This window comes from Capra hircus, chromosome 23, assembly GCF_001704415.2.
Source record: "Capra hircus breed San Clemente chromosome 23, ASM170441v1, whole genome shotgun sequence".
Taxonomy (NCBI): domain Eukaryota; kingdom Metazoa; phylum Chordata; class Mammalia; order Artiodactyla; family Bovidae; genus Capra; species Capra hircus.
In genome coordinates this window covers 20915394-20979730 of record NC_030830.1, presented here as the reverse complement: position 1 = coordinate 20979730, position 64337 = coordinate 20915394, and the positions used below count along the sequence as shown (strand labels likewise).

The 64337-nt window shown below is 45.4% G+C and overlaps 2 protein-coding genes and 1 pseudogene across 3 annotated transcripts; all 3 read left to right on the top strand.

The window, feature by feature from the left end:
* Nucleotides 21703-22208, top strand: LOC108633461 (annotated as a pseudogene).
* LOC102183314 (BOLA class I histocompatibility antigen, alpha chain BL3-7-like) lies at nucleotides 22594-25872 on the top strand. The gene is made up of 5 exons (XM_018038843.1): nucleotides 22594-22731; nucleotides 22979-23248; nucleotides 23445-23720; nucleotides 25031-25306; nucleotides 25423-25872. Exons 1-5 carry the CDS (start codon nucleotides 22659-22661, stop codon nucleotides 25671-25673), a joined length of 1146 nt encoding a protein of 381 aa, XP_017894332.1. The 5' UTR covers nucleotides 22594-22658; the 3' UTR covers nucleotides 25674-25872.
* LOC102180584 (BOLA class I histocompatibility antigen, alpha chain BL3-7) lies at nucleotides 45252-48903 on the top strand. 2 transcript variants are annotated; one of them, XM_018038832.1, is made up of 7 exons: nucleotides 45252-45387; nucleotides 45717-45986; nucleotides 46210-46485; nucleotides 47083-47358; nucleotides 47474-47584; nucleotides 48017-48048; nucleotides 48400-48903. In XM_018038832.1, exons 1-7 carry the CDS (start codon nucleotides 45324-45326, stop codon nucleotides 48424-48426), a joined length of 1056 nt encoding a protein of 351 aa, XP_017894321.1. In that variant the 5' UTR covers nucleotides 45252-45323; the 3' UTR covers nucleotides 48427-48903. The 2 variants fall into 2 exon arrangements, with proteins under 2 accessions (XP_017894321.1, XP_017894320.1); XM_018038831.1 differs by lacking the exon at nucleotides 48400-48903 and adding an exon at nucleotides 48189-48376.

The window sequence follows — 64337 nt, the reverse complement described above, 5'->3', positions numbered from 1 at the left end:
GGGGTCGCAAAGAGTCGACTATCACTTTCGCTTTCACCAGTGGTTAAGACTTGGCGCTTTCACTGCTGTGGGCTGGTTACGGGTCTCTGGTCTGGGACTAAGATGCTGCAAGTCAACAGCTAGGCCCAAAGAATACAAATAAAATAGCCAATTTCCTTGAGCAAACAACTTTCACATGTTGATTAATCGTGCCCTTATTTTACCTTTTAATGAATGAAAGACAGATATGTAAAGAAAGAAAATACAACTAAAGAAAAAGAACATACTCAACTAAAATGGTGGTAGTAATTCAAGGAATAATATATCTATTTTCATACCGTAATCTATTTTTCTTCCAGTTTTATTGAGATATAATTGGCATAGAGTAGTACTGTACACATATAAGATGTAGAGCATACTGATTTGACTTACATACGTTATGAAATGATTATCAGAGAATGATATAATGTTGAGACATTAAAATACCTTTAATTCCGTTCAGTTCAGTCGCTCAGTCGTGTCTGACTCTTTGCGACCCCATGAATCGCAGCACACCAGGCCTCCCTGTCCATCACCAACTCCCGCAGTTCTCTCAAACTCACGTCCATCGAGTTGGTGATGCCATCCAACCATCTCATCGTCTGTTGTCCCCTTCTCCTCCTGCCCTCAATCCCTCCCACCATCAGAGCCTTTTCCAATGAGTCAGCTCTTCGCATGAGGTGGCCGAAAGTATTGGAGTTTCAGCTTTAGCATCATTCCTTCCAATGAACACCCAGGACTGATCTCCCTTTAAGATGGACTGGTTGGATCTCCTTGCAGTCCAAGGGACTCTCAAGAGTCTTCTCCAGCACCACAGTTTCAAAGGCATCAATTCTTTGGCACTCAGCCTTTCTTCACAGTACAACTCTCACATCCATACATGACTACTGGAAAAACCATAGCCTTGACTAGACGGACCTTTGTTGGCAAAGTAATATCTTTGCTTTTTCAATATGCTATCTAGGTTGGTCATATAACTCTCCTTCCAAGGAGTAAGCGTCGTTTTAATTTCATGGCTACAGTCACCATCTGCAGTGATTTTTGGAGTCCAAAAAAATAAAGTCTGACACTGTTACCACTGTTTCCCCATCTATTTCCATAAAAACCTTAATGAAGGTAAAAATTCTTCAAGTTATTTTTCAGTTTTTTCAGTTCCAATTTTCTCCTTTGGAATTATCTTTTACTTTATATTTTGATTTGGTTCAAAATTCAAATGCTTCAAAAAGGCTAGGCATCTCTTTCACTCTTGTCCCATCCCTAACAGGCAACCACTGATCGAATTCCTTGTTAATTCCTCCAAAGACATTTCATGCATATGCAAGCAAACAGAATTCTATACATATATATTCTTTTCCTCTTCAGATAAGATTTAATATATGCTTTTTTGGCAACTTGCTTTTTTACGTTTAACAAGATACCATGAATATACATTTCAAGAGCTTCCTATGTCTTCATTTTTCATTTTTGTTCTTTTATGTTTGTTTTGGGCTGTACCAGGAGGCATGTGGGATCTTAGTTCCCCCACTAAGGATCCAACTAATAAGCCTTGCAATGGAAGCAGAGAGTCTTAACTCCTGGATCTCCAAGGAAGTTCTTTTATTTTTTAAAAAATTTCTTATGGTACTTTATTTATAGATATGCAGTGTTTCTTAACCAGTCCCCTACTTGTAGGCATCTGGATTGTTTTCTTTTAAAGTGAATACAACAACATATAATTTTGAATACAGTCATTTTGCAGATATGCCAGTATGTTTTTGGATACACTCCTAGAAGTGGTACTGCTGGGTGTATGCGGTTTAAAAACTTGGACAGAGATTGTCATATGCACTTTGAGAAAACATTACGAGTTTACAATCCCATCTGTAATATATTTGAGTACCTGTTTTGGTATGGTTATTTTTTAAACTATGAGAATATGTGTGTGTGTGTGCTTAGTTGAGTCTAATTCTTTGTGACCCCTTGAACTGTAGCCGGCTAGGGTCCTCTGTCCATGGAATTTTCCAGGCAAGAATACTGGACTGGATTACCATTTCCTCCTCCAGGGGATCTTCTGAACCCAGGGATCGAACACTGGTCTCCCGCATCTCCTACACTGGCAGGCAGATTCTTTACCACTGAACCACCTGGGAAGCCCATGGAAATATGCAGGGATACACATTTGGAAGCCATCTGTGTATAGATGATATTTAAAATCCTGGGGCTGGATAGAACTAGAGCAATTAGGAAATTAGTAAGAACAGAATAAGAAGGCCAGGTAAAGCTCTTAAACATGCCAAGATTTCAAGCAAAAAGAGCCAGCAAAGGAGATTGAGAAGGAACAGCCAGTGCGATAAGAAGAAAGCTAGAACAGTGTGTCATAGCTTTAAGGGTGCATGGTGTGGGGGTGGGGAGCTGGATCATAAATATAAATTCATACAGTCACTCTGGAGAACAATTTGGCATCTCATGGTAAAGATGTGCAATAATTCCACTCCTACAGACATATTCTAGCGTGATGCATAGGGACCAAGAAAACAAAAGTTCACTGCAGGCAGCAGGTCTGCCATAAGAAACAAAGGAAAAGTCAATGAAAAGTAAAAAGAGAGATAAATTGTAGCATATTCATACCATTCCCCAGGTGGCTCAGTGGTGAAGAATCTGCCTGCCAAAGCAGGAGACATGGGAAACAAGAGTTCCACCCCTGGATTGGGAAGATCCCCTGGAGGAAGAAATGGCAACCTACTTCAGTATTTTTGCCTGGAAGATCTCATGGACAGAGGAGCCTGGCGGGCTACAGCCTATGGGGTCGAAAAGTCAAGACTGAAGGACAGCACGCATTCATACCATGGCTATTATCCGTCAATGAAAACAAATGAACTATTCGCATAAGCATGGTTCATCTCATACACAATGGTAACTTAAAAAGTAGGCTACAGAATGATAGATTGACAAGAAACAATGTACAGAGTTTTTCTACACAGGGTCTGGGCTGCCACACGCAGGATCTTTTTAGCTGCAACAGGCAAACTCTCAGCTGGCAAGCATTGGGAGAGCAGAGTTCTAGTCACTGGACCACCAGGAAATTCCCCAGAGTCTTAAAACATGCCAAACAAAAGGATTTAGTAAATCCTTTTTACTAAAAGTCTTCAGTAAGATAAAAGCATACATCAAATTCAAGACACATACACACACATCCCAGGCCATCCTGGCCAGGAAAACGTTAACTGAAACACAAATATCAAAACCACAAATGAAGACTGTCTGCATAAGTTTCTACCGTTTACTATGTATATCACATATGGCAAGTAATATTAAAATGTTACAAATTGACAAACCTGGTGACTCTATAAAACTTTCTTACAATTCTTTCTCTATTCTATTCTTCCAACTAGAAATACTTTGTAGAAATTTGTGGAGTAAATCCAGAAGAATTGAACAAAATAAATAAAGGGAAGAGTTGCCAAATGTGGGGAAGGCTGATGAGAGGTAAAGAAAGATGAGGACATAGACATCTCCACTAGAATTAACAACACTTTGTTAGTGACCTTGACCAGAAGGACTTCCTTGAGGAATGTGAGCAGAAACCAAAGGAAGTGACTGAAACCAAGAAAGAAGGATGAAGTAAGGACCACAGGCACAAATAAGCCTTGGGTGTCAAACTCTGGGGGTGGGTGGGGCAGGCAGGACTGGGAGGCGGGGTTGGATTCTGAGCATTCTTTGGATCCAGAGCCTAGAGAAAGGGAATTAACATTTATTTAGCTCTTTCCACAATCTTCAGAGAGATCTTCTGAAATAGGTTTTACAAACTGAAGAATGAATTCCTCCAATAGCCCTGGGTCCCTCAGAGAAATGAAGTACTTCGGCCTGGTTTCTGAATACAAAGACAATAATGTGAAGTTCCTGGGGGCTAGCTAGAAACTCATGCTCTGGGCCATTTTTCTTGATAATGTGTGAAAAATCAGTAGATTTTGCTTACCTGAAGCACTAAAAAAAAACGGGGGGATCTTTGTTAGAATGTTTGCTGTACGAGTATCTGACAAAGGATTTGTATCCAGAGTATATAAACAACTTCTATGACTTGATAATAAAAAGACAAACAACACAAGTGAGTAAAACACTTAAATAGGGACTTTAGGAGTGTAAGTATAGTGAGCACTTTAGTGAGTCTATTGATGGTTTTTAACAAATGCATGCAGCTGTGTCATCCACAGCCCTTTTCACAGTATAGAATGTTCCTCCCCCCAAAAAAACAGAAAAGAAAAAAAGACTGTTGCCTTCACCCTAGAACATTCATTCCCTTTGCTCCCTTTCATTTTCACTGATCTGGTAACTATCACCATAGGAGTCGTTTTGCCTGTTTTAAAACTTCATACAAAGGCACTCAGAGTATGGCCTTCTCTGAGTCTGGCTTATAATAAAGATACATTAATTGAAATTCGTATGTGACAAAGTTCTCAGAAAAAAAACAAGTCAGGGGAAAATAGAAAGTCAAAATTTAGAAATCACTGGTTTCCCTGTAGCTCAGTGAGTAAAGAATCTGCTTGTAATGTGGGTCGGGAAGATCCCCTGGAGAAGGAAATGGCAACCCATTCCAGTTATTCTTGCCTGGAGAATCCCATGGGCAGAGGAGCCTGGCAGCCTACAGTCCACGGGGTCACAAGAGTCAGACACAACTCGGTGGCTAAACCACCACCACACACCCATCAGAAAAGCTAAAGTAAAATATTGGCAAAAATGTGAAATAACCTGAACTCTTATCCATTGCGTATAGGAATATAAAACAATGTCTTTGGAAATTAAGTTATGGATCTTCAAAGAAAATAAAACAACAAAGGCTTTATGGCCAGTGTTTATAATACATTCCTTGGTATTTACTCAAGAAAAATGAAGATATATGTCCCTGAGAACCATATAGAAGAATGTTCTTAGTTGCTTTATTTGTAGTATCCAAACACTGGGAATACCCTCAAATGTCCAAAAATCGTGGTCCAGTCTGCAAAGGAATGTGCTATGCTGTGCTCAGTCGCTTCAGCTGTGTCCATCTCTGAGGGACCCTATGGACTGTAGTGCGCCAGGCTCCTCTGTCCATGGGATTCTCCAGACAAGAATACTGGAGTGGGTTGCCATGCCCTCCTCCAGGGGATCTTCCCAACCCAGGGATCAAACCCAGGTCTCTTAGGTCTCCTGCATTGGCAGGCAGGCTCTTCACCACTAGTGCCACCGGGGAAGCCCAGCAAGGGAATCCTACTCAGCAGTGAAAGCGAAGAACTGCTGATGCATATAACAACCTGGACCCAGTGTCTGTGGGTCACAGAGATGTTCTGCCAGATGCAGAAAGCCAGACAGAGAAGCACACTCTGTGAGTGCATGTGCGTGAAGTTTTAAAACAGGCAAACGGACTCTACGGTGACAGTCACCAGATCAGTGAGAAGGAAAGGGAGCAAAGGGAATGTCCACCATTCTATACTTTGACAGGCTCTGGAGGACACAGCTGCAGGTATTTGTTAAAAATTGTCAATAGATTCACTGAAGTGTTCTATTCATAAATACATAAATCCTACCTCAATTTACCTGTGTTTGTAATTTAAAAAAAAATTGTTTCTGTTTTGTTTTGGTTGTGCTGTGAGGCATGCCTGCCATTTCCTAACTTCCCATATCAAACCCAACCCTGGCAGTGAAACAAGGAGTCCCAACCACTGGCTCTCCAGGGAATTCCCTACCAGGAGTTTAAGATCACTGTCTCCTTTAATCTTCACAGTGTTCCTGTGAAGAGGAACTTTCCATTTCAGAGATCTATACCTGAGATTCCAGGGTTTAAATAATCAGTCTACAACACTGCCCAGGAGCAAAGCTGGATGGGTACCCAGGACTCCTCCCTCCAAGCCTGCCCTGTTTCCATGATCCCATCTCAGGACCCCAAAGAAGGAGGAAGACTTTGAATGGGTGCTGAGACTGGGGATAATGAATCAGCTGCATATGCACAGAAAGAGAGGAGAAGCCTCATCTCCCCTCCCCCATTCCCTCCAAGGAACTAAACTCATCCCCTCTGACTCACCTGGCACCCCTCTCTCTACAATGGCTAGAACTGGGAAGGAAGGAAGAAGAAATTGCTTTTGCATTTTGTGGGCCCTTCTCCTCCTGGGGTCTCTGCCTTTCCACTCTTATGCCCCACACTGGTCCATCCACCTCACAACTGAGTGCCTACTGAGTGCCAAGAGCTGTGCTTGTCTCTGGGGGTAAGCAAAGGAGTAAGACAGCTCCTGCCCTCAAAGAGTTTACTGTCTAAGGGGAATGAAGACACTAGAGAAGGTTGCAATAATCTGTGTTCAAATTGGGTGCCATCCCCATCATTGGAGGGAGGGTGCTTAGTATCTTCAGTCATGTCTGACTCTTTGCAACCCATGGATTGTAGCGTGCCAGGCTTCTCTGTCCATGGGATTCTCCAGGCAAGAATACTGGAGTGGGTTGCCATGCCCTCCTCCAGGGGATCTTACTGACCCAGGATCGAACCGGAGACTCATTTCTCCTGCACTGGCAGGCAGGTTCCTTAGCACTAGCGCCACCAGGGAGGACAGGGACAATTCAGGGAAGAGCACCTGGATAGAGCTGACACAGAGGGTATGACAGGCTCCAGAACTCTACTGGAATTCAAGTCTGGACACAGGTAAATAATGTCTTTCTGACTGAATTCTTTTCAGGCTTCCTGAGAGATGAGCAAGCTCATTCCAGAACAAGGAAGACAGGTGGGGTGAAGAGACCATTCCCCAAGGACATAGGCCCAGGTCACTTCTACTAGTTACCACTGCCTGCCCACCGTTCACACTTCTAGGTCCAACCTTCTTCCAAACCCCTCAAAGCCCTTGACTACATTCTGTGGTGTTCAGCATGGGTACCATGACCTTAGCCAGCTGCAGAACCAGACTGCTGAGGAACAAAGTAGCACTGATCCTGGCTGAATCACTAGGGGAGGTGAAGTCCCTTTGAGGCAGAGATAAACTTGGCAGTTCAGCCTCATTAAAAGCTTTAATTATAATTCCAAATGGTCTACAGACCCATGAAAGATCATTCAACTGATTAGCCATAACATCTACAGCTGATAAAGACACAGGGACAGGGGTGTTCTTTAAAATGGAAACTTTGGAGACTGGAGACAGTTTCCTTAATTGTAAACAGAATCTAACAATGTAAATGAAAATACCTACCTCCCTCTGACCCAGCAATCTACAGCGGGGAATATCTCCTATAGAGATTTCATGTTAAGAACATCTAAGGATGTTTACTGTCGATTTATTTGTAGTGTTGCACTGGAAACAGATCAAGTGTTCAGCAAGTGAAAGACTAGATAGATTGTGATTTACCCATAGTATAGACTGACGTGCAGCTGTTAAAGAGAGGAGTTTAATCTGTGTATACAGAGGGACATCTATGAGTTACAGACTGTTATGAACAGTAGGTTCATTATATTAATGAACTCAGGTTCGATTTTCGGGTCTAAAAGATCCCCTGGAGAAGGAAGTTGCAAGCTGCTCTGGTCTTCTTGCCTGGAAAAGTCCATGGACAGAGAAGCCTGGTGGGCTACAGGCCACAGAGTCAGAGGTGACTGAGCGACTGAACACATGAACAGTATTAGCCTATTTCTGTAAGAAGAACAACAAAGAAACCTCAGATATGCGGACAGATGCTTGTATGTCATTAAAGAAACATTTGGAGGGGTACAGTGCAGACTTAATGCAGTTACCTCCTGGTGGTGCTAACAGAATATATTTGTTACCTTTGCTTTTCAACTTCTCCTGGCTTCCCCTTCCTCTCATTCTCACCTCTCTATCTCCCGGCAGACTACAAGCAGAGAGCTGACTCCTGGATTTGAGGTGACACTATCTGGATTTGGCAAAAGAAGATTTCAGCTTGCAGACCTCACAGGAGAGGTTATAGGGTCAGTTGTTCAGAAGAAAGGGGTTGGTTTACTGTGAGCAGTGGAAAATGATCAAGATACCAGACCCATCCAGGAGTTGGTGATGGACAGGGAAGCCTGGTGTGCTGCAATCCATGGGGTCACAAAGAGTTGGACACGACTGAGCAACTGAACTGAACAGAACCAGATCTATCATAATGCCCCAAATCTATCATTTTGGGGTAATCTTTACCATCTTATTTAGTCTCAGTTACCTCCTTAAGGGCCCCATCTTAAAATTCAGTCTCATTGGTCTTAAGTATTCAGCATGAGAATTTGGTTGGGAGGGATGTAATTAAGTCCAGTAACAGAAGTGTTGATTTGAGTTTCAGAGGCCCAGACTCATTAGGTGTGAAGATGTGGGTCACACTCCCAGGTAAGGGACAAGGGCTGGGGCTTCTGTGCTCTGAAATCCACGGCAGTATCTGTGCAGAGGCTCAGCTTCCCTGGTGGCTCAGATGGTAAAGAATCGGCCTGGCATGCAGGAGATGTGGGTTTGACCCCTGGGTTGGGAAGATCCCCTGGAGAAGGGAATGGCAACCCACTCCAGTGTTCTTGCCTGGAGAACTCCACGGACGGAGGAGCCTGGTGGGCTACAGTCCATGGGATCACAAAGAGTCAGACACGACTGAGCGGTTAACACTTTCACTTCACTTTACTTCGCTTCACCTGCTCCCCATGGGTTGTTCTCAGATAGTAATTGGTCTCAGCAGGGACACCAGGGGAGGCTCATTCCTGGGGGACATGGGGCTCCTCAGATGACCAGCTGTGACTTGAGGACTCCCTCTGGCCTTGTTTAATGCTGGTCAGATTGTCTGATGGTCTTGGAGAGTCCAGTAAACCTCTCCTGTCCGTCACTTGGGATCAGAGTTGGATCTTGGTCTGCGAGCTCTCATCTTTACTGATGCCCTCTCCGTATTCTCTGACAAGTGTCTAATAAAATCCTGCTGATCTTAATCCCATTTTGGCAGTTGTTTCTTCTCCTTTTTAAAAATATTTTCCTATCTGACTTCTTTGGGTCTTAGTTGCAGCACTCAGGACCTCTTGCTGCGGAGTGCAGCCTCTCTAGCTGCGGCGTGCAGGCTCTCTAGCTGCGGTGTGCAGGCTCTCTAGCTGCGGCGTGCAGGCTTAGTTGCTCCACTGCATGTGGGATCTTAGTTCCCTGACCAGGGATCCAACCTCGTCTCCTTCATTGCAAGGTGGATTCTTAACCACTGGGCCACCAGGGAAGTCCCAGCACTTGTTTCTTGGAGGACTGGGACTAACAAAATAATTTCCATCTGTACACCAATACCAATATACTTATTCCATTTTGTAAAATCCTTTTTGTTTCCAACTTCTCCTACCAGCATTTGCACCATTTTGCTTGTTTTGTATTATCTCTTTGAGGTAATAGATGATTTTTTCAAAAAAATTGAAGTATAATTAATTTACAATGTTGTGTTACTTTCAAGTGTACAGCAAAGTGATTCAGTAAATACATATAAATATATATATTCTTTTTCAGATTCTTTTCTATCATGGGTTATTACAAGATATCGAATATAGTTCCTTGTGCTATAAACTAGATCCTTGTTTTTTGCTTATTATATATATAGTAGTGTTTAACCTCTTTTATATGTAGCAGTGTGTTTATGTTCATCCCAAACTCTTAATTTATATCTCCCTTCATCTTTCTCCTTTGGTAACCCAAAGCTTGTTTTCTATGTCTGCGAGTCTATTTCTGTTTTGTAAATAAACTCATTTGTCTCATTTTTTTTAAGATTCCACATATAAGTGATATTGTATGATATTTATCTTTCTCTAACTATAGATATTTATTGTTTCAAGCTACTAAGTTTTAGAAGTAGTTTGATACACAGCAACAGATAACTAACAAAGCTCTCATAAATCTCTATTATTCTATAGGTAGTGCCTAAATTTGTTTTATTTCCTTGCAACTTGAAAATGTTGTTTATACGCATTTCCAATTTCTCTCTTCTTCTTCTTTCATTTTTTATTTTCTTTTGTCTTTTCTGCTTCTTCCCTTCCTTTCTTCCTTCCCTCCTCTTCTCCTTCATTTATTCTTATTTTTGGAAATTTCAAAGATATAAACAATACTACGTAGGTATACTAAAAGGAAGCACTATTTGTATATACTAAAAATATAATGCCAAGCTATATGGACTAAAAGCAAAATAAAAGAAGTAACTAGTTGTCTGGAAAGAAAATGCTTGGTTGATTTTGCAAACAAGGAAGTGACTAACACTTCCTTCCTTCCCTTAAGCTGAGTTTGTTTCATTTTTAGAACAAACACATCAGCTGCATGAACACTTACGCATTTCTGATAAAAGCTTAAGTTGGTAGTAGCATTTTTTTCTTGTTGTTTCATTTTGTTTAACTGTAATATAGTTGGTTTATAATGATGTGTTCAGTAGCAGCACTTTAGAAATCAAAATAGAGCTATTTAGTATGGTTAAAGTATATATACGATCTACTCTAGTATTTGCCTTTAAAAATCCTGAAAAAATTTAATTTTAATTTTGGTTTTAGCACATACAGGAAAGCTTTGATGTCCCTGCCTTCCAAAGATGAAGCTTAATTTTTTTTCTTCTGAATGTGGGCTACACTTAATGGCTCACTTCTACCTGAGAGAGTAAGGCTGATGTAATGGTGTGTGATTTTGAGTCTAGGACATAACACTCACTTCAGCTCCCATCTTTGTTGCTCTCTCTCACTCAGATCACTTGTTCTGGGGAAAGCCCTCTGGTATGTTATAAGCATGCTGGTGAGGCTAGTGGTACAGAATCTGCCTGCCAATGCAGGAGATGCAAGAGACACGAGTTTGATCCCTGGGTCAGAAAGATCCTCTGGAGTAGGAAATGGCAACCCACTCCAGTATCCTTGCCTAGAAAATTCCATGGGCAGAGGAGGGTGGCGGGCTACAGTCTATGTAGCCATGGGGCCACAAAGAGTTGGACACGACTGAGTGACTAAGCACAGACACAAGGAACATGTTATAAGCAGCCCTATGGAAAGGTCCATGTGGCTAGAAACTGAGGCCCTGTTCCAACAGCCTGCAGCCCAGCCAAGCCATCAGATGAAGCAGCCCTGGCTGACTGTTCCCTTTCGAGACACCCAGGACCAGAGACCTTCTGGAAGATGATACACGTTTGTTGTTTTGAGTAGCTGGTTTTTTAATAATTTATTATGCAGCAATAGGCAACTGATACAGTGTCTCAGGAGGAAAACAAATTATTGTATTTTAATTTCTATTTGCTGTAAATTTCTCTAAATGCCTACTCAGGTCCAAGATGTATTGCAAGAGCATTGGATGGGAACTTGCAGACTTGGATTTTGCTCGAACTATGTTAACTGGGCAAGTTATTCAACCTCCACCGTTCTCTGCTTGTTTCCTGTAAATGGAGGGTTAGATTATGACCCTGCAGGTCTCTTCTGTACCGGCTGTCTCAGATTCTGAGCGCACATTCCTGAGCAGCGTCACAAGGCACAGCATTCATGTAAGAGGGCACCCCGCTCAGCACACTCATCCTTCAGGTGCTGAGATGCAAACAGCTCAACACCAACAAGCACCAAATTCGTGCTGAGAAAATTCCTGAATGGATTTCAGAATTAAATACAAGTAATTCTGGGGTTGCTTTCCTGGTGACTCAGCAGTAAATAATCTGCCTACAAAGGCAGGAGACACAGGTTTGGACTCTGGGTGGGGAAGATCCCCTGGAGATGGGAATGGCAATCCTCTCCTCTCTCCCCGCTTGTTTCCCTCTAGCCACCAGAGCAGACAAGGCTTGAGCATCAAGTATGTGCCAGACACTCTTCCGAGCACTGCACATGTCAACTCCACCAACCATCACCACATCCCTAAAATGTCACACATTATATGAAGTCCCAACCATGTCTCCTCAGGCTCCTCTGGCTGAGACGGTCCCTCTCACTTCTCTTGTTTGATGACCTTGATCCTTCTGAGAACTCCTCAGGGAGACTGTAGAATCTCTCTCTCTTTGAGTCGGGTTTTTGGGAAGAAGACCACAGAGGTGAGTGACGTTCTCCACGCAGCAAGGGTGTATGCTTGTCCACTCAAATATCACTAATCAGTTCACCTCATCTCCTGGCTAAGGTACAATTCCCAGGTTTCTCTTTGTGAACTTTTTATTTGTAGTTCCCCACTCTCCATACTGTAACCTTTAGAAGGAAGTCACCATGTGCGGCCCACACTGAAAGGGGGATCTGCTGTGAACACTGGTGTGCAGGGGTGTGTCTAGATATAAGTTTTCAAGTGAGTTGGGGAAACACCAGATGAACTAGCAGACTGGATGGAGAGCCACTGTGTGCCGCCGTTACTCTATTGCGGGCAGGGAAATGATACTTTTGAAAAACGACCTGAAAACTCCTTGTGCTTGTAAAACCCTTGACTGATCATCTTCAGATTGCATGTTAGGACACGCATTCTCTGCTCCAGGACCCATCATATTTTGACTGAGTTGTTCTGCCATAGAAATTCCATCACTGGAAAAATGGGCTAGATTCTGCCCACTGCAAATAGCTGAAAATGACATGTAATATACAAAGACCATATTAATAGCATCAAAGAAGTGATGACGTTCTAATAAATGACGGCACCCTAAAAAGAAGGGAAAGAACCTGCTTGGCCTCCACAGAGAACTGAGTCCTGAGAAGAGAAGAAAAGGCTGTGTGAGTTTACTCCCCAGAGCCCAGGAATGGAGCCCAGCAGGTCCAGCTCTGTGTCCCCAGCTCTTCACTTTTCTGCCTACCTGCCTTCCTTCTTTTAAAAATTTAGACAAACCTTTATAATTCTGATCATGATGTATATGTGTAATGTATGATATATGATTTAATGCATATTCACAGTAAAACAAGCAATAAAGTGTTGAAAATGATAAATGACAAAGTAAAAAAAAACTGTAATCCTCATGTTGGAAATATTTTGTTCCATTGTGCTTGTTTTTTTTTGTTTCTTATGCATCCTCCTGCTGTTAGAAATACCCGAAGTTTCTCTCTCTAAGTTGATGAGCACAGACCTCAGTGGCTCTACCCTGCACTCTCCAGAAGCCATTTCCCAAGTCAGTTCACTCTCCTGAGTAAGAAGGTATTTTCAGTTCCACCTCCCTCCTCAGTCCCCTCCACTCCTTTTTAATTTTTTCTAAAAAATTAATAATTTTTTCTATTTTTTTCTAAAATAAAATTTATTTATTTGGCTGTGTTGGTTCTTAGTTGCAGCATGGGCGATCTTCCTTGCATCATGTAGGATCTCCCTCACAGCACACAGACGTGGTGCACGGGCTGCAGGGAACACGGGTTTCACTAGTGGTGGCACATGGGCTTCACTGCTCCATGGCAGGTGGGATCTTAGTTCCATGACTAGGGATCAAACCAGCACATCTTGCATTAGCAGGCGGATTCTTAACCACTGGACCACCTAGGAAGTCCTGTCAAGCTCAAAGTCCTGTCTTTGAGTTTGAATAGGAGCATGTGCTCATATTAGCATCTTTGTGAATGTCTGGTTGACACAGGCAAGATTTAAGGTTTTGTATGATTTTTCATCTTTGGGTGCAAAAAATTCATGTATATTTTTGTCTACAAGAGAGGAGTCCAAGGGTGAAGGGAAAAAGAATTGACTGAATTTGAAGGGAAAGTATAGAAGAAGTTAAGAATTTTAAGGTGGAGCTTTCAGTGGTAAATATTCCACCTGCCAATGCAGGAGACAGGTTCGATCCCTGGCCGGGGAAGATTCCACATGCTGTGGAGAAACTAAGCCTGGATGCCACAGCTGCTGAGTCTGTGCTCTAAAGCCCGCATGCTGCAATTTCTGAGCCCACAAGCCGCAACCATTTAAGCTCGCATGGCCTCGGCCCTGTGCTTTTTAACAAGAGAAGCCACCACAATGAGAAAACTATACACTGCAACTAGAGTGTAGCCCCCATTCCCAGCAACTAGAGGAAAGCCTGTGCAGCATGAAGACAGAGCACAGCCAAAACTAAACACATAAATAAAATTATTTTAAAAAATAATTTTAAGGTGGTGGATTCCAAGGTTACCACTTCTGCTTTAATTTTACAGTATGTACAGGGTCTACAAGATATTCAATATCTGTTGTGTTCAATACATACTTCCTCTTGGGCTAAGTGAAGACTTCTGTGTCTACTTATGTTTAAGTAGGTTAAGGAAAGCAACAAGTGCTCAGTGTAATAAGGACAAGGATTATCTCCAGTGATGGGCAGTTTGGAACTCTTATGACCTTAAGGTGATAAACCAGGGTTTGCTTAATGTCTGAATATTCTTGTTGTTAAAATACACAAGACCTGCATAGACAAATCCATGATTTCCATGTGAAGATTATATTTTGATATACATCAACCTGTGAGTCACACAGTATCTTTTGGGAGGAAGAGACTGAAAATTAAGAATACTCTAGGTATGCACTATGGCAGAAAGTGAAGAGGAACTAAAAAGCCTCTTGATGAAAGTGAAAGAGGAGAGCGAAAAAGTTGGCTTAAAGCTCAACATTCAGAAAACGAAGATCATGGCATCTGGTCCCATTGCTTCATGGGAAATAGATGGGGAAACAGTGGAAACAGTGTCAGACTTTATTTTGGGGGCTCCAAAATCACAGCAGATGGTGATTGCAGCCATAAAATTAAAAGACACAGTCCTTGGAAGGAAAGTTATGACCAACCTAGATAGTATATTCAAAAGCAGAGACATTCCTTTGCCAACAAAGGTCCATCTAGTCAAGGCTATGGTTTTTCCAGTAGTCATGTATGGATGTGAGAGTTGGACTGTGAAGAAATCTGAGCACTGAAGAATTGATGCTTTTGAACTGTGGTGTTGGAGAAGACTCTCGAGAGGCCCTTGGACTGCAAGGAGATCCAACCAGTCCATTCTAAAGGAGATCAGTCCTGGGGGTTCTTTGGAAGGAATGATGCTAAAGCTGAAACTCCAGTACTTTGGCCACCTCATGAGAAGAGCTGACTCATTGGAAAAGACTGATGCTGGGAGGGACTGGGGGCAGGAGGAAAAGGGGACGACAGAGGATGAGATGGCTGGATGGCATCACCGACTTGATGGATGTGGGTTTGGGTGAACTCTGGGAGTTGGTGATGGACAGGGAGGCCTGGTGTGCTGTGGTTCATAGGGTTGCAAACAGTCAAACACGCCTGAGTGACTGAACTGACTGAACTGAACTGCGATATGCACTGGCCAATATGGAGAAGGAAATGGCAACCCACTCCAGTGTTCTTGCCTGGAGAATCCCAGGGACGGTGGAGCCTGGTGGGCTGCCGTCTATGGGGTTGCATAGAGTCCGACACGACTGAAGCGACTTAGCAGCAATATGCTAGCTACCAGTTATACATGGCTGTTGAAATTAAATAAAACAGAAACAGACTCACAGATATAGAGAACAGACTTGTAGTTGCCAAGGGGGAGGGGAGTTGGGGAAAGAATGACCTGGGGGTTTGGAGTTACTAGATACAAGCTATTATGTATAGAATGGATAAACAGGGGACTTTTGCGTTGATCCAGAGGTTAAGAATCCACTTTGCAATGCAGAGGATGAGAGTTCCATCCCTGGTCATGGAACTGAGATCCCATATGCTGTGGAGCAACTGAGCACATGCCCCACAGTGAAAAAAATCCTACATAACACACAAAGATCATTCACGCTGCAACTAAGACCAGACAGAGCCAAGTAAATAAAAAACAAATATTAAAAAATATAGAATGGATAATAACAAGATCCTACTGTGTAGCACAGGGAATTGTATTCAATATCCTTGGATAAACCATAGTGGAAAAGAATATAAAAAGAAAATATATATGTGTATAACTGAGTCCCTTTACTGTACAGCAGACATTAACACAACACTGTCAATCAATTATACCTTGATAAATAAAAATATTTTAAAAGTTCACTCAGTAAATAAAATTAAAGTGCTCAGCACAATAGCCACTTTTGAGGTGCTAAGGAGCCACATGCAGTTAGTGGCTCCCTGACTGGACAGCACAGATATAGAACGATTCCTTCATTACAGAATGTTCTGTTGGACGGGACTGCGCTTCACGCTTTGTGGGCCTCAAGTCAGATGCATTAGCCATGTGAGGTGAAACAGTCAATATTATTTCTCTTAGACACTATGTCAGATTTCTGTCTGGGATATGAATACATAGTCAGTTGTGAAGATGCTCAGTCATGTCTGACTCTTTGGAAACCCATGGACTGTAGCCTACCAGGCTCCTTCGTCCAAGGATTTTCCAGGCAAGAATACTGGAGTGGGTTGCCATTTCCTTTTCCAGGAGATCTTCCCAACCCAGGGATTGAACCCGGGTCTCCCGCATTTGTAGGCAGACGTTTTACTGAATCTGAGCCACCAGGGAATTTCATAGTAAGTTGGTGTGAAACTAAACCAAAATTAGTTATAAGAGCACATGGTGCCTTCAGGCACAAACTGTCCCAATCCCAAAGGGGAAACACCTGTCTCCCCACCTCCCTTCCAGACTGAGGACACTCTCCAGCATCACTTTCTAGGGGGTGAGTGTTCTTCCAGAGCAGCCAAGGGACAGGACCCTCAGCTGAGTTTGGGAAAGCAGGAAGTCCAGTTCAGGGAGAAGGATTTTCCAAAATGAAGAGGAGGCAAAGGCAGGGATCAGTTGGGAGACTCACTGGTTTATTCGAAACAGCAGTTCTCAGAGTGTGGTCTTTGGAATCCTTGACATCACTTAGACTCTTCTATGAGATCCATGGGGTGCAACTTACTTTCACAGTATTATTAAGATATGATGTGACTTTTCACTATGTTGACATTTGCTTTGAGGTAAAACTTCACAATAATGAAGACTATGGCAGCAAACTGCAATAGTAATTATTTTCACTACAACTTACTTGCAGGGAAAAAAAAGTAAATTTGCTTCAAAATGTCCTGCTTGACACATTAAAAATTCTTATTTTTTGTTCATAAATAATAATGGAAAGAATATGAAAAACAATCTGCATATATATACAAAATTGAATCACTATGCTGTACAGTATGAATTAACACAATATTGTAAATCAACTATAATTCAGTAAAATAAATTTTATAAATATTAATAAATGAAAATTCTTATCTTTAAATCCACATTTTTACAAAAAGTAATTTCTCTTTTTTCTAAATGTACTTGACTTCATTGACTCTTATTTCCCAATGCGCCAGTTTGAAAAAGCAGTTATTTCTTTATTTAGGCTGGGCCAGGTCTTAGTTGCAGCTCGTGGGTTCTTTACCTGCCGCATATGGGGTCTCCAGTTGGCATATGGGACCTTTAGTTGCAACATGTGAGATTTAGTTCCCCAAACAAGGATTGAAATCTGGCCTGCTGCCTTGGGAGTACGCAGTCTTAGCTGCTGGACCACCTGGAAAGTTCTTTATACCCACATTGTAAAAGTATCTCCTATAGCCACTGAGGTGCTAGAACTCCTGGAAGTCCCTCATCCTGAGGAAAGGGAAATTGGAGACTGAGATGGTCCCCATAATGTGACACTCACGGTGCAGGAGCGGGGCAAAGTTGAAAGCATCACTCTTGAAGTAGTCTAGAGACACCCCCAAGAGCACTCATGGAGTCCACCCCCAAACTGGTGCCTGGTACCAGCATGAGCCCTCTGAGCCCCTCCTGCTTTTCAGGATTCCCAGGGTCTTAGACCTCAGCCCCACCAGCATCCTTCAGCAGAAGGAGTGAGAATGTGGAGAAATGCATGTGAGAGGTCGTGATGGGCCAGATCTGAAAGGACACACATCAGGTCCTCTCCTGCTCCACTGACAGCAACATGATCCCGTGGCAAGAAAGGAGGCTGGGAAGTCTTCCCCACGTGTCCCCAAGAGGACAGAACAATTAAAGTTGTCAGCAACAGTGAGTGTTCATTTCAATTTATTTAGCTTTCAAATGTTTAGTGACTGTTTACCACACACCAAGCTCTGTGCAAAGAACTGCCTAAGAACAGATTGAGCAGCATCTTGTCGGAGAGAAGCTCTGAATCCACAGAAGGAGAGAAGATATGGTGGGAAGTGCCCACCATCCCAGGAGAAAAGGAAAAGAGAACGTCTTCTGGACGTTCATAGAGTGATTCTAGATTGGAAGCTGCCTGCAGATGATAGGATTCGGACTCTGCTTTCAGAGAAGAACAGGACACTGGTCGGGGAAGCTAGGACAGGAGCTTGGAAGCAGGGCCTTTAAGTACAGGGTGTCATAAGAAATAGTACGGTATTGAATTCATCATATTTGTACTCTCTAAAGTTATGAATGGTCGGAACAATTACTCATATTAAATGAAACAGAGTCGAGTAAGATAAGGCAATCCAATTTTTTAGAAAGCTATATCAATCCAGATGAAATCTAGATATGTTGAGTGATAGTTTTCTATTTTCTAAAGTATTTTCTTGTTAATATAAACAGAAATGTGCCATAAACTGCTTTGCTTGGATAGACTAACTTCTGCCCAGCAGACCACAGAGCTGGGATGTTGATAAGTGAACTCAGCACGTTTCCACCCTCTCTCTGCAGTTCCCCTGAGGCAGAGAACTCCTCTCTAGTCTCCCCTGTGGAACCAGCACTTGACTCAGGGGCTCAATCAGCACTCCCCAAAACACTACACTTGGTAAGTGGCCTCTCGTGTCCTAGTCAAGACGGTAACTTCCTCTAGAAGGCACCTCCAAAACACTGAAACTTACAGAATTTGGTTTGCTCTAACAGCAGGACCGTGATGGTGGCAAGTTGGAAAATGGGCTTTTGCTGATTTGTCAAGGAGCCCTGCAGCACTCTACCATTCCTCACATTGCCCCTAGAGGGCAGTGTATTGCTGCTTATGACAAACACACTGCCCCATTCGCTAGCTGTCCTCTCCAAATTAGCCTTAATCAGAGTTTTACAGATGTAGAGGATGTCTTTAAGGTACATCGATTTGCTTTTCTGCTTTAATCTCTCTTGGAAGCTATTGAAAGTCCACTACAGGCAACAAACACAAGGTGTGCCCCTGACATAAGCTGTCTCTGTGACACACAGACATGTAAAACTATGTGTCCAGTCCCTCATCGTGTCCACCTCCGTCCTGTCTCTCTAGCCATCTATAAACAGCTATTTGTGTAAAACAGCTTTTGACAGTCTATGTAATGTACTAGAGATGTTTTTCAATCATGTTGCCCCTGCTTTGTGATCTGAATCTTTGGGTACCAAGTGGTCTGCTCAGAAGACAATGAGAATGTCCCTGACACCCTAGGAGACCACGTGAAGGTGGGCAGTAGATCAAAGTGGAGTCAGGCAAAGGGGGAGATCTGCTGAGCAGGGCCAAGGTCCATACCGTCTCCTGACCCCAGAGCACAAAGTCTGCCTTCCTGGGGGAACTTTGCTAAAATCCTCTATATTCTAAGAAACATCAGGGTGAGAATAATGAGCAATGATTGTAGTAATTGTGAGAGAGAGATGAGGTGATGATTTGAGTTAACCTGGTTTGTTCTCTGCCAGCAACAGCATACTGTATTCCATTATAACCAGTGCTCAGCCACGTGAGGGCATTGATTCTGAGTGTATGACAGGCCCCCACACCAGCACTGGGCAAAGTAGACATGCTAATACGGCTGAATGAACACATTTAGGATCAGGACCTGACAGATTTGAGAGTGTATTTGAAATTGGGACTCTCCTGGAGCTGTCCTGACAGGAGGACATCATAAATCAGCTGCCACCTCACCTGCCAGGCCCAGGACACTGGAGCGCTTTCCATAGCACCCCTCAGTCAGGTCCCGCCTGGTTCCAGGTATTCCCCAGATCAAATCTCTCCATCTGCTCTAACTTCTCAGGCTTCACTTTGGCCTCCTTGATTGTCCTACTGTTTGTTCTCCACGCTAGGGATATGGAGACACCTCTAATTCCCTTGGGGAACTAATACATGCCAGATCCTATAGAGCTAAAAATATGGGCTCGAATTGACTGCCAATAATTACATGGACGAGTAAAGTTCTGCATGACTCTATCTTGATGATGCTGCTTTTCTTGAACGATGAATGGTAAACCTGAGGGCATAAAATAGGTATGTGCTTTCTTTGAAGTGAGCATGCTTGGTGAATGTCACACTTTCCGTGATGATGCTCTAAAAGACCTGATACATTGCAAGAGAACAGAAGGAAAGCATGTCATGTTATAATGCGATATAGAATGCTATGATAATTCTAAAATCTGCTATTATTCACTTGTGCTAGAGTAATTTTTTAAAAGTGTGAATAGTGATCTGTCAAACTTCTCATGCTCAGATGAAATTCAAAAGATGGTGTTCTAATCTTAACATGCATCTTGCACAGATATTGTTATGTTGCATTTCTTATTGCAAAAATGAGCTGTTTCCCTTATTTTGAAGGGAAAATCAACTTTATGGTCACATCTCAAAATGCTAATATAGTTCTTTTTCTCAAAAAACCAAAGTATCTTCTATGATTACATGGGAAGTATACATTAAGAGCTTCTGCTACATTCCAAAGTCCTGTGACTCAAGGAAAATAATCTGTATGAGCTGAACTACACTCTCTCGTGTGGAATACAGTCTTCACTTGAAAGAGTGAATGACACCGGAAGATTTATGTAAGTTAATGAAACAATGTATTACTTACAAAAAATCTTATATTAGTATAAGAGATTCAATATGGAAAAAAGCCTTAGGGATTTTGATGTATCAGAGCAGTAAATAGTCAAGTGATATAATTTCAGGTCCACTTTGAAAATAACCTTTAAGAATCTACCAGTTCTGTAGTTTTAGATTTGTATCAAAGATGAACTTACATAATTACCTGAAAAGGTTATTAAAAATACGACTCCTACGTATGTGTGGTGGTGGTGGTGTAGTCGCTAGGTCATGTCCCACTCTTGCGACCCCATGGACTATAACCTGGCAGGCTTCTCTGACCATGGGATTCTCCAGGCAAGAATCATGGAGTGCATGGCCATTTCTTTCTCCAACATATGTGTGGGCCTTTTTACTTTAATAGATTTCAGTCAAAATAACAGATTCAATGTAGAAGCAAACATGAAAATACAGTGGTCTTCTAATGAGATGGAAAGAAAGGGAATTTCAAAAATATAAAAATGTAAAAAAAATGTAGACAGCATATTAAAAAGCAGAGACACTACTTTGTTAGTAAAGATCCATATAGTCAAAGCTGTGGTTTTTCCAGTAGTCATGGATGGATGTGAGAGCTGGACTATAAAAAAATGCTGAATGCCGAAGAATTGATGCTTTTGAATTGTGGTGTTGGAGAAGACTCTTGAGAGCCCCTTTGACAGCAAGGAGATAAAACCAGTCAATCCTAAAATAAATCAGCCCTTAATATTCATTGGAAAGACTGTTGCTGAAACTGAAACTTCGATACTTTGGCTACTGATACGAAGAACTGACTCTCTGGGAAAGACCCTGATGCTGGGAAAGATTGAAGGCAGAAGGAGAAGGGGATGACAGAGAATGAGATGGTTGGAGGGCATCGCCAACGGGATGGACATGAGTTTGAGCAAGGAACCGGAGTTGGTGATGGACAGGGAAGCCTGGAGCGCTGCAGTCCACGGGGTCGCAAACAGTCGGACACTACTGAGCGACTGAACTGAACTGAACTGAACTGAAGAAGCTTCACTGTTGCCCAAAAGCCAGGAAACGGAAATTCAGAGAAATTGAAACTCCTGAGTAAAGAAAGAGCCCCCTGAGTGTGTGCTGGCATCTGGACCACAGTTGCTCTGTCCCCACCATGAACCACACATCCCAGCCCTTATTCACTGGGGCACACGGTGCGGTGCCCCCAGCCTATGAGATGCTCAAGGAGGAGCATGAGGTGGCCGTGCTGGGGGGTCCCCAAAGCCAGGCTCCCGTGACGACCACGGTGATCAACATCCACAGCCAGACCTCTGTGCCCAACCACATCATCTGGTCCCTGTTCAACACCATCTTCATGAACTGGTGCTGCCTGGGATTCGTGGTATTCGCCTACTCTGTGGAGTCTAGGGACCGGAAGATGCTTGGTGACATATTGGGGCCCAGAGCTACGCCTCCATCTGTGCCCTGGTCCTGGGCCTCCTTCTGATTACCGTCCTCATCATCATTGTGTCCAGTGGCTCCCTGATGATTGTTCAAGCAGTTTTGGAGCTCATACAGAACTACGGAGGCCACTAGTCCCTGCCCACAGCCCGAGGCAGTCACCCCTTTTTCCTGCAGCCTATACAGGCATCTACCCACCATGAAATAAAATAAAGCATTTGTTTAAAAAAAAAATTCACTGTTCTCACTACTATGTTTGTTTTGGGAAATAACTTGTTTTCCATATTAAATGCATGGGTTATTAATAATCTAAACAAATTAATTAAAGAATTCAAACTTTATTATTTCTACCATGGAAAATGTCGATTGGACTCAGGCAGACAGTGTGACAAGGAGCTGTCGGTGTAGGAAGGGAGGGATCAGGGCAAAGTCCCAGGTCCCCCGGAGGGCGAGGGTCTCAGGGTCTCAGGGTCTCAGGGTCAAGGGCGGTGTCTGAGACGGGGACGCTCCATCACGGGGATTTCCATCTTGCCTTTCTTTCACTTCCTCTCTCACTAGCTGTGTCGGGCCCTAGTTGCCTATAGTCGTCCCTGCGGTTCCGGGTTACAAAGTCTCTGTCCACCCGCCGGACTCTCTTCTTCCCAGACCCCCGGGATGCGGGTCGTGGAGCGAAGAACCCTTGTCCTGCTGTTCCTGATTACACTGCTCCTCACTGAGACCCGGGCGGGTGAGTGCGGGGTCGGGAGGGAACGGCCTCTGCGGGGAGGGGCGAGGAAGGGAAGGACCCCCCAGGGAAGGACCCCGCCCTCCCCGACCAGACCCGCCCCCTCCGCCAGGTCCCGTCCTGTCCCTCCCTTGCTTCCCGCCCCCTAAGGCCTGGTCCTCCGACAGTTTCCGTCTCAGGAGCTCCTCTCCCCCTCCCCCGCTCCCTGCCCGGTCACCTCTACCCGGGTCTCACCCCTCCCCGCCCCCAGGCTCCCACTCCCTGAGGTATTTCTACACCGCCGTGTCCCGGCCCGGCCTCGGGGAGCCCCGCTTCATCGCCGTCGGCTACGTGGACGACACGCAGTTCGTGCGGTTCGACAGCAACGCCCCGGATCCGAGGATGGAACCGCGGGCGCGGTGGGTGGAGCAGGAGGGGCCGGAGTATTGGGATCGAAACACGAGAATCTACAAGCACGCCGCACAGACTTTCCAACTGAACCTGAATACCCTGCGCGGCTACTACAACCAGAGCGAGGCCGGTGAGCGACGCGGGCCCGGGGCCGGGTCTCGCCCCCATCCCCAGTGACCGGCGGGGTCGCCCGAGTCTGCGGGTCCGAGGGTCACCCCGACACTGCGGGACCCGCCGGATCCCCGACCCGAGAGGAGCCGGCGGGGCTTGACCCGGTTTCCTGTTCAGTTTGGGTTTAATCACCGCGTGTGGTCGGGGCGGGTCAGGGTCTCACACCCTCCAGGAGATGTACGGCTGCGAAGTGGGGCCAGACGGGCGTCTCCTCCGCGGGTACAGGCAGTACGGCTACGACGGCAGAGATTACATCGCCCTGAACGAGGACCTGCGCTCCTGGACCGCGGCGGACACGGCGGCTCAGATCACCAAGCGCAATGCTGAGGCGGCAGGTGATGCGGCGCGTGTGAGGATCTACCTGGAGGGCGAGTGCGTGGAGTGGCTCCGCAGATACCTAGAGACGGGAAAGGACACGCTGCAGCGCGCAGGTACGAGGGGCGCGGGGCCGCCCTGGTCTCCCCTCGGGCTGGAGCTGGCTTCCCACGAAGAGAGGAAAATGGGGTCCCTGCAGGAACAGCGCCGCAACTTCCTGTCAGGAGAGGGAGGAATGCGCCCAGGTTTTCATATTCTGTACAAGACGGTGACTCGCCAGTGGCCCCACTTGTTACTTAGTTGCTCAGTCGTGTCCGACTCTTTGCGACCCCGTAGACTGCAGCACGCCAGACTTTCCTGTCCATCACCAACTCCGGGAGCTAAGCTCAAACTCATGTCCACTGTGTCTGGTGATGCCACCCAACAATTTCATCCTCTGTCATTCCCTTTTCCTCCTACCTTCAATCTTTCCGAGCCTCAGGGTCTTTTCCAAAAAGTCAGCTCTTCACATCAGGTGGCCAAAGTATTGGAGTTTCAGCTTCAGTATGTCTTTTTTTTTTTTTTTTTCAGTATGTCTTTCCAATGAGTATTCAGGGTTGATTTCCTTTAGAATTGCCTAGTTTGAACTTGCTGTCCAAGGGACTCTCAAGAGTATTCTCCAACACCACAGATCAAAAGCGTCAATTCTTTGGCATTCAGCCTTATTTTGGTACAACTCTCACATCCATACATGTCTACTAGAAAAAACACAGCTTTGACAATATGAACCTTTGTCCACAAAGTGATGTCTCTGGTTTTTGATATGCTGTCTAGATTTGTCATATCTTTTCTTCCAAGGAGCAAATGTCTTTTAATTTTGTGGCTGCAGTCACTGTCCACAGTGATTTTGGAATCCAAGAAAATAAAGTCTGTCACTGTTTCCATTGTTTCCCCGTCTGTTTGCTGTGAAGTGATGGGGCTGGATGCCATGATCTTAGTTGTCTGAAGGACAATTAAGGAATCCAGTGTCTTTGACTAAGAAGCAGTAAACCATCCCTGAAAAAGGTGGTCAGTGCTGCCCTTTGACCCTGGCCATTATCTTGTGAACCGTGACTTTGTCTCTCAAGGCTTGTTCTCACCCTGAGAACATCTTAGGAGCCCTGACTCCAGCTTTTCTAAGTCATTCGGCCTCCTCCCACGTCAGGACCATTACTCTGTATTCTGCCTCTTACACAGAGTCACCTCCCTTAGCTGTCACCCTGACTCCAGAACTTTCCAAGGACTAGGAGCTGTTCCCAGACCCTGGAGTCCAGGCAGATGTCTGGTGTTTGTGCTGCTTCTTTTCAAACCCACTCTCCCGCTTATTCTCAGGATGGTCACCTGATGCTGCTTCCAGTGGCCCACGGAGGTAACACAAACTGTGAGTTTTCTGACTCTTCTTCCTCAGACCCTCCAGAGACACATGTGGCCCATCACCCCATCTCTGAGCATGAGGTCACCCTGAGGTGCTGGGCCCTGGGCTTCTACCCTGAGGAGATCTCACTGACCTGGCAGCGTGATGGGGAGGACCAGACTCAGAACATGGAGCTTGTGGAGACCAGGCCTTCAGGGGATGGAACCTTCCAGAAGTGGGCGGCCCTGGTGGTGCCTTCTGGAGAGGAGCAGAGATACACGTGCCGTGTGCAGCACGAGGGGCTTCAGAAGCCCCTCACCCTGAGATGGGGTAAGGAGGGGGTCGGAATGGAGCTTCCTCTCAGAGTAAGCAGGAGCCCTTCTGGACATGAACGGCAAGGTCAGGACTGAAGCCTGAAGTCTGGGCTCCTTCCCTTTCTTCCACAGAACCTCCTCAGACCCCCTTCCTCATCATGGGCATCATTGTTGGCCTGGTTCTCCTTGTGGTGGCTGTGGTGGCTGGAGCTGTGATCTGGAGGAAGAAGCGCTCAGGTAGGGAAAGGAGGGAGGGATCTGAGTTTTCTTGTCTCACTGGGCAGGTTTCTGGCCCAGGTGGATGTTTGCCTGCCTCGTTACTGGAAAGTACCCTCCACACAATTGTGGAGTCTGACCTGATGCTAAGACTGACCCTTTTGTAAAGTACATGTGAAAATCAAAGACAAATTTTTCATCTTCATAATTCCAGCTGGGGGCCTGTTTCTCAGGATTTGAAGGTCAGGAGGGAATGTCCCTGCTGAGGACAGACCTCCAGGAAGGCAGGTGGTCCAGTCCCCCCACGTCTCCTTCCTTCATGTTCCTGAGCCTGTCCTGGATTTTTGGTCACAGTTCTGAAAAGTTCTTTGTCGTCCAGGACTAGGAGTTCCTCTAGGGTCTCATGACTCAGTCTTCTCCCTGGTCCCCACGTGATACTTTCTTCTCACAGGTGAAAAAGGACCGACCTACACCCAGGCTGCAAGTAAGTACAGAGGGGCTGATTCCTGAGACCCTTGTGAGGGTGCAGACAGGAGACCATGTGGGGCTCACCCTCCTCAAAGTGCCTTCTCTAGTTTCTCTCCTGTGGGTTCTGACCACATCCTGGTTTTGTTCTCCCCTAGGCAGTAACAGTGCCCAGGGCTCTGATGTGTCTCTCGCGGTTCCTAAAGGTGAGACCCTGGGGCGTCTAGATTGGGAGAGGAGCTGGGGCAGAGGGGACACACTGGGTGGCGGGGGTCTCTGAGTGGGACATGTGAGCGTGTGGGGGGCTGTGGGGAATGTCAGCCCTTACATGACCGACCTGAACTGGTTCCGGATTCTTTTCTCTCACAGTGTGAGACGCTGCCCTGTGGGGACAGAGCAATGCTCCGTCCCACTTTGCGACCTCAGATCCTGGGACCCCTCTTTCTGCAGCTGCATCTGAACGTGTCTGTGCTCCTATAGTGTAACATGAAGAGGTGGGGAGACTGCCAACCTCTTCCAATCCAAACTCCTGGATTTGAAAAGTACTGCCTATTCTGACGGGTGTGAAATGGTACCTCATTGTGGTCTTGATTTGCATTTCTCTGATAATGAGTGATGTTGAGCATCTTTTCGTGTGTGTGTGTGTGTGTATGTGTGTGTGTGTGTTTTACTTTATTTTACTTTACAATACTGTATTGGCTTTGCCATACATTGACATGAATCCACCACGGGTGTATACAAGCTCCCAATCCTGAATCCCCCTCCCACCTCCCACCCCATATCATCTCTCTGGATCATCCCCATGCACCAGCCCCAAGCATCCTGTATCCTATATCGAACATAGACTGGCACTTCGTTTCTTACATGATAGTATACATGTTTCAATGCCATTCTCCCAAACCATCCCAACCTGTCCCTCTCCCTCAGAGTCCAAAAGTCCATTCTATATCTGTGTCTCTTTTGCTGTCTTGCATACAGGGTCATCATTACCATCTTTCTAAATTCCATATATGTGTGTCGGTATACTGTATTGGTGTTTTTCTTTCTGGCTTACTTCACTCTGTATAATCGGCTCCAGTTTCATCCATCTCATTAGAACTGATTCAAATGTATTCCTTTTAATGGCTGAGTAATACTCCATTGTGTATATGTACCACAGCTTTCTTATCCATTCATCTGCTGATGGACATCTAGGTTGTTTCCATGTCCTGACTATTATAAACAGTGCCGCGATGAACATTGGGGTACATGTGTCTCTTTCACTTCTGGTTTCCTTGGTGTGTATGCCCAGCAGTGGGATTGCTGGGTCATAAGGCAGCTCTATTTGCAATTTTTAAAGGAATCTCCACAGTGTTCTCCATAGTGGCTGTACTAGTTTGCATTCCCACCAACAGTGTAAGAGAGTTCCCTTTTCTCCACACCCTCTCCAGCATTTATTGCTTGTAGACTTTTGGATCACAGCCATTCTGACTGGTGTGAAGTGGTACCTCATTGTGGTCTTGATTTGCATTTCTCTGATAATGAGTGATGTTGAGCATCTTTTCATGTGTTTGTTAGCCATCCATATGTCTTCTTTGGAGACATGCCTATTTAGTTCTTTGGCCCATTTTTTGACTGGGTCGTTTATTTTTCTGGAGTTGAGCTGCACAAGTTGCTTGTATATTTTTGAGATTAGTTGTTTGTCAGTTGCTTCATTTGCTATTGTTTTCTCCCATTCAGAAGGGAGAACCCTTCACCACCCTCTTGCTTCCAGTCAGGTCCTGCTGCAGAAAGTGCTCCTGTCCCCTGTCTCGGGTCTGTGGGAGGTGCCCCTTAGAACACGCGTGCCACAGATGCTTTACCTGGGTGGGGCTAAGGTTGTCCTGACCAAGGAGAGCACCACTCACCTGTGTGCCCCCAGACCAGAAGTCTCACCTCCCGTCTGCTGTGTGGAAATCAGTCTGAGCTGATGGAGGGAGATGCTGCTGCTTGACTGATGCCTCCACGTTCTGGGCTCCTTTACCCTGTCAGTTCAGGACTCTCACCCCAACAGTCACAGCGCCCTCAAAGCAGACGGTCCCATATGCCTCCTAATCAGAAGCCCCCAAGCCCTGTCCTGTCCCCTCCCCTGACATCGCCCTTCAGCTCTGCTTCATCACATGAGGGTGACAACTGTTCAGGGGAAGTTCCCCCCAGGGTCAGGCACTGAACACTGGCCCCAGGTGTCCCACTGCATTATCTCCCGGCCCTTTATGCTGAGCCTGCCAGACAATGGGAGCTGGAGGGAGAGAGATGTGGGGGATTATTAGAGCCTCCTCAAGGCTGAGAAAAACTCTCCTTTTACCCAGAATCTTACACACTGTTCTTTCCCAGGTTGCAAAAGAAAATGCAAACCAGATGTGTATATTTAAAGAGCAATTACAACTTTTAATATGAAATTATACAGATACTGCAGGCATGAAGTATATGCATATGTGACTGTGACAAGGGTGAAGGGAACCTTATATTTGCAGAAATCTGCTAGTAGTCATCTCAGGAGAAGCCACAATAAGGAAACTGGCAGAAAAAGCTTATTGGTAATAATTTATTGTCCATGTGCTCTGTTATAATTAAAAGCAAAAGTATTATTAGTACTAGTGTGGTTCAGCTGCAACCACCTCAAATATATTAACACTTTTAATCATCCCAGTCACGACTGGAAAGAAACAGTAGGTTTCTCATTTCATAGATGAAGAAATGGAGACCTCAAGAAGGAATGTGTTATATTGTAAATCAACTAACTTCAAAATGCTGCTAAGTCATTTCAGTTGTGTCCGACTTTGTGCGACACCATAGATGGCAGCCCACAAGGCTCCCTCATCCCTGAGATTCTCCAGGCAAGAACACTGGACTGGGTTGCCATCTCCTTCTCCAATGCATGAAAGTGAAAAGTGAAAATGAAGTCACTCAGTCGTTTCCGACTCGTAGCGACCCCATGGACTGCAGCCCACCAGGTTCCTCCATCCATGGGATTTTCCAGGCAAGAGTACTGGAGTGGTTGCCATTGCCTTCTCCGAATAATAATAATAAATACATCTATATGGAATCTAGAAAAGTGGTATTGATGAACCTATGTACAGGGCAGGGATAGATGCAAACATGGAGAATGGACTTGTGAGGGAAGGCGAGGGTCGGACGAGTTGAGAGAGTGGCATTGAAATATATCCTTTACCATGTGTCAAATTAAAGCTAGTGGGAAGTTTTGGTATAACATAGGAAGCTCAACCAGGTGCTCGGCGACCTGGAGGGGTGGGATGGGGAAGGTGGAGGGAAGTTCCAGAGGGAGGAGATACATGTACACTTATGGCTGATTCACACTGCTGTGTGGCAGAAACCAGTGCAACACTGTAATGCAAGTATTCTGTAATTAAAAATAAAATATACAATAAAATAATAAGATAAATAACAGAACACATATAAAATAAAAAGTGCTATTAAGACCAGAAATAGGAGCTGAATTCAGGCCTCCTGCCTGCAAGTTCTAAGCTTCCCCTGTTAGACTGATGGAGCTGAGATCTGACCTGAGGACTGAAATCCTGGGTGTGTGAGGCCATTATGATCAGTTGGCTCCATCTGACATCGATCCAGGTCTTGTAGGCTAATAGGCTCTGGGGAAAAGAAAAACCAATAAATCGCTGACCAACTGGTTGCAGAATATTGCTTTTTATTCCCTCAGAGATTCTCTTTCAGTTGCTCCAAGGTCAGATTCGGCCATCCTCTGAGGCCAGGCTTTTTGGCCTCCTTTTTCCCAGCTCTTCCTGGACTCCTCTTCTGATTCCATCAACATCTTCACCTGTCCCTGCTGTCACCACCCTCCACAACAGGGACAGAAGTCGGCAGGAAGAAAGGAAAAGCTCCAGGGGTGAAACTCAAATCCTCCTGCCTTAAACGCAGACCCAACTCTTAATTGGTTTCCCCTTTAAGTTCAGTTCGGTCTCTCAGTCATCTCCGACTCTTTGGGACCCCATGGACCGCAGCACCCTGACCACCACCAACTACCAGAGCTTGCTCAAACTCATGTCCATCGAGTCGACCATTCAGCCACCTCATCCTCTGTCATCCCCTTCTCCTCCTGTCTTCAATGTTTCCCAGCATCAGGGTCTTTTCCAGTGAGTCAGTTCTTTGCATCAGGTGGTCAAAGTATTGGAGCTTCAGCTTCAGCATCAGTCCTTCCAATGAATATTCAGGATTGATTTTCTTTACGACTGACTGCTTTGATCTCCTTGCAGTCAAAGGGACTCTTAAAAGTCTTCTCCCACACCACCGTTCAAAACATCAATTCTTCAGTGCTCAGTTTTGTAGTCCAACTCTCATTCATATGTGACTACTGGAAAAACCATAGCTTTGACTAGAGGGACCTCTGTTGGCAAAGCAATGTCTCTGCTTTTTAATATGCTGTCTAGGTTGGTCAAATTCTTGAATCCAGGCTTCAGCAATACGTGAACCGTGAATTTCCTGATGTTCAACCTGGTTTTAGAAAAGGCAGAGGAACCAGAGATCAAATGGCCAACATCAGCTGGATAATGGAAAAAGCAAGAGAGTTCCAGAAAAACATCTATTTCTGCTTTATTGACTATGCCAAAGCCTTTGACTGTGTGGGTCACAATAAACTGTGGAAAATTCTTCAAGAGATGGGAATACCAGACCACTTGACCTGTCTCTTGAGAAATCCGTATGCAGGTCAGGAAGCAACAGTTAGAACTGGACATGGAACAACAGACTGGTTCCATATAGGAAAAGGAGTACGTCAAGGCTGCATATTGTCACCCTGCTTATTTAACTTCTATGCAGAGTACATCACGAGAAACCCTGGACTGGAAGAAACACAAGCTGGAATCAAGATTGCCGGGAGAAATATCAATAACCTCAGATATGCAGCAGACACCACCCTTATGACAGAAAGTGAAGAGGAATTAAAAAGCCTCTTGAAAAAATTGAAAGAGGAGAGTGAAAAAGTTGGCTTAAAGCTCAACATTCAGAAAACGAAGATCATGGCATCTGGTCCCATCACTTCATGGGAAATAGATGGGGAAACAGTGGAAACAGTGTCAGACTTTATTTTGGGGGGCTCCAGAATCACTGCAGATGGTGACTGTAGTCATGAAATTAAAAGACGCTTACTCCTTGGAAGAAAAGTTATGACCAACCTAGACAGTATATTCAAAAGCAGAGATGTTACTTTGCCGACTAAGGTCTGTCTAGTCAAGGCTATGGTTTTTCCTGTGGTAATGTATGGATGTGAGAGTTGGATTGTTAGAAGGCAGAATGCCTAAGAATTGATGCTTTTGAACTGTGGTGTTGGTGAAGACTCTTGAGAGTCCCTTGGACTGCAAGGAAATCTAACCAGTCCATTCTGAAGGAGATCAACCCTGGGATTTCTTTGGAAGGACTGATGCTAAAGCTGAAACTCCAGTACTTTGGCCACCTCATGCGAAGAGCTGACTCACTGGAAGACTCTGATGCTGGAAGGGACTGGGGGCAGGAGGAGAATGGGATGAAAGAGGATGAGATGGCTGGATGGCATCACTGATTCGATGGATGTGACTCTGAGTGAACTCTGGGAGTTGGTGATGGACAGGGAGGACTGGCGTGCTGCGATTCATGGGGTCGCAAAGAGTCAGACATGACTGAGTGACTGAACTGAACTGAGGTTGGTCATAGCTTTTCTTCCAAGGAGCAGTTAATTTCATGGCTGCAGTCACCATCTGCAGTGATTTTGTAGCCCCCCAAAGTAAAGTCTATCACTGTTTCCATTGTTTCCCCATCTATTTGCCATGAAGAGAGGGGACCGGATGCCATGATCTTAGTTTCTGGAATGTTGAGTTTTAAGCCCGCTTCTTCACTCTCCTCTTTCACTTTCATCAAGAGGCTCTTTTGTTTCTCTTCCCTTTCAGCTATTAGGGTAGTGTCATTTGCGTATATGAGGTTATTGATATTTCTCCTGGCGGTCTTGATTCCAGCTTGTGGTTTATCCAGCCTGGCATTTCACATGATGTGCTCTGCATATTAATTAAATAAGCAGGATGGTAATATACACCCTTGACGTACTCCTTTCCCAATTTGGAACCTGTGTCTTTTTCCATGTCTGGTTCTGACTGTTGCTTCTTGACCTGCACACAGATTTCTCAGGAGGCAGGTAAGGTGTTCTAGTAGTCCCATCTCTTGAAGAATATTCCACAGTTTGTTGTGATCCATAGTCAAAAACTTGGCGTAATCAATAAAGCAGAAGTAGATGTTTTTCTGGAATTTTCTTGCTTTTTCAATGATCCAGCGGATATTGGCAATTTGATCTCTGGTTCCTCTGCCTTTTCTAAATCCAGCTTGAACATCTAGAAGTCCACGGTTCACATACTGTTTAAGCCTGGCTTGGAGAATTTTGAGCATGACTTTGCTAGCATGGGAGATGAGTGCAACTGTGTGGTAGTTTGAACATTCTTTGGCATTGCCCTTCTTTGAATTGGAATGAAATGGAACTTTTCCAGTGCTGTGGCCACTGCTGAGTTTTAGGACAAGTAATATGATTCCCTGTTTCTGATTTCCTTTACTTGCTGTGAGCTTTGCCGTGAGGAGTGGTCTACACTTGGGTACAGGATGTTTTGAAAAAGCTATGGATGGAGACTTTCAGACTTGGACTTTGCTTGAACTGTGTTAACTGGGCAAGTTATTCAACTCCCATGGTTCTGTTTATTTCTCCTGAAAGGAGGGTTAGATTACGACCCTGCAGGTCTCTTCTGAGCCAACGGTCTGGTATTCTGAGCACACGATCCTTAGCAGAGAGTCACAGGGCACAACATTCACGGAGGAGGACACCCCGCTTGTACACTCGTCCTCCAGGTGCTGAGATACAACAGCTCGGCACTAACAAGCACCAAACCGGTGCTGAGAAAATTCCTGAATGAATTTCAGAATCAAATACAAGTAACTGTGGGGTTGCCCCAGCCTGGATTCAACACACCCTGCCTGGGCTCCAGAGTCTCCAGCTCCAGATCCTAGACCAGCACTGACACACTCCCAGCATCACTGCGTGTCCCCCCTCCTCTCACACTGTGAGCCCTTAGAAGTGGGTCTGTGCAGGTAACTGGATGTGACCACTGGAGAAACCTTGATTGAATTCTTGCTCCTGTAAGGCTCAACAGATAAGACCTGAGCAGCCTCACCATTCAGCTTTGAATGTACCTCTGACTTATGTCTTGACTTGGTTTCAAGGCCTTCCACACACTGTTTCAACAGAGCTGAACCCTCAAGTGACTTTAACGAGAAATCATTAAATTACAACGTCTTCCCTGGACCCACTGGGCCTCATTGCACCCTCCACCTTGCTGCACACTTACTCTTGACTGCTTGCAATGTCTTCATTTTCTTTTCCTTTTTGTCTTTTATGATTATCCTAATCATCCACATGGGTGAAGTTCTATCCAAAGTTCCACCTCATTCATTAAACTCTCTCTAACCACTGGGGTGTCTGGCCTATGAACTTTAGGACGCTATTCCTCGGCTTCACTTTTAGCCTTGAAGGAGGTTCTGGTCTGGGATATCTCAGCACATGCACCAGAGGGTCCATCAGGAGTTCCCAGAAGTAGGGGAGTATCATCCACACAGTCATTGTCAGCCCTCTAATGACCAACACTAGGTTATCATCTGGTTCCCCATCTCCAGAGCCCCCACATTATTTGCTAAGCATGCATCCTTGACCAGTGAGATTGCTGAATTAATAATTAATTAATGGCACACAGACCCCAGCCGTCATTCCCAGGTGATAACTTGTGTTCACTCCCCTGCCTCACCTGATGCTACGGGAAGCCCATCGGGAGGGCCTCTCACTGCTGAGGACTGGGGAGAGGTGGAGAGCACCGCTCCGCCTGCTTTCATCAATGGTACTCTTTGTTCAGCCCAGTCTCCAGGTTTGGCTGTGATATCACTGCACATTTCTCAAAGTTATGGGAAATCCTCACCTGACTCGTCAAGAGCTTGGTCTCATTGACAAAGTAGTTTGGCTCCTCCATCAACCACGCAAGACTCTGCCCACCCTGCCTCGCTGTTCTGGAGGATGAAAGTTCCTGATGAAAGTGTCCATCCACAAACCAGAGCAGTAAGTGTAGGGACTCCTGGACCTGGTTCAGACACAGCCGTGCAAAAGCACTGCAGAGCTTGATCCTGAGGTCAGAACCAGTGGATCAAAAGTAAACTCTACTATTTATGAGTAATGATCCCTTCCCAGTGTGTGAGAAATGTCGTGTTGTGTGTGTGAAAGAGAGAGATTTATTTTAAAACTTGGCTCATGGGCCTAGGGGTCTTGTGCGTCCCGAGGTGCAGGGCTGGCAAGCAGGCTGGAGACTCGGGGAAGGATTGATGTTACAGACAGAGTCCAAAGGTGGTCTGGACGATAGTGTGGCTGGCCTGACTCTCTTCCCTCTGAGATTTAGGAAAATCGTGAGTTTATCATTGCCCTCATGTTGCACAACTTTTAAAAGGCCTGTGTGTTTGGCTTTTCCTTTGTTCTTATTGTTAGTGTGCTGCTATATTTGTGGAAAGAATAGTTGTGCAATGTTCTGACTTCTGTAAATTCATGAACTTAAAATAGGGAGTTCCCTGAAGGTTCAGTGGTTAAGACTGCACTTCCAATGCAGGGTTGCAGAACTAGGGATCAGTCCAGGGGGGGAACCTGGATCCCACAAGCTGCATGGCATGGCGAAAAAAAAGAAAAAAGAAAAAATAATTTTTCAAGAACCTACAATAGATTACTAAGAATAAATAAATTCTTAGTCACACTGGAAGAGAATGGAGAAGGAACTATTATGATATTAGGTAGTGAGACTACGGGTGAATTTTTTCTGTTTAAAAAATTATTTGCTGTTGTTGTTGGTATGTGGTGTGCTATCAGAAAAAAATGAAAGAAGGAAAAGAGCTGATTTTGGCTGTTATGATGCAAAAAGAGAAGAAAACAAAAATGTACATGTACTATCCAATTTATTCCGTTTATTACTCTGAAGTCAGTCAGATATAATCACAGCTGAAGTATCAAGTGTTTGGAATGAGACTCAGAAGTGCCCAGCCCAGGATCACACAACTGGTGGAAGCCAGGTCCTGACACAGCCAGCCCAGAATTCCATCGCTATGGCAACCTCAGAGAGGAAGGGGGCTTCAGAGACCATGGGGTTGATCCTCTCACAACATCACCCTTCTGTATACAACGTCCAGAGGAAACAGTTGAACTCCTTTAGTGATGGAGAATTCAGCCTCTCCCAAAGAAGCTGAGTCCTGTGTAATTGTAATTGTTAATAAAAACAATACCTTATGATGAACCCAATTCTGTCTCTCTAATGCTTCTACAGAAATGACCAATTTTTTGAAATCTATGGTCAGACAGAATTTTTAAGGCTTCAGATAACACTCTTCAAATACGAAGAGTCTCCTTTTAAGCGAATTATATCTCATCAGGAGAAAAAAAAAGGGCTCTTAACTGGGAAGTTTGGTCCAAATATTTCAGCCAATCAATACTATAAACATGAAGTTCTCCCTAATGATGCTTTGTGTGCGTGCTTACTAAGTTACACAGTTGTGTCCGACTCTTTGCAGCCCCATAGACTGTGGCCTGCCAGGCTCCTCTGTCCATGGGCTTCTCCAGGTGAGAATACTGGAGTGAATTGCCTTGCCCTCCTCCAGGGGATCTTCCCAATCCAGGGATCGAACCCGCGTCTCTAACGCCTCCTGCATTGGCCGGCGCATTCTTTATCACTAGGGCCACCTGAGAATCCCAATGATGCTTTGAGGAAGTTTATTAATTCCTTAACTGGATGATATTTATTTAGCACATGCTTTCTGCCAGGCCCTGGGGATGCATTAGGTGAAAGTGAAAGTCGCTCAGTCGGGTCTGACTCTTTGCGACCCCATGGACTGTACAGTCCATGGAATTCTCCAGGCCAGACTATTGAGTAGGTAGCCTTTCTCTTCTCCAGGGGATCTTCCCAACCCAGGGATGGACCCAGGTCTCCCGCATTGCAGGCAAATTCTTTATCAGCTGAGCCACAAGGAAACCCCAAGAACATGCCCTGTGTGTTTCAGTGCTAAATAGTCCAGCTGGAAAATAGGCGTTTGGAATAGAGAGCAAGGGCGCCTCTCTAGTCTGGGAGCAGCTCAGGATGTCCTTCCTGAGGAGGCACATTTGAAATCAGCCTTGAGGATGGAGAGGAGTTGACGGGGGAGCTGTGGTCTATATAGAGGGAAACCGCTGATAAGGAGTCGTGTGTGTATTTTGGACGGTGTGGTGGTGTCACAGGACGGACCAAGTCCCTGGAGACTGGAGAGTGGGTGCTCCACCTGGGGACTCTGCAGCCCAGCATGTCCTCCCCCACCCTCTCCCTGTATTACTCTAGACAAGTTATTTTCCCTCTGTGCTCATCTGCATCTGCAAAACGGGTGACGTTTCAGGGACGTGGTGAGGGCTGGTTGAGTTGATATGGGAAGTGCTCAGGACAGTGCCTGGCACATACTGGACGCTCAGGCCTTGTTTGCTCTGGTGGCTGGAGGGAACCGAGGTGGGAGAGAGTGGGAGGCTGAGGATGGAGGCTGGGCCCTGGAAGCCTTCCTTGCCTGGTGGGATTTCATTAGTTTTTCTTTTTGCTGACCTAAGAGCCTATCAAAATGGTGGATTCATGTAAATGTATGGCAAAACCAATACAGTATTGTAAAGTAAAAAAATAAAAAAATAATTTAAAAAATAAAATAAAATATTTATGATCAATAAATTTTAATATAAAACAAACCCAATCATCTCAAGTACAAAATATAATGACAGTTGCCTTTTTAGAATACAAAAATTTTTATTTTATATTGGAGTATAGTTGATGTACAATGTTCTGTTAGTTTTGGGTGTACAGCAATGTTATTCAGTTTTTCATATACATATATCCATTCTTTTCCAGATTATTTTCCCATATAGATTATTACAGAATACTGAGGAGAGCTACCTCTGCTGTACAGTCAGTCCTTATTGACTACTCTGCACATAGTAGTGTGTAAATATTAATCTCAAACTCCTAATCTATCCCTCTCCTCCCACTTTTCCCCTTTGGTAACCAAAGTTTGTAGGAGAAAAATAATTTTGAGTTTGATTCTTCTCACAATCAAAAAATGAAGGGCTACTTGTGTATGTTTCAACTGTATAGACTTTATACACTGTGAGTTTTCAGGAGTTGGTCAGTTTTAACAGCAAAACACCCCAGAACTGTGTCACTCAGGGGTGCTCTCACATGTGCATTTCCTCAGGGCAGGCTCCTAATGGCATCTTCCATCTAAGAGCTGCAGGATGCTTCGAGGCTTTCCACAGGAAGCAGGAGGTGGAGAAGCAACGGTCCCCCAGGGCATCTGTAACATCAGCTGCCCCGCCACCATCTTTAATAGATTGTCAACCTTTAGGCTGAGAGGCCCCATCTGCTGGTGACTCCAAGCCACAGTCACTTCCTGCGGGCTGCAGAGGTGGGAAATGGGTGGGTTTTCTTTTTAACAGCAAAAAAGAAGAGAGACTCATAAAAACAGGTTTCTCCAAAGCATCAGTGTCCTAAAACCAGATCCTGTATGTATGGAGTGTTATGCCCAAGTCGCGAAATCTCCCAAGACCACCAGGGAGCCGGGATCCGATGCAAAAGCAAGAGAGTTTTTTTTACTACCAAGCTCGAGCTGGGGCTCCCACCGCCACTGCCACCGACGCAGCGACTATAGGGAGGGAGCCCCGAGTTTTGGGTTACACTGCTTATATAGGGAATACTCAGGTGAAAGGGTAACAAAGGGGGTGTTCAGGCTGCAGGACTACTGATTGGTTACCCTCTTCTATAGGGTTGTGTGTGGATTTCTGATTGTTTCTTTTTTCACTTACACGATGAATCATTATTTCACAAAGGTAAATCATCACTTCCAAGGTAAATCACAAATGTAAATCACTACTTCCAAGGTAAATCACAAATGTCGCAAATGTAAATAATTTTACTTCCAAGGTAAATCACAAATCCTTGAACTTAAAGTCAGGAGGTTTATCCTAAGGGCTGATTGGCTCGTGCATAGTGGGGCAAGTTTAGGCAATATCCAAAGTCTAAGTCTGTTTGCCCGGTACCCTTACAAAAGTGGAGTTCTTTTACAAGATGGAGTATCTCAGGCTCTACAGGAGCAGGAAGCTGGAGAAATTAGCAGAGTGGAATAAAATCTTCTCCAAAAATGAAAAAAAAGAGACAAACGATATAAATTAGGTTCTAATCATGCCTCCTTCAGGCTCCTGTGGCCGGGACAGTCTCTCAGACTTCCCTTTTTGTTTGATGACCTGGATGTTTTTGAGAATTGCTCAGGGATAGTGTGGAATGTCTCTCTAGTTGAGTTGGGTTTTAGGAAAGAAGACCACAGTGATGAAGTGACATTCTCCATGCATCAAGGGTTTATACTGTCCACTGGAATATCACTAATAAATTCACTTCGGCACCCACCTAAGGTATATTTCCTCGGTCTCTCCTTGTGAAGTTCTATTTTCACTTCCTCGCTGTCCACACTGTAGTCTTTGGAAGGAAGTCACCATGTGCAGTCTACACTTAAGGGGCGCTCTGATATAAACTCTGGTGTGCAGGGGTCTGTGCAAATATGAGTTTTCCAGTGAGATGGAGAAGTACTAGACTGGTGAGCAGGCTGGATGGAGAGTCCCTGTGTAGCTTCATAAGAAACTGCTGACTCTCATTTCTAATGACTGTGCTGCTTCCTATCCCTGCCACAGTGAGCGAGGGTTTCTCCTGCTCCGTGTCCTGGTCAGCACTTGGCATCCCCGGTTCTTGGGTTCTAGCTACTCTACTAGGTGTGTGGGGATGTATCATTGCTGTGTTTATTTGCATGTCTTCGTAACATGTGATGTTGAGCATCTTTTGTATGTATTTCCATATCATCTTGAAGAGGTGTCTGTTCAGATGTTTCCTTCATTAAATTGCTGTTCATTTTTATATTGTTGAATGTAATGGTTCTATGTATATTCTAAAGTAAGTTCTTTTTCATACATGTGAATTTGCAAATAATTTGTTCCTGTGCCCTGAGCTCTTTCCCTGACATAACAGTATTCATTAACGTCTAGATGTACATTTCTGAGAAGAGAAATAGGGAATTCCTAACTGCAATGGTTTCTAAATAGAGGAGTTGGGTGACTGGGGATGGAGGGAGAACATGAATTAGTTATTTTCTTTATGCTGGAGTATCTTCTCAGTCCTCTTATATGGAGTCGTCACTCCAAATCTTTATTGTGACAACAAATGTCAGAGTTAAATAATGCTTTTGAAAAATGGGCTGAAAATACCTTGCCCTTGTAAAACCCTTGACCAATCACCTTCAGCTCACGTGTTAGCACGCACATTCTCTGCTCCAGGACCCATCATATGTTGACTGCGCTGTTCTGCCATAGAAATTCCACCACTGGAAGATGGGCTGACTTGTATGGACAATTCTTCCCACAGTAAATAGCTGAAAATGCCATGGAAAATACAAAAACATACCTAAAAGCATCAAAGAGGTGACAGAGTCCTAACAGATGACCACACCTCTCAAAAGAAGGTTAAGATTCTGCTTGGCCTCCACAGAGAACTCGGTCCTGAGAAGACAAGAAAAGCCCGTGTGAGTCACTGCCCGGAGCCCAGGAAGTCCAGCCTCATGTCCCCAGCTCTTCACTTTTCTACCCACCTGCCTTCTTTCTTAAAAATTTAAATGAAGCTTTATAATTCTGATTATGATGTATATGTATAACACATGATATAATAAAGATTCACTGTCAAATAAGTTACAAAGGGTTGAAAGTGATAAAGGACAACATTAAAAGAACTGTAATCCTCACACGGGAGATATTTGGTTGCATTACTTTTAGTTTATTTTCGTCTTCCGGCTGCTGCCCAGGTGCTGGGACTGTCTCTGTCTAAGCTGTTGAGCTCACATCTCAGGGGCCCCTACCCTGCACTCTCCAGAAGCCACTTCCTGAGTCAGCTCACTTCCTCCTCTCTCCTCAGTCCCCTCTTCTGCCTCCTTCCCTCTTCTTTACTCTTTTTTTTTTTTTTTTAATATGTATTTGTTGGCTGCTTTGGGTCTTAGTCGAAGCACGAGGGAGCTTCCTTGCTCCTTTGCCGCACATGGATTGTGGCACATGGGCTCCGGAGCAGCTGACCTTCCATAGCTGCGCCGTGCTGGCTCAGTAGCTCAGTGTCCTGTGGGGTCTCAGTTCCTGACCGGGGACTGCAGGTGCGGACCTTGCACTGGCAGGCGGATTCTCAGCCACTGGACCAGCAGGGAAGTCTTGTCACAACTGTTTCTGCGTCTTTGAGTTTGAACAGGTGCGTGTGTTTGTGTCTTTGTGAGTGCTTGATTCACACAGAGAAGATTTATGGATCTCTATGATTTTTCATCTGTGGGTCATACAACTCTTCATTTCCCAAGTGTAAAATAGTCATGTATATTTTTGTCTAGGAGAAAAGAGTCCAAGGGTGAAGGAAAAAAGAATTGCTTGAATTTGAGGGGAAAGTGTAGACGGAGAAGAATACCATGGAAACTGTTCTTTCCAGCTAGAGAAACCCCTGAAACGAGAAGCTGTGTGCCACAGCTAGAGAGTAGCCCCGACTCGCCACAAATAGAGAAAAGCTCACAGAGCAATGAAGACCCCGCACAGCCAAAAATAAATGAATAAAATTATTTTTTTAAAAGAATTTTAAGGTGGTGGATTCTTAAGTTACATCCTCTGCTTCATAATTTTGCAAGTATGTACAAGTCCTACAAGGTATTTGATTTATGTTGTGTTCAACAAATACTTTGTCTTGGGTTGGATGAACTCTTCTGTGTCTACTTATGCTTACCAGGTTAAGGAAACCACCAAGAGCTCAGTATAATAGAGCCAAGAATTCGCTCCAGTGATGGGCAGTTTTGAACACTTATAACCTGAAGGTGCTATACCATGGTCTGTTTAAAGTCTGCTTCACATTTTAGTTGCTAAAACACATAGTAATGAAGCTTTCTGTGCATGCTACATTTTAAGGCTGTAGCTTAAATAGACAAACCCACTATATTCATATAAAGTGAAAATGAAGTCGCTCAGTCATGTCCAACTCTTTGCGACCCCATGGACTATAGACCACCAGGCTCCTAGGTCCATGGGATTTTCCAAGCATGAATACTGATTTGGGTTGCCATTTCCTTCTCCAGGGGATCTTCCTGACGCAGGGATCGAACCAGGGACTCTGCAATGTAGGCAGATGCTTTACTGTCTGAGCTACCAAAGACTATATTTTAATATGCATCAATTTATGAGTCACACAATAACTTTTGGGAGGAAGAGACTGAAAGTTAAGGACATTCCAGACATGCACTGTTCGATATGCTGGTGACTAGACATATATGGCTATTTGAATTAAATAAAATTAAAAAAGACACAGACTCACAGGTACAGAACAGACTTGTGGTTGCCAAGAGGGAGGGGGGTGGGAGGGGGCTGGGGAGGGGGCTGGCAGTTGGGGGTTAGTTCGCTGCAAATCATTCCATAAAGAATGGATGAACTGGGGAGTTCCCTGGTGATCCAGTGGTTAAGAATCCGTCTCACAATGCAGGGCAAAAGGGTTCACTCTCTGGGCAGGGCACTAAGATCCCACACGCCTTGGAGCAACTGAACCTGCATACCTGGATGAAAAGGATCCCTCATGATGCAGTGAACATCCTGTGTGCTGCAACTAAGACCCAACACAGCCAATTAAATAAATAAATAAGTATTTTTAAAAAATAATAGAATGGATAAACAATGATAGCACAGGTATTCAACATCCTGGAATAAGTCATAATGGAGAAGGATATAAAGAAGAACCAATGAATGTGTGTAACTGAGTCACTCTGCTACACAGCAGAAACCAACATAACACTGTAAACCAACTAGCCTTCAACAGAATAAATAAAAATATTTGAACAATTAATTCATTAAATAAAATAAAAGTACTCATCACAACAGTCATGTCTGAGGTGCTGAAATAGCCACATGGAGCCAGTGTCTCCCTGACTAGACAGCACAGATACAGAACAGTCCCTTCCTCACAGAACATTCTGCTGGACAGGCCTGCCTTCATGCCTTGTGGACCTGAGTCAGATGCACTAGACCATGTGAGGTGAAAGAGTCACTGTTATTTCTCTTAGACACTATGTCAGATTTCTGTCCAGGATATGAAGACACATCAACCTGGCGTGTAACAAAACCAGCCCAGGTCATAAGTGTGTGCAGGGCCTCTAGGAACAAACTTTTCCCAGTTCCAAAGGGGAAACACCTGTCCCCTGATTCCCCTTCCCAGACTGAGGCTACTCCCTGGCATCAGTTCCTAGGGGGTCAGTTCTCTTGGAGAGGAGCCCAGAAGAAGACCTTCCACTGGGTTTAAGGAGGCAGGGAGTCCAGTTCAAGGAGAAGATCTTCAAAGAGGAGGGAAAGACAGGGATCAGTTGGGAGACACCCTGGTTTACTCAGGACCGCAGTTCTCAGAGTGTGGTCTCTAGAAACCCTGAGGTCACTGAGATACTTTGGCTGTTCACTGCATGGACATTTGCTTGAGTTAAAACTTAGCAATAACGAAGATAGATTATGTCAGCAAACCTCACTAGTAATCATTTTCACTACAATTTACTTGCAGGTAATAAAAGGCAAGTTTGCTTTAAAACGTCCTGGTTGACGATTTCAAAATTCTTATCTTTCCTTCGTAAACCTTACTGGAAAAGGATATGAAAAAAAAAATATGTATAACTGAGTCACACTGCTGTACAGCACAAATTAACACAACAGTGTAAACCGACTATACCTCAGTCAAACAAATTTTAAAAATAAATGAATAAAAGTCTTCTCTCTCCTGAATTCATCATCCTTAAATCCACGTTTTAAAGTATCTTCTGTAACCGCTGAGCTGCTGGAGCTGCAGGAAGCCCCCCACCCTGAGGAAAGGGAAGTTGGAGACTGAATGGTTCCCCCTCTATGTGGCACTCCCTGGGGGGAGAAGCACAGAGACGGTGGTGAAAGCATTATTGTTTGAATAGTCCGAAGACACCCCAGGGGACACCTGGAGTCCACCCCCAAACCTGTCCTAGGGACAAGCATGGGCCCTTTGAGCCCCTCCTGCTTCTTGGATTCCCAGGTGTTTTGGACGTTAATCCTCATCTGCCTCCATCAGCAGAAGGAGCGAGACTGTGGAGAAATGCATGTGGGGAGGAGTGATGGGCCAGGTCTGAAAGGACACACACCAGGCCCTGCTAATGCAGCAGCAACATGGTCCTGTGACCACAGAGAGGCTGGGAAGTCCCCTCCCAAGAGGGGAGAACAGTTGAAGTTATCAGCAACAGTGAGTACTCATTTCAATTTATTTAGTGTTCAGTTATTTATTGACTCTTTACCGCACACCAGCTCTGTGCGAACAGCAGCCTGAGACTTGACTGAGCAGCATCTTGGTCTGGGAGAACCTCTCCCACAGCACAGAAGACCTGTTGGGAAGTGCCTGCCATCCCAGGACAAAGGATAAAGAAAACGTCTTCTGGAAGTTCATAGAATGATTCTAGATTGGAAGGTGCCTGGAGATGATAGGATTTGGACTCCAGTTGCAGAGAAGAACAGGATACCAGTGGGGGAAGCTGGAACTGGAGCTTAGAAGCTGGGCCTATAAGTACAAGGTGTCATAAGGAATACTATGATATTGAATTCATTAAATCTACACATTCTAAAGTTATAGATGGATGGAATAATGACTCTTTGAGTGCAGAAGAATTGATGCTTTTGAGCTGTGGTGTTGGAGAATACTCTTGAGAGTCTCTTGGACAGCAAGCAGAGCCAACCAGTCCATTCTAAAGGAGATCGGTCCTGGGTGTTCTTTGGAAGGAATGATGCTAAAGCTGAAACTCCTGTACTTTGGCCACCTCATGTGAAGAGCTGACTCACTGGAAAATACTCTGATGCGGGAGGGATTGGGGGCAGGAGAAGGGGACGACAGAGGATGAGATGGCTGGATGGCATCACGGACTTGATGGACATGAGTCTGAGTGAACTCCGGGAGTTGGTGATGGACAGGGAGGCCTGGTGTGCTGCAGTTCATGGGGTTGCAAAGAGTCAGACACAACCGAGCGACTGAACTCAACTGAACTAGGTTGGTCATAGCTTTTCTTCCAAGAGGCAAGCATCTTTTAATTTCATGGCTTCAGTCACCATCTGTAGTTATTTTGGAGCCGAAGAAAATAAAAGTCTCTGACTGTTTCCATTGTTTTCCCATCTATTTGCCGTGAAGTGATGGGACCAGATGCCATGATCTTAGTTTTCTGAATGTTGAGCTTTAAGCCAATTTTTATTTGAAAGAAGGAATGACAGTGGAAGGTCTATAAAACTTAGTGAAACAATGAATTACTTTTTAAAAATCTTACATTAGTACATGTGACATCCAGTGTGCAAAACAGGCTTATGAATTTTAATGGAACAGAATAGGAAATAGTGATATTGTTTCAGTTCCACTGAGAAAATAACCTTTGAGAAACTATCACTTGCGTAGTTTTAGCTTTGTATCAAAGATAAACATCCACAAATAACAGGAAAGGTTATTAAAAATATTACTCCTACATGTGTATGGTCCTTTTTATTTTCATAGATTTCAATCAAAATAACGGATTCAATGCAAAAGCAAACATAAAATCCAGTGAGACAGACAAGGAAAAGACTTGCAAAAATATAATAATGAAAAAAATTCCACTGTTCCCAGTATAGACTTTATTTGGAGAAATTGTTATTTTTCATATAAAAATCATGGGTTATTAACATTATTCTAAATAAATTAGTTAAAAATGTTTAAACTGTTATTTCTTCTACGGGAAATATCAATAGAAGTAACCACATAAACAAAATTATCCTTGGGGTTCTCACTAATTTGTAGGACTGTATAAATATCCTGACCAAAATGTTCTGAAAATCTCTGACAGTGTGACTGCAGAATTCTCGGTGCAGCAGAGGAGGAATCAGGGCAAAGTCCCAGGTACCTGATCTGGTTCTCAGGATCTCAGGTTCTCAAAGTCAAGGGCCTTGTTTGGTGCGGGGACAGTCCGTGTTGGGGATCCCTAGTCTCCTCGAGTTTCACTTTCTCTTCGCGCACTGTATTGTGCCTTTCAGCCCGGACACTCATGTCGCGGCCCTAGTTCTCACTCCCATTGGGTGTCTGGTTTCTAGAAGCCAATCATCGGCCCCGCGGTTCCAGGTCATAGTCTCCACCGATACCCCACCCCCACCCCCACCCTCCACCGGGACTCAGCTTCTTTCTCCCCAGACCCAGTGGATACGTGTCATGGGGCAGCGAACCCTCCTCCTGCTGCTCTCGGGGGTCCTGGTCCCGACCGAGACCTGGGCGGGTAAGTGCTGGGTCGGGAGGGAACGACCTCTGCGCGGAGGGGCGAGGGGACCGCCCGGGACTCTGGGCGAGGGGAGTGGGGTTGGCAGGACCCCCAGAGAAGGAGCCACGCCGCAGCCCTCTCCCGGTCCCGTCCTCTCCCACCTGGTCCCGTCCTGTCCCTCCCCTGCTTCCCGCCTCCTTTTCTCTCTCCTAAGAAGTCCTGGTCCTTCTCCCACCTTTTCGGTCTCACGTGCCCCTAGCCCCCTCCCCACTCCCGGCCTGATCACCTCTGACCCGGACCCGCGCCGGGAGGAACATAGGGCCGGATCTCACCGTCCCCGCCCCCAGGCTCCCACTCCCTGAGCTCTTTCGGCACCTGCGTGTCCCGGCCCGGCCTCGGGGAGCCGCGTTTCATCGCGGTCGGCTACGTGGACGACACGCAGTTCGCGCGGTTCGACAGCGACGCCCCGAATCCGAGAATGGAGCCGCGGGCGCCGTGGATGGAGCAGGAGGGGCCGGAATACTGGGAAGAGGTGACACGAGATGCCAAGAAAGGTCAACAGAGATCCCGATCAGGCTTGAACTCCCTGCGCGGCTACTACAACCAGAGCGAGACCGGTGAGCGACGCGGGCCCGGGTCCAGGTCACGACTCCCATCCCCAGGGACCGGCTGGGGTCACCCTGAATCTTTGGGTCTGAGGGTCACCCCGACATTTGCGGGACCCTCACCGCCCGCCCTCCCCCCAGCTCGGGAGGAGCCTGGGGAAGTGGGGGGCGGGGACTTGACCCGGTTTCACTTTCACTTTGGGTTTAATCGCCGCAAGGGGTCGGGGCGGGTCAGGGTCTCACACTCTCCAGTGGGTGTTTGGCTGCGATGTGGGGCCGGATGGTCGCCTGCTGCACGGATTCTGGCAGTTCGCCTACGACGGCAGAGATTACATCTCCCTGAACGAAGACCTGCGCTCCTGGACCGCGGCAGACACGGCGGCTCAGATCACGAAGCGCAACTGGGAAATCTACGGTGAGGCAGAGTTCCAACGGAACTACGTGGCGGTCAAGTGCGTGCAGTGGCTCCACAGACACCTGGAGACCGGAAAGGACACGCTGCTGCGCGCAGGTATGAGGGGCACCGGGCCTCCCTGATCTCCTCTCAGGCTGGAGTAGGCTTTCCACTAGGAGAGGAAAATGGGGTTCTTCCAGAAACACCGCCCCAACTTCTTGTCTGGAGAGGGGGAATCCCCCCAGGTTTTCATATTCTGTAGAAGACAGTAACACAGCAGTGGCCCCATTTCTCTGAAGGACAGTTAAAGCATTCAGTGTTTTTGGAGAAGCAGAAACCCATCCCTGAAATAACTGGTCAGCGGTGCCCTTTGACCCTGACTGCCATCTTGTGAACCATGACTTTCTCTCTCAAGGCCTGTTACACCCTGAGACCATCTTAGGAGGCCAGACTCCAGCTTTTCTGAAACATTCAGCCTCCTCCCAAATCAGGACCGTTACTCTGTATTTTCCCCTTACATGGAGTCTCCTACCTTGGCACTCACCCTGACTCCAGAACTTTCCAAGAACTAAGAGTTTTTCCCAATCCTGGAGTCCAGGCTGGTGTCTGGTGTTTGTGCTGCTTCTTTTCAAACCCATTATCTCGTCCATTCTCAGCATGGTCACGTGGTACTGCTTCAGTGGCCCATGGAATGTGAATTTTCTGATTCTTCAGACCCTCCAAAGACACATGTGGCCCATCACCGCATCTCTGACCGTGAGGTCACCCTGAGGTGCTGGGCCCTGGGCTTCTACCCTGAGGAGATCTCACTGACCTGGCAGCGTGATGGGGAGGACCAGACTCAGGACATGGAGACTGTGGAGACCAGGCCTTCAGGGGATGGAACCTTCCAGAAGTGGGCGGCCCTGGTGGTGCCTTCTGGAGAGGAGCAGAGATACACATGCCGTGTGCAGCATGAGGGGCTTCAGGAGCCCCTCTCCCTGAGATGGGGTAAGGAGGGGGTCGGAATGGAGCTTCCTCTTGATAAAGCAGGAACCCTTCTGGACACATTCAGCAAGGTCAGGACTGAAGCCTGAAGTCTGGGCTCCTTCCCTTTCTTCCACAGAACCTCCTCAGCCCTCCATCCTCATCTTGGGCATCATTGTTGGCCTGCTTCTCCTCATGGTCACTGGAGCTGTGGTGACTGGAGCTGTGATCTGGAGGAAGAAGCACTCAGGTAGGGAAAGGAGGGAGGGATCTGAGTTTTCTTCTCTCACTGGGCACATTTCTGGCCCAGGTGGAAGTTTGCCTGCCTCGTTCCTAGAAAGTACCCTCCACACACTTGTGGAATCTGAGCTGATGCTAAGACTGAGCCTTTTGTAAAGTACATGTGAAAATGAAAGACAGGTTTTTCATCTTCATAATTCCAGTTGGGGGCCTGTTTCTCAGCATTTGAAGGTAAGGAGGGAATGTCTCTGTTGAGGACAGACCTCCAGGAGGGCAGGTGGTCCAGTCCCCCGATGTCTCCTTGCTTCATGTTCCTGAGCCTGTCCTGGATTTTTGGTCACAGTTCTGAAAAGTTCTTTGTCGTCCAGGACTAGGGAGTTCCTCTAGGGTCTCATGACTCAGTCTTCTCCCTGGCCTCTCACATGATATTTTCTTCTCACAGGTAAAAAAGGACGACCTACACCCAGGCTTCAAGTAAGTACAGAGGGGGTGATTCCTGAGACCCTTGTGAGGGTGCAGACAGGAGGCCATGGGGGACTCAACCCTTCTCAAAGTGCCTTCTCTAGTTTCTCTCCTGTGGGTTCTGACCACATCCTGATTTTGTTCTCCTCAAGGCAGTGACAGTGCCCAGGGCTCTGATGTGTCTGTCACGGTTCCTAAAAGTGAGACCCTGGAGAGTGCAGATTGGGAGAGGAGTTGGGGCAGAGGGGACACACTGGGTGGCGGGGGTGTCTGAGTGGGACATGTGAGCATGTGGGGGGCTGTGGAGAATGTCGGCCCTTACATGACTGACCTTAACTGGTTTCTGATTCTTTTCTCTCACAGTGTGAGACAGCTGCCTTGTGGGGCTGAGTAATACTCGGTCCCGCTATGTGATGTCAGATCCCCAGACTCCTCTTTCTGCAGCTGCATCTGAATATTCCTGTGCTCCTATTAGCATAACATGAAGAGGTGGGGAGACTGCCGACACCTGCCCACCACGCCCCCTCCCCACCCTTACCTGTGTTCTCCTCTCTCATCCACTGTCGGGAGCCGTGTTAGGCATTAACCAGGAAATGGAGGCACGGCCCCAGACCCCTCTCCTCATTCCGCAGGCACGGTCCTGGGATGAAGGAGTTAGGCCTTGTAATTCTGACTTGTTTTTTCCTTTCCTCGGCTGAGTGGACTGAAAAGAATATTAAGGTGCTTATTGTTTTTGAGAGGAGCGCGAGAAGGCACAAAGCCTTCTGCAGCTGTGCTCAGAGAATAATTTATAAAGTTAATCAGTGACATTTGTTCAAGGACTTTTGTGTTCCAGGATGAGCACGCAGACCGCAGCTTGAGGCCATGGTAGGGATTGCTTTCTGAAGCCTATTTGTGAGGAAAATGTTTATGGCAAGAGTTTGCTGAATTTAGGTTTTGCTGCTAAGTCGCTTCAGTCGTGTCCGACTTGTGTGACCCCACAGACGGCAGCCCATGAGGCTCCCCGTCGCTGGGATTCTCCAGGCAAGAACACTGGAGTGGGTGCCATTTCCTTCTCCAATGCATGAAAGTGAAAAGTGAAAGTGAAGTCGCTTAGTCGTGTCCGACTCTTAGCGACCCCATGGACTATAGCCCTCTAGGCTCCTCCATCCATGGGATTTCCTAGGCAAGAGTACTGGAGTGGGGTGTTATTGCCTTCTCTGGACATTAGCATGAGTTACAATGTATTCACAAGGACACATGAGAAAAAGAAGATAAGAGAAACAATCGCTGAGGCAGAAACTCCTTTTGAGGGGCAACAGTGATCTATGGAGACAACAAATCTGGGTCAGTGGGAACTGAAAATATCAAACCTCTGACCTAATGCTTTTGTAAAAGTATAAAAGAGAATCATAAGCTTGAAATAAACAGGCCGTCCAAGAAAACTGAGAGGCTGCCTCAGTTTCTTGCCGACACCGCTCACCCCTTCAGGTTGAATCCCTGGCTGCTGGAGCTGGACTCCGGCAATCCACACTCCTATTCCAGCAGAGACAGAGCTGGATCCTCTAAACCCCTGTCTTAACTTCATGTGTGCTGAGTAATGATGTGTTGCTTTCCTATTGGAAATAAAATCTATATTGAAAATCATTTTTTCTAATACCTGCCAAGAGAGTTTACTGGGAAAGTAAAGTAGAAGATTCCTTCAGTTTAAGAGAGAAAATGAACAGAAGCACCTGGAACCTTCCATAATGGCTTTGATAACTGTGCTCAGGCTACTGCAGGAGGGACAGGAGGAGACTCTGAGGAGCTGGGCAGGTCGGAGCCTGTGTCCAGTCAGCGCTTCGTGCATCGTGGGCTTTGGTGTGGTCACTCCTGGGCTGGGTCATATTCTCAGCCCCTTTGTCCTTATCCCTTCAGTCCATCCTTGTCCCACCAAGATCTGTGTTCACAGGGACTCAGAAGTCACCTGGGCCTTGTCCTGTCTCTAGGATGGTGGATAGCGAGGACTTCCTGTCACCATATAGCCTAGGCTCTGCCTAGGTCCTGTCCTCAGGCCTTTTTTTGTGTATATGGGTTTATATTTTGCTTATCTAGGGTATTTCTGAATAATGATTGCTTTTTGCTTATGTTTAGAGTTCTGTTATTTTGCTCTGTGTGTCCCCCATCTCTGACAGAGCCAGGAGTCATTGTCACCAAAGTCCTGCATAGAAGATTCCCAGTGCCACCAAGAGAGAAACTCTTGTCTCACTCATCTCTTGCTAGCCTTCTCAGGCTGTTTCCTCAATTCTGCTTTGTATCCTTTCTGGATCTTTCTTTAAGATACCAGATTCTGTGGTTATCATAGAGGAGGGACCCAATAGTTTCCAGTCTTCATTCTTGCTGGATTTCTAACTTCTCTGCAGCCTGTCACCTTCCAATCCAAACATCTGGGTATATAATAGTCACAACAGGTTGGAATATGGGACCTGTCAGCCTAGGATCATCTTTTCTGAAGAGAAAATATCGTTATGTGTAGAGTGCAGACCAGTCGGTGTGGGAGGGAGGGTGATCAGCTCTGGTGGGGAAAGCACAGGCAGCACTGATGTCAGTGTGAATGGATGATATGCTGTAGCTGCTGCAAGAGTGCAACTGGCCTGAGTTCACATTAATAAAGATAGGATATAGAGGCGTCTACACTGATCATTCCTTCATCTGGTATTTGTTGCGTGCGTCTGATAGATGATGCTCTATTTTTGCATCTGTGAAACCTCAGTGAACTAACAACAGACACCCTTTGTTGGCCTCATGCAGTGTGTTCTGGTGAGGGGGGCAGAGTGAGCCTAATAAGGGAGGGAAGTGTCTGCCTAGAGATTGGCAAGTGCTCTGAGAAAGGTGACCCAGAGTATAAGCGTGTGGGTCCAGGGAATGTGGCTGTCTTACTAGGGTGGTCAGTGTGGGCCTCGTGGATGAGATGATATTTGAGTAAAGATGTGAAGGACGTAAAAGAATGTCCACAAGCATGTCTGGGGGGAGTGCTCTCCAGGCAGAGGAGCCTCCAGTGCAAATGCAGGAGGGCGGGAGAGTGTGTGTGTTCAAGGAAGAGCCAGGAGGCAGGTGTGGCTGGAGGAGTGAGGAGTTGCGATGAGATCCAGTGTCTGGCCAGATCATGTGGGCCTCCAGCATATTAGAAGGTGTCTGATGTCTGAAAGATGTGAACTCATAAGATGGTTTGAATAGAAGGTGACCTGGTGTGACTGCTCGCTAGAAGCATCAGTCTAACTGCTGAGCAGAATCAGGAGGTGAAGGGTGAGCGATGCAGTGGAGGAGCCTGTAGGATTAGTGCGGTGTCCAGGGTGGGGTTGCTGGTGCTCCCCTGGACCCTCATTAGATCTAGACAGTCAGGAGTAGAGCCTGAGAATCTGCATTTGTAATAAGGTTGGGGCTGATGCTGCTGGTCTTCAGATCACACTTTTAGTAGCAAGAACGAACATAGACCAGGATTCCCACATGCTGTGTATCAGCCTCACACACAGAGGTTGTTAAAGAAGCAGTCCCTTGGTCTTATCCTAATACTCTGAGAAGGTGCTTCTGGGGAGAGGCTGAGCATTTCGTAAGAAGCCCCACAAGCAATTCTGATGATCAGCCAATTTGGGAAGCCCTGGGGTATATGAGAGCGAGTGCCTAGAGAGGGGTCTTAAATCCACATTTAAAAGCATTATTTTTCTTCAGAAAGAAAAGGGAATTTATATTGACAATTCTTATTGTCAATTATGAGGTGTGATGTTGAGAAATAATGCAGTTCTTATTCCACCTGAACACTTAGGCAGTGGTTCACAGTTCAGCATAATGAAATCCTTGCTCTCTGAAACTGTTCTCCAGGTTGAGTTCTCCTCACTCATTCTTGGAACTAACAATTGGATCCAAATTAAGTTAGACCTACAGTGCTATATATATATGGCTCCCCGGGAACAGGATCCAGTGTCCAGTCCAGGCCAGATCCCACAAAAGAAGTTTCGCCCCTGCTGGGGCACAGTGTCCCTGCTCACACAGTGAGCCCCTCGTGCTGGGCGTGGACCCTGCGCTGAGGACGCCCATCACTGAGGCTCCTGACAACTGGAGGTGGTGTGACTGCCACTCTCGACACCCTTGTTGGGTGTACCGTGCATAGTTCCAGCTTCTCTGTGTCACAGTGTCCTGAGTAGAGTCTGGCATGTGGTCACCTGAGTGGTGGGACCTCAGCATCACGCTGTGCACTCTGGCAAGAATATTTGGGAAAGTGGATTTTCTTCTTTAATGGAGGAAGATGGTCTCTGCCTCCTACCAAGACTCTTTCAGTGTGGAATTCTCCTAATCTGGAAATGCTCCTTATCAGGTGAGGGGGTGAGATGGATGGATAAGAATGTCAAATTTCAATTGTTATAGCAAAGATCTGGAACTGGAACTTGACCTGGTATATTGCAGGCACTCAGGTTTGGCTGAAAGAATCAGTGACTAATAAATGCCATCCAGGCTAGAGGAATGCTTGCTTACCTGTTTGTTTTCTTTTGTTTTCATTGGAGTGTAACTGATGTACAATGCTGTGTCACTTTCTGCTGTACAAGACAGTGAATCAGCTCTAAATATATTCAGTCTTTTTTAGGTTCTTTCCCCATATATGCGATTAGAGAGTGCTGGGTAGAGTTCCCTGTGCTATGCAGTATCTACAGCACTTTAAAGTGCTGCCCAGATGGTGGTGGAGGGAGATCCTAGGAGGATGGCTCTGCTCCAGATGCAGAAGAATCCAGACCAGGTGGGAGCACGTCAGCAGGGTCCAGGATGACATTTCCAAAAAAGGAAAAACTGATGGAATATCCAAAGTATCCCCACTTCTCGAAAGAGTCATGCAAACAGAGTAATCATTAGAGCTGAATTCATGAGAGCTTCATAGAACATAATCAGCAAGCACAAAGCCTCAAGAGGCTGTTTAGTTCTTCTTCACTTTCTGCCCTTAAAGTGGTATCATCTCCTTATCTGAGGTTGTTGATATTTATTTCTCCTGGCAATCTTGATTCCAAGTTGTAATTCATCCAGCCTGGCATTTTGCCTGATGTATTCAGCATTAAGTTAAATAAGCAGGGTGACAGTGTAGAGTCTTATTTTACTCCTTTCCCAATTTTAAGCCAGTCCGTAATTCCATGTCTGGTTCTACCTGTTGCTTCTTCACCTGCATACAGGTTTTCAGGAGACAAGTAAGATGGTCTGATATTCCCATCTCTTTAAGACTATTCCACAGTTTGTTGTGATCCACATAGTCAAAGCCTTTAGCATAGTCAGTGAAGCAGAAGTGGGTGTTTTTCTGGAATTCCGTTGCTTTCTCTGTGATCCAACAAATGCTGGCAGTTTGATCTCTGGTTCCTCTGCCTTTTCTAAACCCAGCTTGTGCATCTGGAAGTTCTCAGTTCACATATTGCTGACGCCTAGCTTGAAGAATTTTGAGCCTAATTTTGCTAGCATGTGAAATGAGCACAATTGTACGGTAGTTTAAACATTCTTTGGCATTGTCCTTCTTAGGGATCGGAATGAAAATTGACCTTTTCCAGTCCTTTAGTTCGCTTCACTTCCTCATATGTAGAAAAGCATTAAATCCTTTCACAGTGAGATCAGCTCCTTGTGACTAGCAGAAAACCTTTGGAAGATAATTACTTGATTGCATTGAAAAGAAAAAACAATAAATCACTGACCAACTGGTTGCAGAATATTGCTTTTTATTCCCCCCGAGACTCTCTTCCAGCTGCTCAAAGGTCAGATTCGGCCGTCCTCTGAGGGAAGACACACCCGTCCTTTTTGGCCTCCTTTTCCCAGCTCTTCCTGGACTCCTCCTCTGATTCCATCAACATCTTCACCTGTCCCTGCTGCCACCACCCTCCACACAGGGACAGAAGTCGGCAGGAAGAAAGGAAAAGCTCCAGGGGTGAAACTCAAAGCCCTCCTGCCTTAAACGCAGACCCAACTTTTAATTGGTTTCTCCTTTCAGTTCAGTTCAGTCTCTCAGTCATCTCCGACTCTTTGGGACCCCATGGACCGCAGCACCCTGACCATCACCACCTCCCAGAGCTTGCTCAAACTCATGTCCATCCAGTCGATGATGCCATTCAACCACCTCATCCTCTGTCATCCCCTTCTCCTCCTGTCTTCAATCTTTCCCAGCATCAGGGTCTTTTCAAATGAGTCAGTTCTTTGCATCAGGTGGCCAAAGTATTGGAGCTTCAGCTTCAGCATCAGTCCTTCCAATGAATATTCAGGACTGATTTCCTTTACGATTGACTGCTTTGATCTCCTTGCAGTCAAAGGGACTCTTAAAAGTCTTCTCCAACACCACAGTTCAAAACATCAATTCTTCAGCGCTCAGCTTTCTTTGTACTCCAAGTCTCGCATTCATACGTGACTACTGGAAAAATCATAGATTTGACTAGAGGGACCTCTGTTGGCAAAGCAATGTCTCTGCTGTTTAATATGCTGTCTAGGTTGGTCATAGCTTTTCTTCCAAGGAGCAGTTAATTTCATGGCTGCTGTCCCCATCTGCAGTGATTTTGTAGCCCCCACAAAGTAAAGCCTGTCACTGTTTCCATTGTTTCCCCATCTATTTGCCATGAAGAGATGGGACCAGATGCCATGATCTTAATTTTTGGAATGTTGAGTTTTAAGCCAGCTTCTTCACTCTTCTCTTTCACTTTCATCAAGAGGCTTTTTTGTTTCTCTTCCCTTTCTGCTATAAGGGTAGTGTCATTTGCGTATCTGAGGTTACTGATATTTCTCCTGGCAGTCTTGATTCCAGCTTGTGCTTCATCCAGCTTGGCATTTCACATGATGTGCTGTGCATATTAATTAAATAAGCAGGATGATAATATACAGCCTTGATGTAGTCCTTTCCCAATTTGGAACCCGTCTCTTTTTGCATGTCCTGTTCTAACTGTTGCTTCTTGACCTGCATACAGATTTCTCAAGAGGCAGGTAAGGTGGTCTGGTAGCACCATCTCTTTAACAATTTTCCACAGTTCGTTGTGATCCATAGTCAAAAACTATGCCATAATCAATAAAGCAGAAGTAGATGTTTTTCTGGAATTCTCTTGCTTTTTCTATGGTCCAGTGGATACTGGCAATTTGATCTTTGGTTCCTCTGCCTTTTCTAAGACCAGCTTGAACATCTAGAAATCCATGGTTCACATACTGTTTAAGCCTGGCTTGGAGAATTTTGAGCATGACTTTGCTAGCATGGGAGATGAGTACAACTGTGTGGCAGTTTGAACATTCTTTGGCCTTGCTCTTCTTTGGATTGGAATGGAGTGGAACTTTTCCAATGCTGTGGCCACTGCTGAGTTTTAGGACAAACTAATACGGTTCCCTGATTCTGATTTCTTTTACTTGCTGTCAGCTCTGCCGTGAGGAGTGGTTTACACTTGGGTACAGGATGTTTTGAAAAAGCACTGGATGGAGACTTTCAGACTTGGACTTTGCTTGAACTGTGTTCACTGGGCAAGTTATTCAACTCCCACTGTTCTCTGTTTATTTCCCCTAAACGGAGGGTTAGATTACGACCCTGCAGGTCTCTTCTGTGCCAACGGTCTGGTATTCTGAGCACACAATCCTTAGCAGAGAGTCACAGGGGACAGCATTCACGGAGGAGGACACCCCACTCAGGATACTCGTCCTCCAGGAGCTGAGATGCAACAGCTCGGCATTAACAAGCACCAAACTGGTGCTGAGAAAATTCCTGAATGAATTTCAGAATCAAATACAAGTAACTCTGGGGTTGCCCCAGCCTGGATTCAACACACCCTGCCTGGGCTCCAGAGTCTCCAGCTCCAGATCCTAGACCTGCACTGACACACTCCCAGCATCACTGCGTGTTCCCCCTCCCCTCACACTGTGAGCCCTTAGAAGTGGGTCTGTGCAGGTAACTGGATGTGACCACTGGAGAAACCTTGGTTGAATTCTTGCTCCTGTAAGACTCAACAGATAAGAGCTGAGCAGCGTCACCATTCAGCTTTGATTGTACCTCTGGTTTATGTCTTGACTTGGTTACAAGACCTTCCACACACTGTTTCAACAGAGCTGAACCCTCAAGTGACCTTAACGAGAAATTATTAAACTACAACGTCTTCCCTGGACCCACTGTGCCTGATTGCACCCCCTATCTTGCTGCACACTAACTCCCGACTGCTTGCAATGTCTTCATTTTCTTTTCCTTTTTGTCTTTTATGATTATCCTAATCATCCACATGGGTGAAGTTCTATCCAAAGTTACACCTCATTCATTAAACTCTCTGTTACTGCTGGGGTGTCTGGCCTATGAACTTTAGGACACTATTCCTCTGCTTCACTTTTAGCCTTGAAGGAGGTTCTGGTCTGGGACATCTCTGCACATGCACCAGAGGGTCCATCAGGATTTCCCAGAAGTAGGGGAATATCTTTCACACAGTCATTGTCAGCCCTCTAATGACCAACACTAGGTTATCATCTGGTTCCCCATCTCCAGAGCCCCCAATTTATTTGCTAAGCATGCATCCTTGAGCAGTGAGATTGCTGAATTAATAATTAATTAATGGCACACAGACCCTAGCCGTCATTCTCAGGTGATGACTTGTGTTCACTCCCCTGCTTCACCTGATGCTACTAGAAGCCCATCCCGAGGGCCTCTCACTCCTGAGGACTGGGGAGAGGTGGGGAGCACTGCTCCCCCTTCTTTCTCCCGGGCTCCTGCCTGCTTTCATCAATGGGTGCTCTTTGTTCAGCCCAGTCTCCAGGTTTGGCTGTGATATCACTGCACATTTCTCAGATTTAGTGGGAAATCCTCACCTGACTCATCAAGAGCTTGGTCTCATTGACAAAGTAGTTTGGCTCCTCCATCAACCATGCAAGACTCTGCCCTCCCCGCCTCGCTGTTCTGGAGGATGAAAGTTCCTGATGAAAGTGTCCATCCACAAACCAGAGGCAGTAAGTGTAGGGACGCTGGGACCTGGTTCAGACACAGCCGTGCAAAAACATTGCAGAGCTCGATCCTGAGGTCAGAACCAGTGGATTGAAAGTAAACTGTACTATTTATGAGTAATGATCCCTTCCCAGTGTATGAGAAATGTTGTGTTGTGTGTGTGAAAGAGAGAGAGAGATTTATTTTAAAACTTGGGCTCATGAGCCTAGGGGTCTTGTGTGTCCAGAGGTACAGGGCTGGCAAGCAGGCTGGAGACTCAGGGAAGGACTGATGTTACAGACAGAGTCCAAAAGTGGTCTGGACAATAGTGTGGCTGGCCTGAGTCTCTTCCCTCTGAGATTTAGGAAAATCGTGAGTATATCATCGCCCCAATGTTGCACAACTTTTAAAAGGCCTTTGTGTTTTGCTTTCCTTTGTTCTTATTGTTAGTGTGCCGCTATATTTGTGGAAAGAATAGTTGTGCAATGTTCTGACTTCTGTAAATTCGTGAACTTACAATAGGGAGTTCCCTGAAGGTTCAGTGGTTAAGACTGCACTTCCAATGCAGGGTTGCAGAACTAGGGATCAGTCGACATGGGGGGCGGGGAGCGAAGCCTGGATCCCACAAGCTGCAGGGCTTGGCGAAGAAAAGAAAAATAAATTGTTTTTCAAGATCCTGCAATAGATTACTAAGAATAAATAGATTCTTAGTCACACTGAAAGAGAATAGAGAAGGTACTATTTTCATATTAGGTAGTGAGACTGTGGGTGAATTTTCTTCCATTTAAAAAATTATTTGCTATTGTTGTTCGTATGTGGTATACAATCAGAAAAAAATGGAAGAAGGAAAAGAGCTGATTTTGGCTGTTATGATGCCTAAGAAAAGATAACAAAAATGTACATGTACTATCCAATTCATTCCGTTTATTACTCTGAAGTCAGTCAGATATAATCACAGCTGAAGTATCAAGTGTTTGGAATGAGACTCAGAAGTGCCCAGGCCAGGATGACACAGCTGGTGGAAGGAAGCCAATTCCTGAGACAACCAGCCCAGTGTCCCATCGCTATGGCAACTTCAGAGAGGAAGAGGCCTTCAGAGACCATGGGGTTGATCCTCTCACAACATCACCCTTCTCTATACAACATCCAGAGGGAACAGTTGAACTCCTTTAGTGATGGAGAATTCAGCTGCTCCCAAAGAAGCTGATTCCTGTGTAACTGTAATTGTTAATAAAAACAATACCTTATGATGAACCCAATTCTGTCTCTCTAATGCTTCTACAGAAATGACCAATTTTTGAATTCTATGGTCAGACAGAATTTTTAAGCCTTCAGATAACAGTCTTCAAATAAGAAGAGTCTATTTTTAAGTGAATTATATCTTATCAGGGGAAAAAAATGTCTATTAAGTGAGAAGTTTGGTCCAAATATTTCAGCCAATCAATACTATAAACATGAAGTTCTCCCTAATGACACTTTGCGTGCATTCATGCTAAGTCACACCATCGTGTCTGCCTCTTTCCAACCCCATAGACTGTAGCCTGCCAGGCTCCTCTGTCCATGGGCTTCTCCAGGCGAGAATACTGGAGTGAATTGTCTTGCCCTCCTCCAGGGGATCTTCCCAACCCCGGGATCGAACCCATGTCTCTAACACCTCCTGCATTGGCCAGTGAGTTCTTTATCACTAGGGCCACCTGGGAATCCCAATGATGCTTTGAGAAAGTTTATTAATTCTTTAATTGAAGTGATATTTATTTAGCACATGCTTTCTGCCAGGCCCTGGCGATGCATTAGGTGAAAGTGGAAGTCGCTCAGTCGTGTCTGACTCTTTCTGACCCCATGGACTGTATAGTCCATGGAATTCTCCAGGTCAGAATATTGAGTGGGTAGCCTTTCCCTTCTCCAGGGGATCTTCCCAACCCAGGGATGGAACCCAGGTCTCCCACATTGCAGGCGGATTCTTTACCAGCTGAGCCACAAGGGAACCCCAAGAACATGCCCTGTGTGTTTCGATGCTAAATAGTCCAGCTGGAAACTAGGCCTTTGGAATAGAGAGCAAGGGCGCCTCTCTAGTCTGAGAGCACCTCAGGACGTCCTTCCTGAGGAGGGGACATTTGAACTCAGCCTTGAGGTGAACAGGAGTTGACGGGGCAGCTGTGGTCTATATAGAGGGAAGCCGCTGATAAGGAGTCGTGTGTGTGTATTGCACGGTGTGGTGGTGTCACAGGACGGACCAAGTCCCTGGAGACTGGAGAGTGGGCGCTCCACCTGGGGACTCTGCACCCCAGCGTGTCCTCCTCCACCCTCTTAGCTGTGTTACTCCAGACAAGTTATTTTCCCTCTGTGCTCATCTGCATCTGCAAAACGGGTGACGTTTCAGGGATGTGGTGAGGGCTGGCTGAATTCATATGGGAAGTGCTCAGGACAGTGCCTGGCACATACTGGATGCTCAAGCCTTGTTTGCTCTGGTGGCTGGAGGGAACCGAGGTGGGAGAGAGTGGGAGTCTGAGGATGGAGGCTGGGCCCTGGAAGCCTTCCTTGCCTGGTGGGATTTTTTTTTTGCTGACCCAAGATCCTATCAAATGATATAAATTAGGTTCTAATCATGTCTCCTTCAGGCTCCTCTGGCCGTGACAGTCTCTCAGACTTCCCTTTTTGTTTGATGACCTTGATGTTTTTGAGAATTACTCAGGGATAGTGTGGAATGTCTCTCTAGTTGAGTTGGGTTTTTGGAAAGAAGACCACACAGATGAGGTGACATTCTCCATACATCAAGGATTTATACTGTCCACTGGAATATCACTAATAAATTTACTTCAGCACCCACCTAAGGTATATTTCCTCGGTCTCTCCTTGTGAAGTTCTATTTTCACTTCCTCGCTGTCCACACTGTAGTCTTTGGGAGGAAGTCACCACGTGCAGTCCACACTTAAGGGGCGCTCTGATATAAACTCTGGTGTGCAGGGGTCTGTGCAAATATGAGTTTTCCAGTGAGATGGAGAAGTACTAGACTGGTGAGCAGGCTGGATGGAGAGTCCCTGTGTAGCTTCATAAGAAACTGCTAACTCTCATTTCTAGCGACCACGCTGCTTCCTATTCCTGCCCAGTGAGCAAGGGTTTCTGCTGCTCCATGTCCTGGTGATCACTTGGCATCACTGGTTCTTGGGTTCTAGCTACTCTACTAGGTGTGTGGGGATGTATCATTGCTGTGTTTATTTGCATGTCTTCGTAACATGTGATGTTGAGCATCTTTTGTATGTATTTCCATATCATCTTGAAGAGGTGTCTGTTCAGATGTTTCCTTCATTAAATTCCTGTTCATTTTTATATTGTTGAATGTAATGGTTCTATGTATATTCTAAGGTAAGTTGTTTTTCATACATGTGAATTTGCAAATAATTTGTTCCTGTGCCCTGAGCTCTTTTCTGACTTAACAGTATTCATTAACGTCTAGATGTACATTTCTGAGAAGAGAAATAAGGAATTCCTAACTGCAATGGTTTCTAAATAGAGGAGTTGGGTGACTGGGGATGGAGGGAGAACATGAATTAGTTATTTTCTTTATGCTGCAGTATGCTTCTCAGCTTCTTTATGCTTCTCAGTCCTCTTGTGTGGAGTTAAATAATGCTTTTGAGAAATGAGCTTAAAATACCTTGCCCTTGTAAAACCCTTGACCAGTCACCTTAGGACATGTGTTAGCACGCACATTCTCTGTTCCAGGACCCATCATATGTTGACTGAGCTGTTCTGCCATAGACATTCCACCACTGGAAAAGATGGGCTGACTTGTACAGACAATTCTTCCCACAGCAAATAGCTGAAAATGCTATGGAAAATACAAAAACTGTCTTAAAAGCATCAAAGAGGTAACAAAGTCCTAACAGACGACCACACCTCTCAAAAGAAGGTAAAGATTCTGCTTGGCCTCCACAGAGAACTTGGTCCTGAGAAGAGAAGAAAAGCCCATGTGAGTCACTGCCCGGAGCCCACGCACGGAGCCCAGGAAGTCCAGCCTCAGGTCCCCAGCCTTTCACTTTTCTCCCCACCTGCCTTCTTTCTTAAAAATTTAAATGAAGCTTTATAATTCTGAATATGATGTATATGTATAACACATGATATAATAAAGATTCACTGTCAAATAAGTTACAAAGGGTTGAAAGTGATAGAGGACAACGTTAAAAGAACTGTAATCCTCACACGGGAGATATTTGGTTGGATTACTTTTAGTTTATTTTCATCTTCCGGCTGCTGCCCAGGTGCTGGGACCGTCTCTGTCTAAGCTGTTGAGCACAGATCTCAGGGGCCCCCACCCTGCACTCTCCAGAAGCCACTTCCTGAGTCAGCTCACTTCCTCCTCTCTCCTCAGTCCCCTCTTCCACTTCCTTCCCTCGTCTTTACTCTTTTTTGTTGTTTAATATGTATGTGTTTGGCTGCTTTGGGTCTTAGTCGAAGCACGAGGGAGCTTCCTTGCTCCTTTGCCGCACATGGATTGTGGCACATGGGCTCCGGAGCAGCTGAACTTCCATAGCTGCGCCGTGCTGGCTCAGTAGCTCCGTGTCCTGTGGGGTCTCAGTTCCTGACCGGGGACTGCAGGTGCGGACCTTGCACTGGCAGGCGGATTCTCAGCCACTGGACCAGCAGGGAAGTCTTGTCACAACTGTTTCTGCGTCTTTGAGTTTGAACAGGTGCGTGTGTTTGTGTCTTTGTGAGTGTTTGATTCACACAGAGAAGATTTATGGATTTCTATGATTTTTCATCTTTGGGTCATACAGTTCTTCATTTCCCAAGTGTAAAATAGCCACGTATATTTTTGTCTAGCAGACAAGAGTCCAAGGGTGAAGGAAAAAAGAATTGCTTGAATTTGAGGGGAAAGTGTAGAAGGAGAAAAATACCATGGAAACCGTTCTTTCCAGCTAGAGAAACCCCTGAAACGAGAAACTGTGTGCCACAGCTAGAGAGTAGCCCCGACTCGCCACAAATAGAGAAAAGCTCACAGAGCAATGAAGACCCCGCACAGCCAAAAATAAATGAATAAAATTATTTTTTAAAAAAAAGAATTTTAAGGTGGTGGATTCTTAGCTTACATCTTCTGCTTCATAATGTTGCAAGTATGTACGAGTCTACAAGGTATTTGATTTATGTTGTGTTCAACAAATACTTTGTCTTGGGTTGAGTGAACACTTTTATGTCTACTTATGCTTACCAGGTTAAGGAAAACAGCAAGAGCTCAGTGTAATAGAGCCAAGAATTCGCTCCAGTGATGGGCAGTTTTGAACACTTATAACCTGAAGGTGCTATACCATGGTCTGCTTAATGTCTGCTTAACATTCTAGTTGCTAAAACACATAGTAATGAAGCTTTCTGTGCATGCTACATTTTAAGGCTGTACCTTAAATAGACAAACCCACTATATTCCTATAAAGTGAAAGTGAAGTCGCTCAGTTGTGTCCAACTCTTTGGGACCCCATGGACTGTAGCCCACAAGGCTCCTCGGTCCATGCGATTTTCCAGGCATGAATACTGGAGTGGGTTGCCATTTCCTTCTCCAGGGGATCTTCCCGACCCAGGGATCAAACCCAGGACTCCTGCCATGTAGGCAGATGCTTTACCGTCTGAGCCACCAAAGGCTGTATTTTATTATGCATCAATCTATGAGTCACACAATAGCTTTTGGAGGAAGAGACTGAAAGTTAAGGACATTCCAGACACGCACTGTCTGCTATGCTGGCGACTAGTTGTATATGCTATTTGAATTAATAAAATTAAAATAGACACAGACTCACAGGTACAGAACAGACTTGTGGTCGCCAAGAGGGAGGGGGCTGGGAGGGGGCTCGGGAGGGGGCTGGGGGCTGGGGGTTAGTTAGCTGCAAACCATTCCATAAAGAATGGATGAACGGGGGACTTCCCTGGTGATCCAGTGGTTAAGAATCCGTCTCGCAATGCAGGGCAAAAGGGTTCAATATCTGGGCAGGGCACTAAGATCCCACATGCCTTGGAGCAACTGAACCTGCATACCAGGATGAAAAAGATCCCTCAGGATGCAGTGAACATCCTGTGTGCTGCAACTGAGACCCAACGCAGCCAATTAAATAAACAAATAAGTATTTAAGAAAATAATAGAATGGATAAACAATGATAGCACAGGTATTCAACATCCTGGAATAAGTCATAATGGAGAAGGACATAAAGAAGAACCAATAAATGTGTATGACTGAGTCACTCTGCTACACAGCAGAAACCAACATAACATTGTAAACCAACTAGCCTTCAACAGAATAAATAAAAATATTTGAACAATTAATTCACTAAATAAAATAAAATTACTCATCACAACAGTCATGTCTGAGGTGCTGAAATAGCCACATGGAGCCAGTGTCTCCCTGACTAGACAGCACAGATACAGAACAGTCCCTTCCTCACAGAACATTCTGCTGCACAGGCCTGCCTTCATGCCTTGTGGACCTGAGTCAGATGCACTAGACCATGTGAGGTGCAAGAGTCACTCTTATTTCTCTTAGACACTATGTCAGATTTCTGTCCAGGATATGAAGACACATCAACCTGGCGTGTAACAAAACCAGCCCCAGGTCATAAGTGTGTGCAGGGCCTCTAGGAACAAACTGTTCCCAGTTCCAAAGGGGAAACACCTGTCCCCTGATTCCCCTTCCCAGACTGAGGCTCCTCCCTGGTATCAGTTCCCAGGGGGTCAGTTCTCTTGGAGAGGAGCCCAGAAGAAGGCCTTCCACTGGGTTTAAGGAGGCAGGGAGTCCAGTTCAAGGAGAAGATCTTCAAAGAGGAGGGAAAGACAGGGATCAGTTGGGAGACACCCTGGTTTACTCAGGACCGCAGTTCTCAGAGTTGGTCTCTGGAACCCCTGAGGTCACTGAGATACTTTGGCTGTTCACTGCATGGACATTTGCTTTGAGTTAAAACTTAGCAATAATGAAGATTATGTCAGCAAACCTCACTAGTAATCATTTTCACTACAATTTACTTGCAGGAAAATAAAGGCAAGTTTGCTTTAAAACGTCCTGGTTGACGATTTCAAAATTCTTATCTTTCCTTCGAAACCATACTGGAAAAGGATATGAAAAAATATATCTATGTATAACTGAGTCACACTGCTGTACAGCACAAATTAACACAACAGTGTAAACCGACTATACCTCAGTGAAATAAATTTTAAAAATAAATGAATTAAAGTCTTCTCTCTCCTGAATTCATCATCCTTAAATCCACGTTTTAAAGTATCTTCTGTAACCGCTGAGCTGCTGGAGCTGCTGGAAGCCCCCCACCCTGAGGAAAGGGAAGTTGGAGACTGAATGGTTCCCCCACTATGTGGCACTCCCTGCGGGGAGCAGCACAGAGACGGTGGTGAAAGCATTATTGTTTG

Coding starts and splice junctions, on each gene's coding strand:
- LOC102183314 (XM_018038843.1), top strand. CDS start 22,659: ATGCGGGTCGTGGAGCGAAGAACCCTTGTCCTGCTGTTCCTGATTACA. Junction 23,249..23,444: donor CTACAACCAGAGCGAGGCCG/GTGAGCGACGCG, acceptor GGGGCGGGTCAG/GGTCTCACACCCTCCAGGAG. Junction 25,307..25,422: donor GCCCCTCACCCTGAGATGGG/GTAAGGAGGGGG, acceptor TTTCTTCCACAG/AACCTCCTCAGACCCCCTTC.
- LOC102180584 (XM_018038831.1), top strand. CDS start 45,324: ATGGGGCAGCGAACCCTCCTCCTGCTGCTCTCGGGGGTCCTGGTCCCG. Junction 45,987..46,209: donor CTACAACCAGAGCGAGACCG/GTGAGCGACGCG, acceptor GGGGCGGGTCAG/GGTCTCACACTCTCCAGTGG. Junction 46,486..47,082: donor GGACACGCTGCTGCGCGCAG/GTATGAGGGGCA, acceptor CTGATTCTTCAG/ACCCTCCAAAGACACATGTG.